The 70,475-nt window shown below is 38.0% G+C and overlaps 1 protein-coding gene across 3 annotated transcripts; it reads right to left on the bottom strand.

The window, feature by feature from the left end:
* Window positions 1-31,173: 31,173 nt before the first annotated feature.
* On the bottom strand, window positions 31,174-34,456 carry LOC130950978 (WRKY transcription factor 23-like). Of its 3 annotated transcripts, none has more exons than XM_057879582.1 (5): window positions 33,831-34,456; window positions 33,358-33,501; window positions 32,081-32,464; window positions 31,931-31,994; window positions 31,174-31,467 (listed from the first exon to the last, which is right to left on the bottom strand). In XM_057879582.1, the coding sequence occupies exons 1-4, from the start codon at window positions 34,268-34,270 to the stop codon at window positions 31,991-31,993; spliced, it is 972 nt and encodes a 323-aa protein (XP_057735565.1). In that variant the 5' UTR covers window positions 34,271-34,456; the 3' UTR covers window positions 31,174-31,467; window positions 31,931-31,990. The 3 variants fall into 3 exon arrangements, with proteins under 3 accessions (XP_057735565.1, XP_057735567.1, XP_057735566.1); XM_057879584.1 differs by having other exon boundaries at window positions 32,084-32,464; XM_057879583.1 differs by lacking the exon at window positions 31,174-31,467 and having other exon boundaries at window positions 31,696-31,994.
* Between the last annotated feature and the right edge of the window lie 36,019 nt (window positions 34,457-70,475).

The raw sequence follows: 70,475 nt of genomic DNA, 5'->3' as shown, positions 1-70,475 counted from the left end.
TTTGAATCCTGCTTTGTGAGTAGATATTTAAGAGCAGCATGATCAGTGTACACAATCACTTTTGATCCTACTAAATAGGATCTGAATTTGGTCAATGGCGTAAACCACTGCAAGTAGCTCTTTTTCTGTGGTTGTGTAATTCTTCTGTGCATCATTTAGAACACGGCTGGCATAGTAAATGACGTGCAGAAGCTGTCATGCCTTTGTCCCAACACTGCACCAATGGCATGGTCACTGGCATCACACATCAATTCAAATGGTAATGTCCAGTCTGGTGCAGAGATGATTGGTGCTGTAACCAATTTAGCTTTCAGGGTCTCATGCCTACAAACACTCTTTATCAAAGATAAATGGCGTGTCAGCTAGCAGGTTGCTCAGAGGTTTGGCGATTTTTGAAAAATCCTTTATAAACCTCCTATAGAATCCTGCATGCCCCAGAAAGCTTGATTGCCTTAACATTAGCAGGTGGTGGTAATTTTTCAATTACTTCTACCTTAGCTTGGTCCACCTCTATCCCTTGTTCGAAATTTTGTGCCCAAGGACAATTCCTTCAGTCACCATAAAGTGACATTTTTCCCAGTTTAAAACCAGGTAGTCTCTTGGCATCTTTTCAGAACAAGTGCTAAATGGTTAAGGCAGGAGCTGAATGAGTTCTCCAAATACTGAAAAGTCATCCATGAAGACTTCCAGAAATTTTTCCACCATATCAGAGAAAATGGAGAGCATGCACCTCTGAAAGGTTGCAGGTGCATTGCACAGGCCAAATGGCATCCTTCTGTATGCAAATACTCCAGATGGGCATGTGAATGCCGTTTTCTCTTGATCCTGGGGATCTACTGCAATTTGATATAACCTGATATCCATCCAGAAAGCAGTAGTATTCATGACCTGCTAGTCTTTCTAGCATCTGGTCTATGAATGGTAAAGGAAAATGATCCTTTCTGGTGGCTGTATTGAGCCTTCTGTAATCAATGCACATACGCCACCCTGTAACTGTTCTTGTAGGAACCAGTTCATTTTTTCATTATGAACCACTGTCATGCCTCCTTTCTTTGGGACAACTTGGACAGGGCTCACCCAGGGGCTGTCAGAAATAGGATAAATAATCCCAGCCTCTAGTAATTTAGTGACCTCCTTCTGCACCACTTCCTTCATGGCTGGGTTCAGCCGCCTCTGGTGTTGGACCACAGGCTTGGGTCACCTTCCAATAGGATCTTATGCATGCATCTGGCTGGGCTAATGCCCTTAAGATCACTGATGGACCCCCAAGAGCTGTCTTGTGTGTCCTTAGCACTTGAATTAGTGCTTCCTCTTCCTGTGGCTCTAAGGTAGCGCTTATAATTACAGGAAGGTATCACCTTCTCCAGAAATGCATATTTCAGGGATGGTGGTAATGGTTTGAGTTCGGGTTTTGGAGGTTTCTCCTCTTCTTGAGGGATTTTCAGGGTTCTATTATCTTCTCTGACTCCTCCAAATCAGGCTGAACATCTTTAAAGATGTCCTCTAGCTCTGATTCCAACTCTCAGCCATATTGACCTCTCTTACCAGAGAATCAATAATATCAACACTCATGCAGTCATTTTGGGTGTCTGGATGTTGCATTGCTTTGACAACATTCAACTTGAACTCCTCCTCATTGACTCTCAAGGTCACTTCCCCTTTTTGGACATCAATGAGGGTTCGCCAGTTGCTAGGAAAGGTCTTCTAGAATGATAGTTGCACTCTTGTGCTCCTCCATTTCCAGCACCACAAAGTCAGTAGGAAGGCGAATGGCCCAACCTTGACAATCATGTCTTCAATCACGCCTGATGGGTACTTAATGGAGCCATCAGCAAGTTGAAGACATATCCTGGTTGGTTTAATTTCTTCAGTTAAACCAAGCTTTCTGATAGTAGATGCAGGTATTAAGTTGATACTTGCCCCAAGATCACATAAAGCTTGCTTGGTACAATTACCCTCTAATGTGCATGGTATCATAAGCTCCCAGGATCTTTAAGCTTCTCAGGTAAGCTTTTCAGAATGACTGCACTGCATTCTTCAGTGAGGTAGACTTTTTCAGTTTCCCTAATCCTTCTTATGACTTAAGATTTCTTTCATGAACTTAGCATAAGAAGTATTGCTCAAGTGCTTCTGCAACGGATCTTTATTTCAAGAGTCCTGAGATAGTCTGCAAAGCGGGCAAATTGCTTATCCTGTTCCGCTTGGCGGAGTTTTTGAGGATAAGGCATTTTGGCTTTGTATTCCTCAACCTTAGTTGCTGCAGGTTATTACCTACAGAAGTGGGTTGGAAAGCCTTTTTAGGAAGGACAGCACTTGTATGTGACTGATTCCCACTGGCATTTGAATGCCAGTGGTGGGAGCTGGAGTGGCGTCAAACGCCACTTCCTTGTTTGTTACTGGTGTTTGAACGCCAGAACCATGCTCCCTTTGGGCGTTCAACGCCAGATCCATGCTTGTTCTGGCGTTGAACGCCAGGAATGAGCATGGTCTGGGCGTTCAGCGCCAGCTTTGTTCCTCTCTGGGCTCTGCTTGTCCTCGAGGGATTTTGAGTATCCTCTTGTTCATTTCTTGGTTTCCTGCTGCTTTGAAGTGAGGTATTTAATGTTTTCCCCACTTCTTAATTGAACTGCTTGGCATTCTTCTGTTATTTGTTTTGACAGTTGCTTTTCTGTCTGCTTTAATTGCACTTCCATGTTCCTGTTAGCCATTCTTGTTTCCTGTAATATTTCCTTGAATTCGGCTAACTGCTGAGTTAGAAAATCTAATTGCTGATTGAATTCATTAGCCTGATCCACTGGACTGAGTTCTGCAGTTACTGTTTTAGCTTCTTCTTTCATAGAGGATTCACTGCTTAGGTACAGATGCTGATTTCTGGCAACTGTATCAATAAGCTCTTGAGCTTCTTCAATTATTTTCTCATATGTATAGATCCACCAGCTGAGTGGTCTAGAGAAATCTGAGCTTTTTCTGTAAGCCCGTAGTAGAAGATGTCTAATTGCACCCATTCTGAAAACATTTCAGAGGGGCATTTTCTTAGCATCTCTCTGTATCTCTCCAAGCATCATAAAGGGATTCATTATCCTTGTTTGAAGCCTTGGATGTTTAGCCTTAGCTGTGTCATCCGTTTGGGAGGGAAATAGTGATTCAGGAATTTTTCTGACAGCTGTTTCCATGTTTTTATGCTGTTCTTAGGCTGGTTATTTAACCACCTCTTAGCTTGATCTTTTACAGCAAATGGAAACAGTAATAGTCTGTAGACATCCTGATCTACTTCCTTATCATGTACTGTATCAGCAATTTGCAGAAATTGTGCCAGAAACTCTGTAGGTTCTTCATGTGGAAGACCAGAATACTGGCAGTTTTGCTGCACCATGATAATGAGCTGAGGATTCAGCTCAAAGCTACTAACTCCAATGGAGGTATACAATACTACTCCCATATGAAGCAGTAGTGGGGTTAGCATATGACCCCAGAGTCCTCTTGGACTGTTCATTACTTGCTTCCATATTGAAATACAAGTTGAGAATTTATATGTTGATAATTATTTATTTATAGTAATGGAATAAAAAAATGGAATATAAAAAAAATATTTTGAAAATATTTTGTGAAAATTTTTTCGAAAAATTTGAAATTGAAATTGAAGTTTATATTAAAAATTTCGAAAAAAGTAGTTTTTAAAAAAAAGTTGGAAAATAAAATTTTTTTTGAATTTTGAATTTTATGATGAAAGAGAAAACACACAAAAGACACAAGACTTAAAATTTTTAGATCTAATGCTCCTTATTTTCGAAAATTTTTGGAGGGAAAACACCAAGGAACACCAAACTTAAAATTTTAAGATCAAAACACATAAAAACTCAAGAACACTTTGAAGATTCACAAGAACACCAAGAACAAAAGAAGAACACCAAACTTAAAACTTTTAGAAAACCAAATAAATTTTCGAAAATCATAAAAGATTAACATAAAACACCAAACTTAGAGTTTGGCACAGGATTAAATCAAGAAAAATTATTTTTGAAAAAGATTTTCAAAAGTATTGGTGCTCCCTTATCAAGAATATGACCCTTCTATTCTAGCCAAATGGGTAGCAAATATAACAATTGTTTTGAAAAAGCACAAGAAACACAAGAAAAGACTCAGAACAAGAAAAATAGACAAGAACAACTTGAAGATTAAGGAAAAATAAAGGACACTCACACGAAAAATTCAAAGAAAAATATAAAAGATGCAATTAACACCAAACTTAGAACAAGACACTAAACTCACGAAAATTTAACAATTAATTAGGAAAAATAATTTTTGAAAAGAAATTTTTGAAAAGAAACTATCCTATCAAAATTTAATGACTCTGTAACAACAAAAATAATTATTCCTAATCTAAGAAATAAAATAAGCCTTCAATTGTCCAACTCAATAATCCCGGCAACGGCGCCAAAAACTTGGTGGACGAAATTGTGATCCTTAATTAATGACTCTTTGGCATGTGCCAAAAAGAACTAACTCAACTAACTGATTACTTTCTTTCACAATTCCGTTCAACTAACCAGCAAGTGCACTGGGTCGTCCAAGTAATACCTTACGTGAGTAAGGGTCGATCCCACGGAGATTATTGGCTTGAAGCAATCAATACTTATTTATTTGTCTTAGTCAGGATGCCAATAAGGTTAATTGGATTTTACTTGTAAAAAGCCAAACTACAAACTAAAAATTGTAAGTTAAAATAATAGGGAATAATAGAGTTACTTGTTTATAAAGGATTGTGGAATATGTTGGAGTTTTGGAGATGCTTTGTCCTTTGACTTCAACTCTTCCTTGAAATCCTCTTCTCACACACAGGTTCCTTACCTCCCATCCTCTCAGTGAAACGTTCCTATGCTCTGTCACAGCACGGCTAATCATCTGTCGGTTCTCAATCAGGTTGGAATAGAATCCCTTGATTCTTTTGCGTCTGTCACTAACGCCCAGCCCTCAGGAGTTTGAAGCACGTCACAGTCATTCAATCCCGGAATCCTACTCGGAATACCACAGACAAGGTTTAGACTTTCCGGATTCTCATGAATGCCGCCATCCATCTAGCTTATACCACGAAGATTCTGATTAGGGAAGCTAAGAGACATTCATTCAATCTGATGTAGAACGGAGGTGGTTGTCAGGCACACGTTCATGGGTTGAGGAAGGTGATGAGTGTCACGGATCATCACCTTCTTCACAATTAAGCTCGAATAAACATCTTAGATAAGAACACGCGTGTTTGAATGGAAAACAAAGGAATTGTATTAAATCATCGAGACGCTGCAGAGCTCCTCACCCCCAACAATGGAGTTCAGAGACTCATGCCGTCACAAAGTATGTAATTCAGATCTGAAAATGTCATGAGGTATAAGGAATGTCTGTAAAAGTTGTTTAAATAGTAAACTAGTAGCCTAGGTTTACAGAAAAATGAATAAACTAAGATAATTGGTGCAGAAATCCACTTCTGGGGCCCACTTGGTGTGTGCTGGGGCTGAGAATAAAGCTATCCACGAGTAGAGGCCCTTTCTTGGCGTTAAACTCCAGGTTATGACGTGTTTTTGGGCGTTCAACTCCGGATCATGACGTTTTTCTGGCGTTTAACTCCAGACAGCAGCGTGTACTTGGCGTTCAACGCCAAGTTACGTCGTCAATCTTCGCGCAAAGTATGGACTATTATATATTGCTGGAAAGCCCTGGATGTCTACTTTCCAACGCCGTTGAGAGCGCATCAATTGGACTCCTGTAGCTCCAGAAAATCCATTTCGAGTGCAGGGAGGTCAGGATCCAACAACATCAGCAGTCCTTTTTCAGCCTAAGTCAGATTTTTGCTCAGCTCCCTCAATTTCAGCCAGAAAATACCTGAAATCACAGAAAAATACACACACTCATAGTAAAGTCCAGAAATATGATTTTTGCTTAAAAACTAATAAAAGTCTATTAAAAACTAATTAAAACATACTAAAATCTACATGAAATTACCCCCAAAAAGCGTATAAAATATCCGCTCATCACTGATCATCTGTCCCGAATAGAACCAGTAGCTGGGGCGTCCCTCCCTTCTACTGAGATCTCTGAGACTTTCCCAGATGAGCAACTCTTTGCCATTCAGGAAGCTCCATAGTTTGCAGATATTGCAAATTATAAAGCTGTGAGGTTCATACCCAAGGAGTACAGCAGTGTGCAAAGAAAGAAATTAATTTCAGATGCCAAGTACTACCTCTGGGATGAACCATATCTCTTTAAGAGATGTGCTGACGGAGTAATCCGCAGATGTGTACCCAGAGAAGAAGCACAAAGGATCCTATGGCATTGCCATGGATCACAGTATGGAGGACATTTTGGAAGTGAGCGAACAGCCACTAAAGTCCTCCAGTGTGGCTTCTACTGGCCTACTCTCTATAAAGATTCCCGAGAGTTTGTGCGTAACTGTGACAGTTGCCAAAGAGCTGGTAACCTGCCTCACGGATATGCCATGCCTCAACAAGGATATAAAGATAGAATTGTTTGATGTATGGGGAATTGACTTCATGGGGCCATTCCCACCATCATACTCAAACACTTACATTCTGGTGGCAGTAGACTATGTATCTAAGTGGGTAGAGGCAATTGCTACACCCACCAATGATACTAAGACCGTGCTGAAATTCCTCCAGAAACACATCTTCAGCAGATTTGGTGTTCCCAGAGTACTAATCAGTGATGGGGGCTCTCATTTCTGCAACAAACAGCTATACTCTGCTATGGTTAGATATGGAATCAGCCATAAAGTGGCAACTTCGTATCATCCACAGACAAATGGGCAAGCTGAAGTCTCTAACAGAGAGCTAAAAAGAATCCTAGAACGGACTGTGATAGCCCGAAGAAAGGATTGGGCAAAGAGCTTGGATGATGCTTTGTGGGCATACAGAACAGCATTCAAGACTCCTATAGGAACCTCTCCATACCAACTGGTGTATGGGAAGGCCTGTCATTTGCCTGTGGAACTGGAACATAAAGCCTACTGGGCAACCAGATTCCTAAACATGGATGCTCAGTTAGCTGGTGAAAAAAGATTGCTCCAGTTAAATGAGCTAGAGGAGTTCAGACTCAATGCCTTTGAAAATGCAAAAATTTATAAGGAAAAGGCAAAGAAGTGGCATGACAAGAAATTGTCAACCAGAGTCTTTGAGCCAGGACAAAAAGTTCTGCTCTTCAACTCTAGGCTCAAATTGTTCCCAGGAAAACTCAAATCCCGGTGGAGGGGTCCGTATGTGATCACAGGAGTGTCACCATATGGATATGTTGAGCTTCAAGATATTGATTCTGACAAAAAGTTCATTGTTAACGGACAGAGAATCAAGCATTATTTTGAAGGCAATTTTGAGCAGGAATGCTCAAAACTGAGACTTGAGTGATTCTCAGTGAAGGTCTAGCTAAAGACAGTAAAGAAGCGCTTGCTGGGAGGCAACCCAGTCATTAGGAGGTTATGTGATTTGTTCTTACAGAGGCAAGTATCAAAAATGAAGGAATTCACAGAGTTATAGAAGGATTCAGCTCAAAAAGCAGAGAAAATGAGCTTACTGGCGAAAAAACGCCAGTAATGGGCATTTTGGGCGTTAAACGCCAGAATGGGTACCATTCTGGGCGTTTAACGCCAGGAATGGTGCCATTTGGGCGTTAAACGCCAGAATGGGCACCATTCTGGGCGTTTAACGCCAGGTGTGCAGCATCCTGGGCGTTTTGGAAAAACGCCTAGTGATAAAGGATTTCTGCCGTTTAACGCCAGCCAGGGCACCTGGCTGGGCGTTAAACGCCCAAAAGGGGCATCAATTGGGCGTTAAACGCCAGAATGGGTGCCATTCTGGGCGTTTAACGCCAGAAAGGTGGGGGGACCACAATTTTGTTTTCAAATCAGATTTTTTCAAACTTTCCTTTTCTTACCCATATTTTTCTACAAAAATACAATTCAATCTCTCATCATTCACTTTTAAATTTTCAAAAATCTAAGATCACTCTTCAAATCTCTCAAATCACTCACAAATTTTGTTCAAAAAATTTTCATCCTTTTCTCAATTTCTTTCCATATCTTCTCAAATCTCCTTTCTTATTTCTCTTTTTTCGAAAACTCCCCTCCCCACCTTATAAATACACGTTTGGCTCCCTCATTCCACCACACCATTCGAATTTCCTCTTCCTCCCCCTCTCTTATCTCTTTTCTTTTGCTTGAGGACAAGCAAACCTCTAAGTTTGGTGTGCTTTTCCGTGATCACTAAGCCAAGATTCATCAAGATCATGGCTCCTAAGGGAAAACAAACCAATTTAAGAGGAAAGAAAGAGACTAATCCAAAGAATCTTTGGAACCAAGAGAAGTTCTTAACCAAAGAACATGAAGACCATTATCACAAAATAATGGGTCTGAGGTCAGTGATCCCGGAAGTTAAATTTGATCTGAAAGAAGATGAATATCCGGGGATCCAAGAGCAAATTCGAAACAGAGGATGGGAAGTTCTAACCAATCCTGAGACAAAGGTTGGAAGGAACATGGTTCAGGAATTCTACTCAAATCTGTGGCTGACAGATAAGCAGAGAATGACTGGAACCGCTTACCATACCTATAGAACCATGGTCAGAGGGAAAGTTATGTACTTCCATCTTGACAAAATAAGAAGAAATCCTCAAGTTGCCTCAACTGCAAGATGATCCTGACTCCTTTAATAGGAGAATGGTGAGAGCAGACAAAGGGTTGGATCAAGTTCTAGAGGACATATGCCTCCCTGGAACTAAGTGGATAACCAATTCTAAGGGTGTCCCAAACCAACTCAAGAGGGGAGACCTCAAACCAATTGCAAGAGGTTGGCTAGACTTTATTGGGCGTTCCATATTGCCCACTAGCAACCGTTCTGAGGTCACCATCAAGAGAGCAGTGATGATTCATTGCATTATGCTTGGAAAAGAAGTGGAGGTTCATCATGTGATTGCTTGTGAGATCTACACAATTGCAAATAAAAATTCCACTGAAGCCAAACTGGCTTACCCAAGCTTAATCTCCTTGCTCTGTAAAGAGGCTGGGGTGAAGATGGGAGTAGATGAATTCATACCCATTGAACATCCAATCACCAAGAAGTCAATGGAAGGACAAGTGCAAGACAACTCTATCAAAAGAAGGGCACAGGAGTTCTTCCCTGAATTTCCTGAAATTGGCTACTGGGCCAGCCTAGAAGCATCTATCACCAAGTTGCAAGAGACTATGGAGCAACTTAAGGAAGAACAGCAGAATCAGAACTGCATGCTCTGCAAATTGCTGAAGGAACAAGAGAAGCAGGGGCGTGAAATCCAAGAGATGAAACGCCAAAAGCTCTCCTCTCAAGCTGAGGGAGCATCCACTTCTCAAAATCAAGGTTGTTGAGTCCTAACTCTATGAAAACCTCTATCATTAGAAGCCTATTTTTGCGTTTTTCTTTTGTTTTCTATTTTTTTTAGTCTCATCTTATATCTATATTTGAGTCTTGTTCTTAATTCATAATTAATAAAATTTATGCCTTAAAGCTATGAATGTCCTATGAATCCATCACCTCTCTTAAATGAAAAATGCTTTAATCACAAAAGAACAAGAAGTACAGGATTTCGAAATTTATCCTTGAAACTAGCTTAATTGGTTTGATGTGGTGACAATACTTTCTGTTTTCTGAATGTATGCTTGAACAGTGCATATGTCTTTTGAATTTGTTATTCATGAATGTTAAAATTGTTGGCTCTTGAAAGAATGATGAAAAAAAAAAGAGACATGTTATTGAGGATCTGAAAAATCATAAAAATGATTCTTGGAGCAAGAAAAAGCAGTGAATACAAAAAAAAATTTCGAAAAAAAAAAGAAGAGAAAAAGAAAGAAAAAGAAAGAAATAAAAGTTGTGATCCAAGGCAAAAAGAGTGTGCTTAAGAACCCTGGACACCTCTAATTGGGGACTCTAGCAAAGCTGAGTCACAATCTGAAAAGGTTCACCCAATTATGTGTCTGTGGCATGTATGTATCCGGTGGTAATACTGGAAGACAGAGTGCTTTGGGCCACAGCCAAGACTCATAAAGTAGCTGTGTTCAAGAATCATCATACTTAACTAGGAGAATCAATAACACTATCTGGATTCTGAGTTCCTAAAGAAGCCAATCATTCTGAATTTCAGAGGATAGAGTGAGATGCCAAAACTATTCGGAGGCAAAAAGCTACTAGTCCCGCTCATCTAATTTGGAGCTAAGTTTCATTGATAATTTGGGGTCTATAGTATATTCTCTTCTTTTTATTCTATTTTGATTTTCAGTTGCTTGGGGACAAGCAACAATTTAAGTTTGGTGTTGTGATGAGCGGATAATTTGTACGCTTTTTGGCATTGTTTTTAGTATGATTTTAGTATCTTTTAGTTAGTTTTTAGTATATTTTTAGTAGTTTTTAGTTAAAATTCACTTTTCTGGACTTTACTATGAGTTTGTGTGTTTTTCTGTGATTTCAGGTATTTTCTGACTGAAATTGAAGGTTCTGAGCAAAAATCTGATTCAGAGACTGAAAAGGACTGCAGATGCTGTTGGATTCTGACCTCCCTGCACTCAAAGTGAATTTTCCGGAGCTACAGAAGCCCAATTGGCGCGATCTCAACGGCATTGGAAAGTAGACATCCTGGGCTTTCCAGCAATATATGATAGTCCATACTTTGCCCAAGATTTGATGGCCCAAACCGGCGTAGCAATTCGGCCTCAGAAATTCCAGCGTTAAACGCCGGAACTGGCATAAAACTTGGAGTTAAACGCCCAAACTGGCATGAAAGCTGGCGTTTAACTCCAGAAAAGGTCTCTACACGAAAATGCTTCAATGCTCAGCCCAAGCACACACCAAGTGGGCCCGGAAATGGATTTTTCTGTCATTTACTCATTTCTGTAAACCTTAGGTTACTAGTTCACTATTAATAGGATCTTTTGACATTGTAACTGTACCTCATGACATTTTTACACGTTTCTTTGTGTACTTTCCACGGCATGAGTCTCTAAACCCCATGGTTGGGGGTGAGGAGCTCTGCTGTGTCTTGATGGATTAATGCAATTACTACTGTTTCTTATTCAATCATGCTTGCTTCCATTATAAGATATCACTTGTTCTTAACCCGGATGAATGTGATGATCCGTGACACTCATCATATTCTCAACTATGAACGTGTGCCTGACAACCACCTCCGTTCTACCTTAGATTGAGTAGATATCTCTTGGATTCCTTAACCAGAATCTTCGTGGTATAAGCTAGAACTGATGGCGGCATTCAAGAGAATCCGGAAGGTCTAAACCTTGTCTGTAGTATTTTGAGTAGGATTCAATGACTGAATGACTGTGACGTGCTTCAAACTCCTAGCAGGCGGGGCGTTAGTGACAGACGCAAAAGGATCGATGGATTCTATTCCGGCCTGACCGAGAACCGACAGCTGATTAGCCATGCTGTGACAGAGCATAGGAACATTTTCACTGAGAGGATGGGAGGTAGCCACTGACAACGGTGAAACCCTACATACAGCTTGCCATGGAAGGAGTCTTGCGTGTTTGATGAAGAAGACAGTAGGAAAGCAGAGATTCAGAAGATGGAGCATCTCCAAAGCCTCAACCTATTCTCCATTACTGCTGAACAAGTAACCATTTCATGTTCTTTTGCTTTTCACAATCAATCCTGATAATTTCTGATATCCTGACTAAGATTTACAAGATAACCATAGCTTGCTTCAAGCCGACAATCTCCGTGGGATCGACCCTTGCTCACGCAAGGTATTACTTGGACGACCCAGTGCACTTGCTGGTTAGTTGTGCGGGATTGCAAAAGTGTTATTGCAATTTCGTTCACCAATCCGACATAAGATTCAAAGAAGAGGTTGGGAAGTTCTTACCAACCCCATTCAACAAGTCAGAATCTTAATGGTTTAAGAGTTCTATGCCAATGCATGGATCACCAAGAACCATGATCAAAGTGTGAACCCGGACCCAAAGAATTGGCTTACAATGGTTTGGGGGAAATGCTTAGATTTTAGTCCGGAAAATGTAAGGTTGGCATTCAACTTGCCCATGATGCAAGGAGATGAACACCCTTACACTAGAAGGGTCAACTTTGATCAAAGGTTGGACCAAGTCCTTATAGACATTTGTGAAGAGGGCGCTCAATGGAAGAGAGATTCAAGAGGGAAGCCGGTTCAACTGAGAAGGCATGACCTCAAGCCCGTGGCTAGGGGATGGTTGGAGTTTATCCAACGCTCAATCATTCCCACTAGCAATCGGTCTGAAGTTACTATAGACCGGGCCATCATGATTCATAGCATCATGATTGGAGAGGAAGTAGAAGTTCATGAGGTTATAGCCCAAGAACTTTATAAGGTGGCAGACAAGTCCTCTACCTTGGCAAGGTTAGCCTTTCCTCATCTCATTTGTCATCTCTGTTATTCAGTTGGAATTGATATAGAGGGAGACATCCTCATTGATGAGGACAAGCCCATCACTAAGAAAAGGATGGAGCAAACAAGAGATCCCACTCATTATGAAATCCCTGAGATACCTCAAGGGATGCACTTTCCTCCACAAAACTATTGGGAGCAAATCAACACCTCCCTAGGAGAATTGAGTTCCAACATGGGACAACTAAGGGTGGAGCACCAAGAACATTCCATCCTCCTCCATGAAATTAGAGAAGATCAAAGAATCATGAGAGAGGAGCAACAAAGGCAAGGAAGAGACATTGAGGAGCTCAAGCACTCCATAAGATCTTCAAGAGGAAGAACAAGCCGCCATCACTAAGGTGGACCCGTTCTTTAATCTCCTTGTTCTTTGTTTTCCTGTTTTTCGAATTTTCATGCTTATGTTTATCTATGTTTATGTCTCATGATCATTAGTGTCTTAGTGTCTATGCCTTAAAGCTATGAATGTCCTATGAATCCATCACCTTTCTTGAATGAAAAATGTTCTTAATTGAAAAAGAGAAGAATTGCATGAATTTTGAATTTTATAACAGATTAATTATTTTGATGTGGTGGCAATACTTTTGGTTTCTGAATGTATACTTGAACAGTGCATAAGTCTTTTGAATTTGTTGTTCATGAATGTTAGCTCTTGAAAGAATGATGAAAAAGGAGACATGTTACTGAGGATCTGAAAAATCATAAAAATAATTCTTGAAGCAAGAAAAAGCGGTATATGCAAAAAAAAAAAAACGAAAAAAAAAGAGGAGAAAAAAAAGAAAAAAAGAAAAAAATAATGAAGTTGTGATCCAAGGCAAAAAGAGTGTGCTTAAGAACCCTGGACACCTCTAATTGGGGACTCTAGCAAAGCTGAGTCACAATCTGAAAAGGTTCACCCAATTATGTGTCTGTGGCATGTATATATCCGGTGGTAATACTGGAAGACAGAGTGCTTTGGGCCACGGCCAAGACTCATAAAGTAGCTGTGTTCAAAAATCATCATACTTAACTAAGAGAATCAATAACACTATCTGGATTCTAAGTTCCCATAGAAGCCAATCATTCTTAATTTCAAAGGATAGAGTGAGATGTCAAAACTGTCCAGAGGCAAAAAGCTAAAAGCCCCGCTCATCTAATTAATACTGATCTTCATAGATATTTTTGGAATTCATTGCACATTCTCTTATTTTTATCTTATTTGATTTTCAGTTGCTTGGGGACAAGCAACAATTTAAGTTTGGTGTTGTGATGAGCAGATAATTTATACGCTTTTTGGCATTGTTTTTAGTATGTTTTTAGTATGTTTTAGTTAGTTTTTATTATATTTTTATTAGTTTTTAGTTAAAATTCACTTTTCTGGACTTTACTATGACTTTGTGTGTTTTTCTGTGATTTCAGGTATTTTCTGGCTAAAATTGAGGGACCTGAGCAAAAATCTGATTCAGAGGCTGAAAAGGACTGCAGATGCTGTTGGATTCTGACCTCCTTGCACTCGAAGTGAATTTTCTGGAGCTACAGAAGCCCAATTGGTGCGCTCTCAACTGCGCTGGAAAGTAGACATCATGGGATTTCCAGAAATGTATAATAGTCCATACTTTGCCCGAGATTTGATGGCCCAAACAGGCGTTCCAAATCAGCTCAAAACTGCCCGGTGTTAAACGCTGGAACTGGCACAAGAATGGGAGTTAAACGCCCAAACTAGCACCAAAGCTGGCGTTTAACTCCAAGAAAAGTCTCTACACAAATATGCTTCAATGCTCAGCCCAAGCACACACCAAGTGGGCCCGGAAGTGGATTTTAATGTCATTTACTCAGTTCTGTAAACCTTAGGCTACTAGTTCTCTACATATAGGACCTTTTACTATTGTATTCACATCTTGGTAGCTATATTTGAGTAGTCTTATGCTATCTTAGATCATGGAGCTAGCCTCACGGCCATGCCTAGACCTTGTTCTTATGTATTTTCAACAGTGGAGTTTCTACACACCATAGATTAAGGTGTGGAGCTCTGCTGTACCTCGAGTATTAATGCAATTACTATTGTTATTCTATTCAATTCAGCTTATTCTTGTTCTAAGATATTCATTCGCACCCAAGAACATGATGAATGTGATGATTATGTGACGCTCATCATCATTCTCACTTATGAACGCGTGCCTGACAACCACTCCCGTTCTACAAGCAAACAAGGCTTGAATGTTTATCTCTTGGATTCCTTAATCAGAACCTTTGTGGTATAAGCTAGAATTGATGGCGGCATTCAAGAGAATCCGGAAGGTCTAAACCTTGTCTGTGGTATTCTGAGTAGGATTCAACGATTGAATGACTGTGACGAGCTTCAAACTCCTGAAGGCTGGGCGTTAGTGACAGACGCAAAAGAATCAATGGATTCTATTCCAACCTGATTGAGAACCGACAGATGATTAGCCGTGCTGTGACAGAGCGCGTTGAACATTTTCACTAAGAGAACGGGACTGTAGCCACTGACAACGGTGATGCCCAACATACAGCTTGCCATGGAAAGGAGTAAGAAGGATTGGATGAAGACAGTAGGAAAGCAGAGAGACGGAATGGACAAAGCATCTCCATACGCTTATCTGAAATTCTCACCAATGAATTACATAAGTATCTCTATCCTTATTTTATGTTTTATTCATAAATCATCCATAACCATTTGAATCCGCCTGACTGAGATTTACAAGATGACCATAGCTTGCTTCATACCAACAATCTTCGTGGGATCGACCCTTACTCGCGTAAGGTTTATTACTTGGACGACCCAGTGCACTTGCTGGTTAGTTGTGCGAAGTTGTGAAATTATGTTTAGACCATGGTATTGAGCACCAAGTTTTCGGAGCCATTACCGGGGATTGTTTGAGTTGTGAAAAGTAGAGATCACAATTTCGTGCACCAGCGTGCCTGACAACCACTCCCGTTCTACCTTAGATCGAGCGCATATCTTTGGATTCCTTAATCAGAATCTTCGTGGTATAAGCTAGAACCCATTGGCAGCATTCTTGAGAATCCGGAAAGTCTAAATCTTGTCTGTGGTATTCCGAGTAGGATTCAAGGATTGGATGACTGTGACGAGCTTCAAACTCGCGAGTGTTGGGCATAGTGACAGACGCAAAAGAATCAGTGGATTCTATTCCGATATGATCGAGAACCGAAAGATGATTAGCCGTGTTGTGACAAGAGCATTTGGACCATTTTCACTGAGAGGATGGGAAGTAGCCATTGACAACGGTGACGCCCTACATACAGCTTGCCATGGAAAGGAGTATGAAGGATTGGATGAAGGCAGTAGGAAAGCAGAGATTCAGAAGGCACAAAGCATCTCCATACACTTATCTGAAATTTCCATCAATGAATTGTATAAGTATCTCTATCTTTATTTTATGTTCTCTTTATCTATATTTTCGAAAACCATTATAACCATTTGAATCCGCCTAACTGAGGCTTACAAGATGACCATTGCTTGCTTCATACCAATAATCTCCGTGGGATCGACCCTTACTCACGTAAGGTATTACTTGGATGACCTAGTGCACTTGCTGGTTAGTTGTGCAAAGTTGTGACAAAGTGCGATTCACGTTTGAGAGCACCAAGTCTATTGGCGCCATTGTTGATGATCACCATTTACGCGCACCAAGTTTTTGGCGCCGTTGCCAGGGATTGTTTGAGTTTGGACAACTGACGGTTCATCTTGTTGCTCAGATTAGGTAATTTTCTTTTCAAAAAAAGTTTTCAAAAACTTTTCAAAAAAAAAATTAATTAATAAAATCATAAAATAAAAAAAATATTTTGTGTTTCTTGTTTGAGTCTAGTGTCAACTTTTAAAGTTTGGTGTCAATTGCATGTTTTTAAAATTTTTGCATTTTTTTTTCAAAGATTCATGCATGGTGTTCTTCATGATCTTCAAGTTGTTCTTGATAAGTCTTCTTGTTTGATCTTCATATTTTCTTGTTTTGTGTCTTTTCTTGTTTTTCATATGCATTTTTGCATTCATAGTGTCTAAGCATTGAAATTTTCTAAGTTTGGTGTCTTGCATGTTTTTCTTTTCTGGGGACGTTAATTGGGAAATTAGGGAACCGAGCCTCAAGCTGCTACTCGGGGGCGTTGAGGAAGTGGTGGAGAAATATCTGATCGACAAAACCAAGAAGATGGCCCATTTGACAGAAACTGCATTAAAGCAAAGGGTAGTGTTAAGGTACAATGCCAAAGTGCTAAAAAGGAGCTTCGAACTAGATGACTTGGTGCTACGACGAAACAACATTAGGTTACCGATCCCAGGAGAAGGCAAACTAGCGGTTAATTGGGAAGGCCCATACAGAGTAAGAGAAGTACTCGGTAAGGGACTTACAAGTAGGAACGTTTGAACGGGAGCGAGGTACTAAGAACATGGAACACAGCGAACTTAAAAAGATTCTATCCTTAAAACAAGGCCTCACGATTTAATGGGTTTTCCCTATTTCGTTCATTACTATTTATTGCTTTGTGTTCTCGTTTCATTATAAATACCATGAATGTTTGCATTGTGTCATTTAGCCAATATTGCAATTACATTACTTGTTTCACTTTCTTGTTATGTATATATTCCCCTCCCACGACTGACCGGGATTGATCATCCTAGGAACCTTGGCTGGTACGACAAGTATCACACAAGCAAAGGCCCATGGCCTACCGGACAAATGATAAAGCTACAAATATCCTCTAACAAGGCAACTCGTCGGCCAAATAGCAATATAAAAACAACAAGTCATAATAACAATTGTCTTTAAGACACGATAACAATAGTCTAGAAAACAAGGGCATCACATTAGCCCGACAAGATAAAACAAAATATTAAATTACAAAATGGGGCTTTTCATTTCCTCGAGATGTCTACAATCTTTCCATCTTAGACCATCTTGAAAGCCCCGACCAAGGAAGTGTCGATATCGGGAGCCAGGACAGCAATCTAGGCATTAATCCCGTCCTTAGTAGCCTGCACGACTTGACGAGCATCCCTCATGACCTCCTTGTTGTTCTTTTTCTTCTTGAAGGCCATAGCCTCTTGTTGAGCAGCCTCTACCAATTTCTTGGCTTCAGCAAGTTTCTTCTCCAGCTCTTTAACCCTCGCCTCGGCAGCTGCTATTTTCCCTTGAGAAGTGTTCAACGACTTGGAAAGAGTAAGGTCGCGTTCGGCCAACCGAGCTATCTCTGCGGCATCATCAACGACCTATTTCTCTTTCTCTTCAAGACGAGTTTTAAGTGCCCCCTCCGAAGCTTTCAAGATGGCAATATCCTTCTGGGCAGCTCGCAGCTTCCCCTCCAGCGCCTGACAGTTAGTCAGCACAGGCTCCACCTTCCTAGCAATGGCGGAAGCTCGGAGGAGGCTATGGTAAGTCCATCTTGCCTGAGCCACGAGATCCTCCTCTCAAAAGAACTCTTCAGTCCCCGGGAGAAGCTGCGAGTCTATGAAGTGCTCGGCGTCAAAGTTCTTCTCCATAATCGTCAAGGTTTTGCCGAAGGGCCCTTTCCTTTTCTTGGGATTGGTTACAATAATCAAGTCGCGATCATCGACAACCTCCTCCTGAATTGGTTCCTCGGTAGATCGTCTGTCCGCTTGATAATCAGATGGCTCAGTAGTGGAAGGAGTAGCCTCCCCCTGAGCCTCTTGAGTGAGCTGACTTGTCCCCTCCCCGACGACCTCAAGACGAGGACCCTCCGAATCAATCACCGAGGAATCATCATCGCTATCCTCAGCGACAAGGAAATGTTGCATCAAGTCAGCCATAGCAGTTTTTGCAGCAGCCATGGAAACTGCACAAACAAACATAAGTAACGAAGTTGATAAATAGGAAGTTTAAACTCTGATAGCATACAAATCAAATAAAGCAAACAGGGGAGGAAAAAGATGACGATTTACCTACGTGGGCCCGACCGATTTTCCGGTCCCCTATCACTAGATGGGGGTTCAGATTTTAGAGCCAAAGATCGCCAACAGTATGTCGGCTATCCGGCAGTTTTCCTCACCTAACCCATCATAGGTCTCTTTTATTAAATAGTTCGAGCCGGCTCCAAAACTCCAATAGGTCTGAATTCGTATTTCCCCCTCCAGGGCAGGCCAGAAGGGGTGATGACCCTGGGCAGACCTTACTTTAAAAAAGGTGCTCTTGAAGCCATGAAAAGAGTCCTCAAAGAGACCAAAGATCCTACGGCCTTGAACGGCCCAGAAAGACATGTGCCCATTCTTTGTTTTCTCCTCCCGAGTAGGGTTCGTTAACAGGAAAGATAGAAAAACACGTTTACAGAGACCGAGAGCTCCAGATACTCACACACCAATTCGAAACACTGATTGGCGGCCCAGCTGTTTGGATGAAGCTATGATGGGACAACGTCACAACAATTTAGTAATGAAATAATAAAATGAGAGAAGGGAAGTTGGAGACCATAGTTGTCAGAACCGGACCGGACCGGCCGGTTCGACCGAAAAACCGGTAAACCAGACCATATACCGGTCCGGTCCGATATTTAGACCGTATAAGGTTGAGAACCGGTATGGACCGGTCAAACCCGGTGTGAACCGGTCAAATTCGGTGAAAACCGGATCGGTTCGAGTCACTTGGTCAACGTTGAAGGTGAATCTACAATGGACTAGCGATATGCAACTCCACGATGCTCTACACCCTCCAGCGCTGCCAAGTGTCGCTTATGATGATTTTTGGAAAATATGCAACTCCACGATGCTCTACACCCTCCAGCGCTGCCAAGTGTCGCTTATGATGATTTTTGGAAAATTTTCCAAAATGCTTCCAATGGGACTCGAACCCATTCCTCCAGCATAAAGCCAACAAGCTTCTTCCACCAAGCTAGAGTGATTCTCATTAAATAATAGACAAATTATAATACATATAGCATTCTTTCTTTTTTACTTCTATTCAATTTATTTTAATTTCAAAGTCACTCATTTTTAAATCAATTACATTTTATTTAACTATAAATTTTATTAAATATATACAAATTAAAAATATAAACGAAAAATTTAATTAACCACAATTTATTTTTTTAATATATTATTTTATTTTTTATCTTCATGAGGTTGATAGTTGAAAATCGCTAGATGATATTTAGTTAAACTAGTCAAATCATCTAACGGTTCTTAAATATCAACTTCATAAAAAAATAATTGTATGTGACTTTTCACCAATAATAATATAACAATAAAATAAATATAAACTAATTAATAAAGTATTAAAATTTAAAAATGATAATTATTTTTATAAAGAAAAAATAAAAATACTAATAATAAAAAAATAATTAAATTCTATATAATTATTTAATTATACCGAGTTAACCGGTTCGACCAGTGACCCAACGGTTGAACCAGTGACCCAGTGACCCAGTAACCTCACCGGTTTGATCACCGGTTCGATTCTGACAACTATGTTGGAGACCCAACGTGGTGAACATGGGCTTGTACACCCATAACCAGTCGACTACCCAAGGTGATGCCATGTTCTTATGACAAATCCTCTCGCGATCACTAGGGATGTAGGCCTGGTAGTTTGCCTCCTCCCCGACACAGGAACCAGAATTCCGAAGTGCCTGAAGTTCTTCTCTGGTTATCCGAGACGCCGTATCCTTCACGTCCAAGGTAACCCAAGCATAAAATTTGATGACATTCGGTGCCTCTGGTGGTTGAGCCATACCTATAGTGGGGGCTCTACTAAAGTCAACTCGGGAGATCGTAAACTCGGAGGATAAACAGAAATAGAACTACAACTAACTACACTTGTAATCCGTGATACTTAAGCCAATCTAAAGCCTAGATTCAAGAAACGGACACCTAATAGTACCCCCTAGAAACTATCTAACATAACCTACGCTAATTCAAGCAAACATGAGCCAAAGTGGAAGAATAGCATGCGTTGATCGACAAAAATAGCAAAAAAAAAGCAACCATAGAGCCGTAAAGTAGCAAAGGGAGTAAGAAGCATTTACCAGGAAAGTATGCAAGAGGCAGAGAAGAGCCAGATGGAGAAGAGCATGCAAAATCCTACATCAAGAGTAATTTGGAGAAAAGGCATCAACATAGGCAAATATGGTAAGCAAAGGAATGAAAAAACAAGGAGCAAAGGGAGTTTTGGAGAGAGACAAAATGGTAACCGTCAAAGAGGGAGCGCGAAAAGGCAGGGGCATAATGATCCTTTCTCTTGGATTTTCAAATCAATCATAATGAGCATTAAATTCTCAAAGCGAAGTTCGAAGTGACACACCAAGCTACGAGTGGGGGCAATGCACGCGCACGAGGCTGCGGTTTCCATGAACGGATTCCCGACTTAAGGAGAGCTCAACTAGGGAAAAAGCGAGTCACACAAATGCACCAATCACCGTCTAGATCCGTACTTGGCGCGTTGGAGGCACTGTTTCGGCCCAGCCCACTAGCGAGTTGGATCCGGGTATCGTGGTGCCGACCCGACGGGACCGCCACCCGAAAGTCCCCTCTTTCCCCTTTGTTGCAAGGTGCCTGGACAGCTGGAAGGAAGCTTCCAGGAAAGAGGGTCTGCCGATGTGGGGCCCACTCGAGCATAGAGCATATAAGGGGTGGGCCCTACCCCTCTCCAGAGGTACGTCACCTAATCTTACCCTCATAGCCGCCTCTTGTTCGGACACTGACTTGAGCATTGGAGTCCTTGCAGGTGGTCCCATCCCTTCTTCAACTCGGTGACCCTGAGGAGCTCCCATACCAGGACCATCCAGGACCAGTCCCCCGCAACCTCTCTATCCCGGTGAACTCCATATCCGATCTTCTTGGACATTGAGTTAACGAACAATTTCCTTATAAAATTCACCGCAACAAGATTATCCATTTAGCAATATTGGGGATGGCAACGACCAAAGTAGGGGGTATGTCTGTTTTCCGTCCTCGCCCCCAAATTTATTTTTCGTTTTTTGTTTTCAATTTTTGTCGTAAAAGAATATTGCTTCCATTCTCATTTTTAGCGGAGTCTCATTTTTTGTAAGGTCTCACTTTATAGTTATTTTATAGTTTTGATTGATTATTAATTTTCATAAGGGATATAACTATAAGTATCTGTTTTATATGAAAATAATAAAATTTTATACAAAGACACTAAATGACAAACGATGACTTCTTTCAAATTGACGTGGTGGGAGGAGGTGACGGTGAAACAGAGCACAGAACAACAGACAAGGTGAAGAATACGATAGCAGAGAAGAGAATGGACACTACGACGAAATTGTAGGGAGAAGAACAAATGCACCCTCAAAGAGGAGAAATAACGCCGCGAACATTGAGAACAACACAGTGAGAGTTGACAGCACGGTGAGGGGTGATGATGCAGTGAGAAAAAAGAGTGTCGAGGGGGTGGCTACAGCCTGCAGAGAGGTTGGATGGAGTATGGAGTGCGCTAGAAATCTTTGAATTGAAAAAGAATTTTGCAAATGAGGATTATGAATTTAGAATTTTTCTCTCTATAATATATATGACATGTGAAATGACTAAAAAATATATATGAAAAATAAACTATTAAAAATAATTAAATAAATTTATAAATTTTGAAAATTAGCAGAGATGGGACAGGAATTTCCACTCAAGTCTTGCTTAAGAGAAATTTCATTCGTTGTTATTGTCTTTACAAAGATCTTCATGCCTCAAAGAATTTTGCCATCCCTAAGCAACATAATTTTGCTCACTTCTTACATGATTATTGAAAATTTCATTTTCTTATAAAATTAACCTAAAAAAAACTATCCATATAGTAACATTTTTTCGGTTTATTATTCTTGGTAACGGTAGTCTATTGTATTAGTAGGGATAATTTACGTGTTTAAAATAAACAAAAAGATATATTATATGATAGTTTTATTTAATGTAATTATCTAAATCAGTCCCTAAGAATTTTAAAAGTGGATATTTTAGTCCCTAAAAAAATTAATACACAGATCAATTCCCAAAATTTTACTCTAACAGACAAATTAGTCCTCAATTCATTTTCTGCCAGAATAATTACCCAGATCAGTGCCTAAGAATTTTAAAAACAGACATTTTAGTTCCCAAAGAAAATTAATATACAGATCAATCTCTAACGTTTTTTTCCGTCAGACACAGTCCTCCAAAAAAAAAATATTATTATTATTATTATTATTATTATTATTATTATTAATTGCACAATAATACTGTACCATAATTTTTTATATTTTTTAGACAAAAGTAATTATAAATTTATTCATTAGATTCCTATGTATGTATTCTAATATAAAAAGTGTATATATATACACATACATAGTCACTCAATAATAATAATAATAATAATAATAATAATAATAATAATAATAATAATAATATTTAATAAAATTATGAGAGATTATTTTACAAAAAATTTAAGGTTAAAACTATTTGATATTTTTGTATTTAATATAATCAAAAGATTTTCTACTTTAAAAAATATTTATTTGTATTAAAAGAAAATATTTTATTTTGGATTTCAATGCATCATTATTAACTTAGCTTTGTGCATGTGAACGACGACACTAATATATAAATACACTCTTTTTGTAGAAACAAGTAAGGTGAATAATGATGCTTTGAAATCCAAATTAAAACATTTTCTTTTAATACAAACATATTTTTTAAAGTAGGACATCTTTTGATTATATTAAATATAAAAATATCAAATAGTTTTAACCTTAAATTTTTTGTAGAATAATCTCTAATAATTTTATTGAATATATTATTATTATTATTGTTATTATATATATATATATATATATATATATATATATATATATAGTATTATTGTGTAATTAATAATAATAATAATAATAATAATAATTTTATTTTTTTTAGATAGAGGACTGTTATGTCTGACGGAAAAAAATGTTGGGAATTGATCTATATTGTAATTTTTTTGGAGACTAAAATGTCTGTTTTTAAAATCTTTAGGGACTGACTTGGGTAATTACTCTGCTGAAAAATGAATTGGGAACTGATTTATCTATCGGAGTAAAACTTTGGGGATTGATCTGTATATTAATTTTTTTAGGGACTTAAATGTCCGCTTTTAAAATCTTTGGGGACTGATTTGGGTAATTACTCTTTTATTTAAAATTAGCACACATATGTGTCTTTTTTTATTTTATGTAATTCGTTATACTCTAAATCAATATCAATTTTTTTCACATAAATCGATTTAAGGTACAACGATTTAATAAAATTTGAGAAAGGTCATTTCATATAACAATAACTACAAAAAAATGTTAAATACTGTCGGATTTAGCGTCGAATATTACTGACGAATGTAGTAATGAATTTACCGATTGTTACGAGTGAAAATTCATCCTTCAAAAAAATATTGTCGGATTAGAAATTTTATTACTAAATCTGATGGTAAATAGTGGCACAAAATTTTATTTTATTAGCACCAATTTTATCGTAGAATTTTTACGGCAAAATTTTTCGATGGTAACAGATTTTAGTGAAACGTGTCATTTAAGCAACGTCGAATACCTTACCAGTAGATTTTTCTGCCGATAAATTCGATGGTAAAATTGAGGTAAAATTCAAATGCGAAATCATTCTCCTCACTTCTGTGAACTCTCTATCTCTCTTCTCTTCTCTCTCTTGTCTTTTTTCTCTCTCCGCTACTCCATTGAAGCTGCCCTGTTGCCACCACTTGGAGCTGCCGCCGCCGTTATTGGTGTCCGTTCCCGTCGGAGGTTCTCACCTCATCACCTTTACCGCTACCTCCTATCACCAGCATGCTTTCACCATCCTGCCGCCACCATTAGTGATAATTTTTTTATTTTTTCAGATTTTTTTTGTGAGTTTAAGATATTTTTTAGGTATTTTATTAAATTATTGATTAAATTTGTTTAATGAAGTATGTGATTAGAATTTGTTATATTAATTTAGTATAATTAGAAATTAAATAATATTAGGGTAGGTTATGGTAGGGTAAAATTAAGAGTGCTTGAATTGTTGGAAGATTTTATTTAAGTATTAAGAGTGCTTGAGCTCATGGAAGATTTTATTTGAGTTTAGTAAATGAATTTTTTTCAATTGCATTTAATTTATATCGTTTATTTTTGTTATGCCTGTTGTTAATTTGGTAAAATTAGAATTAGGTTTTAATTAATTACAATGTTGAGTTTTATTTATTCATTGCAAATTATTTTATGTTGTAGTTTAACCTTGTAAATTTGATAAATTGTCCTTTCTATTAGAAGAGGGGGTTGATGTAGATGAAGAAAAAGAAGAAGACGAGTTCGATGATCGAAAAATTACCTCGGAAGAGGAGGATGATGAACCGGAAGAAGAAGAAGATGAATCTGGATAATGCTGAACTTAATATAGTTTAACTAGCTTTTTGTATGTTTAAACCTTATTTTAATCAGATCATATAATTACAAAACACGCTAGCCTTAGTTCTATCTTATGTATTTCTTTATTCCTTTTGTATTTTTATTCTGTATATTTGATATTTCACATCATATATAAATCACTTTTTTTTCCAGATAAATTATTACTAAGAGAGCAAAGAAAGGAATCAACAGCAAGATCATCTTATGATCTTTGCGCCTACTTCATCTTACTTAGGCTTCGGGAAGTTAATAAAGACTTTAATTAGGTCTGGCAACGCATTCTATATCTCTTTTTAAGTCGAATGCAGGTATGAAACTAGAATGAACTCCTGTACGGCGGCGTATTAGCCTAAGCAGCCGCTTGATTTAGTGTTACCCCTTAAACAGCATTTACTACGAAGTAGCTTCCCACGTAGGCTAAATTTATTCTTTACTTATTGGGAGTTATTCTTTACTTATTAGGAGTTGAGTATCGATTATTAACTATCGGAGTTCATTATAGATTAAAGAAGAAAATTAACAAAATTGATTTTTTTGTCGGATTTACCGTCGAAATTTTCTAACAGCAACGATTTTCCAGATATTTTTAAAAAAAATAAAAAATAAAAAATAAAAAATGGTGCTTCTATTAGATTTTTTCGACAGTAACGCGGCACAAAGTTTTAATGTTTGGCACCATAGTTATTCCGACAGTAAGTGGCATCAGATTCCGATACCTTAAACATTGTATTATGTCGCTAATTCTGCTGTAAGTTACCGTCATAAAAAAATTTATCGGTAAATATTTACTGACGAGGTTTATACTATTGAATAGAATCTGACGCAAAATTTGATGGTACTCAATTTACTGGTGGGTTATTTTTGTTATTCTATCGGTACTCAACATTTTTTCTTATAGTGAACGATTTATTTATGAAGAGAGAAAAAAAGTAATACGTTGTGACGCACAACGATTTAAGAGTAGGTGGGGGATCACTTTTTGTTCATATGTGATTTATTGTGGATCAAACAAATTAGGAAAGTGAGAGTGACAAAAGATAGTTTGTTTTAGTGAGCAATGATTTAACAAAGAGTGTGCCCTCTATAGATCGTTCCAGCGACAACGATTTAGCCTAAAAAGGTTCGCATAGTTTGCTGTTGGCTCTAGTGATTTATTTCAGAGGAGATTTTTTTTAAGTTTGTTTTCGTGTCAAACGAGTTACATTTTCTCCTCCTCTACCCCACAAACTCGAGAGACTCTAGAGAAAAAAAAAGGGACAAATACCAAAAACTGCTAGTGGTGGACGAATTAGATTGTCTTTACTGACTAGATGATGTTGTCCTTGTTAGAAACATCAATGAAGAGGTTAGTACACAAATTTCTTTTTGATTTGAAAAATTTCATTCATATTAAATTAAAAATGTTAGTGATATTAATGATTTAGAATTTTTGATTATGGTTATTTGATTTGAAATGATAGTGATTGAAATTTGATTTCTATAGATGAGTCTAACTAGCTAAGATATGTGGTAGAGATACCAATATGAAATTTTGCACGTAATAACATGATAAAACATTAACTTTTTAGAATAAGGTTCTATAACTTTTGATAAGAAAAGTTAGTATGATGATTTTGAATTATTTTATTGTATATTTTTATTTGTAATAAATTAAAAAATTGTTATTATATTTTTGTTTCATCTTCAGTAAATTTTTTTGTCCATAAAGTGTTTTGAGTTTAGATTTCTTACATTTAATTAATTATTTATCTATAGCATATATTCTAATTGTAATGTCGTTTCATTGATATATATATAGCTGACCCGATGTATTACCAGCATTAGCTAGAGGTAGTAGAATATGTTTCTACACAATCGGATTATACCGTATCTGGAGGCTGCCAAGTTATACTGCCTTGCTAGCCTCAACAACCATTGGTTTAAGCATGATGGGCCACATATTAGCACCTTTATTGAGATGACATTTAAAAATACACACCTTTTATATATTGTTTGGTAGTGCACCATCACATTACAAGATGTGATTTTTCAACTAGCAAATCTTCCAATTGATGGTGAGGCGGTGAACAAGTGCCTAATAGATTTTTAGCATCATATTCTGGGTAACAAAGTAGCATAGATTTGGTTTGAGGAGCAGCTTTGGTAAGCTTTCTTTTACCAAGTGCATTGACAAGTACACTATCTCATACAAAGTAGTTCTAGGAGAGATTCAGGGTGCTCCTGGCTTCCAGATGCAGATGAGGATACCTTAAGGAGATATGCACGGGCATACATTATGATGTTGTTATCCACTCATCTCTTTTGTTACAAGTCTGAAGTATGTTTTCTCATTCGATGGTTGTCTTACTTAGCTAGGCTAGACGAGGTGGGGAGATACAGTTGGGGATCCATGACTCTTGTATGGTTGTATCGATACATATGTCATGTGGCCAACAGAAACGTCGTGCAGTTGGATGGCTTATTACAACTACTACAGCCATGGGTCTTTTGGCGGTTTTCGACTTCGAGGCCTTATAATTTTGACACATTTGCTTGGTTATTGGCATCGAGGTATACATGTTTGTATTATATGTGTAATGGCGGTTTAGTAGATTCAGTTTTATGTCATGATTGATACTACATATTGACTTGCAGGTGGACGAGATTTCTACCATCTTCCAATAAAAAGGAGTCCAGAGTCATCCAATCGAGGCTCAGGCTAGACATGTTGCAATTCACTAATGTGAATCTTAGTATTTTGTTAAGTTGTGTGTTTTATCCATAGCTTGTAATGTTTTGTTATGTTTTGTTAAGTCTTGAAATGTATAATTGTATCTTTTTTTAAGTTTCTATGGGTGCCATACAGTGCACCTAAGGTTGTGGACGTTAGTGACGACATTAATCTACTTTATTGTGCAAAATGGCACCAGGTTAACAGGCTGATACTACAACTTGGTAAGGAGGGACAACATTGACCTCACAGGGCACTCGATATCAATTTCTAAATGTAAAAAATAGAAGATGCAGAGATCGTTGGTTTTTTACTTATCTTCAGTAATGATATTTGTAGTGGGCTCAGAAGATATAGTCCATACTCCAGTTTGATATCATCCCTGATATAGGAACATCAAAGCAAAACTTGCAATGGTGGCATCAGGAAGTGCAAAGATTTTGACCCTAGAGCAAGTTCTTAGAGACCTAAGGCAATTAGGATTCTGACGGTGGTGGTCACAAAGGGTGCAGAAGAGGCACTTGCTACAGTGCAAGTGCCAGATGTCCTAGTCAAGCATTACGTTAAACGACATCATTATGTTGGGATTTGGGTCGTTGATCATGATTACTGATAGATTAATGACATCTTAGGAGAGTTAGATTGGGGGAGTAATGAGGAAGGTCATGGTGAACAACATATCAGACGAGCACGAGCTACAAGTGGGGGAGGTGGTGGTGTTGGAGACAGAAGCGTAAGTGGAGGCAAAATATAATTCGATCCTTTCACAGATTTGAAATTCTATATGACTCCTTTTAAGTTTGCTCCTTTCAAACGCTTCATTTGACGTTATTAACTCCTTTTCAAATACCCCCAAAAGTACATATTGCCCTCTTAATGGCCCAATGAGGATACGAAATAATTTTAATAAACTTTAGATAGTGTCTTTCTATTAACTATCTTGTCAGCACAAATAGGTAGAAGCGAGATTGATGGAGAAAGGAGAATGTAAGATTGACAAAAGTGAGGTTTATTACGAAGACTAGGCTAATAAGGTATGAAGATAGAAGAGATGAAAATGATAAAGAAAAAAGAGAACGAGACTAATAAAGAATGAGAAAAGGAAAAATAAAAAGACTAGAGGAATAATGACAAGTAAATATTAATGAGTTGAGTAATAATAAACAAATTCTAATTTTCATTTATTTATTTTTATTAATTTTCATATATAAATATTTTTTATTATATACTTATATCTATATTATATATACTGAGACAAGTATAAATGGGTTTATGTTAACTCCGAACCCATTCTACCTTGGAATAGATAATTAACTAGATTTGATCAAATTATAACAATCTGTCAAATATCCATCTACTTGAATTATGTTACCATTTCTAAGATCTAAATAAAATGATTGCTATAGTATTTAAAAGATGATGGCTAACTTGCTAAAAAAATTAAAAATTAATATTTAATTTAAAAATATAAAAAATAAATAATTTTTAAATATTTAAAATTTATTATAAGAAATAAATTAGATAAAAATTAAACTTCAAATTCATAAATATTATAAAATTATCCCTAGAGCCAACATGTATGTGCCGGTATCAGGATATCTTTTTCATCATAGTGACTAGTGGTTACATCATCCCTTATGCGCTTATCGAGTGATTATTTTTCTATTTTTGTTTTTGTTTTTGTTCCTTTTCATTTATTTTATGATTTTTACTACTCTTCAATGAATCAAATCCACGAAATTGTATTTCATGACGTGTGCGAGAAAGAGAGGCATTTACTCAACTAGTTCAAACCGAAATACTGGATTTGATTAATTCTGTTAATAAAATCTTACTCTGTGTGTAAACTACACAAGAATTGTGTGTTTTTTTTTCTGGTCTTATTGTTCTTTTGTTAATAACCGTGTATAGCAGTGGCAAAACGAATCAAACCCACCAAGTGAAACTACCAAAACCGCTAAAAGAGGTAGGCTGGGATGAAATTTTCATCCCGCCAATTTTTGAAAATCCGCCAATCTTGCACCGCCAAACTGGCAGACTTTGGCGAGGTGGGATGGGCTGGCCTGACGAGCTGAAAATTTTTTTTAAGGATATTTTGAACTTTTGTTCACTTATATAAATATCATATTATAGGATTAGGGATTCTTTTTACACCATGTTCACACGGACAACACACGTAGAGGTAGAGCTTGAGCCTCCCTTCTCTTGCCTTCTTCAGTCTTCACGCTGGCAAGTCGGCGACCTTCCCTCTCTCTCTCTCTCTTAGTCACAGGTAGCAATGTAGCGCTACAGAGCCGCAATAGCTTAAACCACTGGCGACACACTTGGGGACCTTCCCTCTCTCCCCCTCATGTCTCTCTTTCTCTCCCTCTCAGATCAAAGCCTCCCAGAGTCCAAAATGCACTGGAATCACCGCGGCAATAATGACTCGCCTCTCTTTCTCTCTGTCGTGGCCTCGCCTCTCTTCTCCCTCACAAGTCACAGCCGCGAAGCCGAAGGCTCTCTCTTAGTCTAGTAAGCACCAACGGCAGCAATCCCCCTCCGTCCAGGACGCCTAGCGGCCAACCTCCTCCTCCGTCCAATTGTCTCTCTCCTCCGCCGTAAATGTGCACCAACAACCTCCGTGTCTCTGCTCAGCCATCAATCACAGCCCAGCCGCGGCAGCACTCCCCCAGTTAGCCAACCCCCTCACTCAAGCAGTTTTTTCAAATTCATCCAGTTGAAAATTTTTTTATCTTTTATTGTTAAAATGTTATCAAACTAGTTCTGTTGTGGAATGTTTGATTCTATTATAGGTGCTAATTTATCCCTAATTTTTTGCTTATCCCTAATTCTTTTGATTCTATTCTAGTTCATTGTTTTTTTATTTTGTTTGTCCTCTGAATTTTTGTTTTGATTTTGAATAATGTACTGTGTTATATTTAATATAGATTATTTAAATAAATAAAAAAAGAGAGAAAAGGCGGGCTGGCCCACCAACCAGCCACTCTGTCCTTTGGCGGGATGGGATAGCAAATTCGGCTCATATCATTTTGGCAGATCGAATTAGGGATGGCAATATCACCCGAACCCGCAGGTATCCACCCCGCCCCTACCCGCCCCGCTATATATATAATATATATAACTTTAATATATAATATGTATAATATATGTAAAATAATTAGTAAATGATTCATAATATTGTATCATATTTAAATTTTTACTTTAATTTATGTTATGTATGTGATGATAGTTATATAAATTTTGAAATTTAATTTAATTTATTGGATTTTAATAATTATAGGGACGGATAGGGGCGGGGCAGTACCCGCAGGGACGGGTTAGGGTTCAACGTTTTACTACCTGCAGGTAGAAGTGGGGCGGTTTCTATGCGAGTTGTTGTACGACAGAGCGGGATTGGATAGAACAAAAACTCACCCCTATCTATTCCGTTACCACCCCTAGATCAGATCGGTCTGTCCCATTTTATGATAGGTTTTGGTGGGATGGAACAGACGGGCCCACTTTACCATGCCTAAAACGTGTAAAACCACATAAAAGAAGATTATGTGAAGTATAGATGGAACCAAATCGAATTTTCCGCCCACCATTTAGCAATAGTATAAGGGTATAAACAAAAATTAGACATAAAATTCAACATTTTCAATCGACCAACGTACACACATTCACATGTGGTTTACGAAAATATTCATATATCATCTACTAGCTTTAACAACAGTGAAAGATACTTAATGCCAACCAACAACAAAATCATTTTGAATATGTAATTAGTTTTACGCGCATTCCATTCAAGGGAATGAAGAAACTAATTAAGCAAGTTAAAGCTTCCACGCACTATTTTGCTCCAGTTTGAAAACCTTAATGCCAACCCACAACGATATGTTTATTTACTGCTGTACCTCTGTGAAATCAATTCAAATTCCCTAAACAAAAAGAAACAAGAATACAAGACAAACTAGGAGTCAGAATAGGAAGATGTTTAAGGAACACAAAGGACAGAAGCATGTTTATACATTTCGCTCTATCTTTATCATTTCCACATACAGCCCAACCCAAAGAAAGATAGTTCACTCCCTTTTTCTTGTTTTGTTTATTAAATTGAGTACAATTCTATTTCCACACAGTAATAAGAGTAGTATAGTAAATAAATGTGGAAGCAATGCAAATTAAATTAGCCAGTAAGAGACGTCACTGAGGAATAGAAGCTCTCCCTTGCATTGAATCGAAACCCATCATGTCACATCATCATGATGAGCGCAAAAAAGAGACTATAATATAAATTAAATTTTAGTGGTTACAAAATTATGTACTATGATCACAATATTACCAATTTAACATATCTATCCGTCATACTAATAATAATCGGCAACGAAAATTATAGATTACCAGAAATTATGATGATCAAGTTCTCAACCTCAATCTCAATTCTCAACTATGTCTCTCCTACTAGCTAGCAAAAAAAAAAAAAAAAAAGTCAGCTAAAATTAAAAATAATAAGAACTAATCACATCTATATATCATAATGCATCTCTCAACTACTTCTCTTTCAACATGTGTGAAGGAACAATATCTTGAAGAAGCCCATTGTCTTGAGAAAAAGAAGAGTTATCAATATTGTTGCTATTGTTGTAAGGGATGCCCAAGGAGAACAATGTATTCACTAGTAGTTGTTGGTGGTGGTGGCGATGCTGATGATAGTGCGACATGTAGTTTCCAGGCATGGGAGAACCCAAGTTGGCAGTGGAGACACCCGGCGGTATCATCGGAGATCCGACGCCGGCAATGGCTGAACGAGGCATAACTGGGCTTGGATGTATGTGTTGGCCTTCATAGGTAGTTACCACAACGCTTGGATCAGTAAATGACCGCTCCACACGCTTCTTTACATTACATGAAGCACTGGTGCAACGATAATAGCTCCTTTACAACAACCAAACACTTAGTGTAACCAACATGTTAAGCACATATAATTCATAATAGAAGATGGTGAAAGTTCGTATACAGTTATAGTCGTATTTATGTGAAGTTGATATTTTTATATTTATTATGTGAATAATTATTTAAAAAATAATGTAATTATACGATAAAATATTTTTATTTATTATTAATATATTAAAATTAAACTCATATTCACATGTGATTATTACTAATATGAAAATATTTTTATACAAACGGTGAAAATTTAAGTATAATTATTTTCATGTGAAGTTGATAATTGAAAATTATTAGATAATAATTTAGTCAAATATATCAAATAATGAGTGTTAAGAAACAAGCAAATTTTGTGATTTCTAACTATCAATTAACCTTTATTAATATTTTTAATAGTGTGATATCATATCTAATGGTATAAAATTACTCGTATTTTTTTTTTAGTTAAATACTAGCCAAATTTTAATAAAATTATTTGCCTTATAGCCTTTCTCATATCTTTATTAACATAATATTATATAATTAGATATCCTTATAAAACTGTTTTAGATCAAAATTAAATTGTATGAATATATCAAAGAGTACAAATTAAGATGGAACAGAATACCTAAAATACTATACAAAAATACAATTCCTATATCCTCTTATCAAACAATGAGACGAATATTTATTATTAAAAATACCTTTTTCACTTGTATTTTTTATATTTAGAAATATAATTGTATAATAAATGAGTCCAAATAGCCGAAATTTACATTATTTAACGTTAATTGATTCTGGCATTCGTTGTGAATAATCGTATACTTAGCATTTGTTGAGAGTTTGCTAATTAATTAAGGAAGAAAAGTATGGGTATATTGAAAAGGCTTTAATATAGGTACCTTGGAAAGGGGCTGTTTTTGACAGCCTTTTGACCGTACTTTCTCCATCTGTAACCGTCTTCCAGATGATCGACCTCGCTTTTCGTCATGAACGCGAATCTCGGTTCTCTCTGTCTCTTCTGCTTTGTCTTCTTTGCCTTCAACCTTTAAAGCCCAATCAAACGGGCCATCAAATCTCATCTTATAATAGAATCTTCCTAGCTAGCTAATATCACATATTCTAAAGCACCAAACAATAAATAAAATACTTGCATTAAAAACACGCACTTCAATTTTATATGGAACCACCCACATACAAGACTTTGTTTGTATATTTTAATTTGTTGCTTGCTCCCATTTCATCAACCATTCCCTTGTAAAAATTAACTACCACAAAATTAATTGCGAAACATTAAAAATAAAAAAAAGCAAAATTAACCACTTTTTAAGTAATCTCCGAGAAACCAATGAAATTAAAGTAAAATGAAACCCACTCTTTCTTAGTCTTTTTCTGCTGCTCTTCTTCTCCTTCATCTTCTTCACTATCATCATCATCATCTTGTTCTACAGTTTTATTGTGTTCATCGTTGACAGCTTCGCTCGACGCGGACGAAATCGAAGACGAATTCGGAGTTGCAGGTTGGTGCTTCTGGTTCAACACTTCAGAACACTCTTTAGCAGTATCGTCACAAGAAGCGTTAACCGTGGTAAAAGGAAGAACTGTAGCTTTTGATAACTGTGGCAAATCAAGCACAGCACCACTATTATTATAGTAGTCCTGCACTCCCAGCAACTCCATAAACGAGCTTTTCTCCACTTCACAGCTGAAATCAAACGCACTCGACAATAACAACGGATTATTATAATAACCGTTTGAGGATCCAAAAGCAACAGCATCCTCAGTCTTCTTCAAATCCATGTTATCCTTCTCCATATATATATATATATATATATATATATATATAGTAGTTGATCTATCACTATCTCAAATCCAACACAAAACCAAACAACACTTCATTATTTCTCAGCACAAAAATATCTCAAAAATTCGCACACTCTGTGGAGCAAGGTAGGGTTGATCTGTTTATAGATGAGAGAGAGAAAGAAAGAGAGAGAGTGGAAATAAAGTAGTGTGGAAGGAACTAAAATTAATGAAGGGGATTGAAGACTTGACCGGCAATTGTAGGTCGTCAACTGGTACGGACAAGGGTTGGGCCGGTGGCATAATATTCAATGCATGAGATGAGAGAGGGAGGGTCGACGCTTTCATACGTAGAGTTTGACCGCTCAATCGGTTAACGGGTTCATAGTGTGAACGGGGTTTCGAGATGTACTGCCAAGGTTTCCAGAATTTGGTTTCCAACGGCGTTTTATCTTTTCTTTTTTTTTTCCTCTGCTCTTTTATTTTGGAAATGACAAAATTGGAAAACTAATAGTGTTCCATCGTGTGCATGTGAACTAGGAACTTTGGTGAAACCTGCAATGTGCCCACTTTCTTTAGTTTTCCTTTTTATGATAAAAATCATAAGGATACTTATTAAAAATATAAATAAAAGTTTTTTTTATAAAAAAATATTAATTTATGTATTTAATATTATTATAAAATTTAATCTTGAGAAACTCTTAATATAGAGAATTTTATATAGCTATTTAATTAAATTTATATATTTAAATATTTGTTAAATAGTGAGTTTAAAAATTAGTTAATTTTACTGAGGTATTAAAAACAATTAGTTGTATGTATAAAATTCTTTTAATTTTTATTAACTTAGAAACTCTAAATTTGGCAATACATATTATTTGAGTTTAATTTTAATACATTGATAATGTAAAATAATTTATAAATGACAATGTTCTGAAAATTGGATTGGACTGATCGGTTTGATTTGATTAACTTAGAATCGGTTTTTTGATCGGTCTAATTAATTTCAAAATTATTTTACAAAAGACCGATAAAAAATGGTCTGAACTAGTAGTTAACTGGTGAACCAATAAAACAAGCCCGATTTTTTCACTCCCTGGTTCACTACCCACCACTAAAAAACAAGACTGTTTTAAACAAAAACAAAAAAACACCCCAGCTAAAGCAGAACACGCCAACACCCTTCCCTCTTTTTTTCTCTCTCAAATTGAAAATCCCCTTCTGAAGAACCCTAACCCTATCAGAGGAAATCACCAAAGCAACGTAGCCACCATCAACCCCCACCACTATCGACATCAGCGGTGACAACTCGAAGGTTTGCTCTTCTCGCCGTGTCGCCAGAAGGTCGGTTCAGAGCTACTGTTGGCGTCTCTATCCTCGTCGTCGTCGCCTATGTCTTCGTTGTCATTGCATCGCCATCCTCGTTGTCGTCGAGCCCAGACCATCGTGTCCATCGTCGTCGAGCCCATGTTCGAGCCATTACTCTGTCTCACCCTTATTGCGAATGTCTCTCCTCATCGTCACCTCTGTTCCACTGCTCGATCCTCGTCTCTGTCTCGCCGTTCCTCCCTCGCCGTCAACTTGGTTCTTCCCTTGCTAGCAGTTGAGTTTCGTTCCTTCCTCTGTTTGTTCACTTTTTTTGTTTTTGGTAATTTTTATGATTTTGAGTTTCTGTTTTTATATGATTGGAACTTGGAATAACCAACCGAATAATTTTTATGATTATGAGTAAACAAAGCTGATATTTTGTTAATTTTACTTATAAAAAACTGATTCTGAGTTGTTGTTCTTTCTGTTTTTTGTGTTCTGAGTGAGTTAGGATTATTGGTGATGTGATTTGAATTTACACTACAAGAAAAATACCCAGCACTGTCGAATTTACCGTCGGAGGTTAGCGACGAGTTTACCGGTGGATTTAACAATAACTTCGTTGGATAAAAAAGTTACCGTCGGATTTAGTTTTCTGACGGTAAATTTGCCGGTAATAATTAGAGGGAAAAAAGAAAAATTAGCACTATCATTACCGTCGGATTTAAGGGCAAAAAAAATCCGACGGTAAAGTAATTAAATGAAATGCACCATTTTGACCACAGACTATGTGTTACCGGCCAATTTTTCCACAGTAAATTCACTGGTAAAATTAACACTAAACTCAAATTTGAAAACCCTTATCTCCCATTCATTACAAGAAATATGCCAAGTACCGTCGGATTTAGCGTCGCGTATTACCGTCGGCTTTATTGACGGATTTATGGACGATTTTGAGATAGAATTTGTTTACTCAAATCGTTATCGGCAGATTTTCGATTCCGACGGTAAATTCACTGGTAATATCTGGAAGAAAATTAAGGGAAATAGGCGCATACTTTAGTGGGTCTTTACCGTCCAATTTATCCGACGATAAGCCATTTTAGTGAAACGATGTGTTTTGGTGACCCACTATAAGTTACTATCGGATTTAATCGACAATAAAGAGCCTTAAAATTGAAGGTGCATACCCTCTCCCCCTTCATTTCGAAAATCCTTTCTTCTCTCTAACATCTTTTCTCCCTTTCTCTCTCTAACCGTTCGCTCTCCTCGCCGCTCCAGCTCGTCGCCGTCAGATCCAGTCTCTCACCGTCGCCTCTCTCTTTTTCACGAAAACCAGCCTATTCGTCCTCTCTCCTGATATCAGCCATAACTCTGTCTCTCTCTATTTTTATTCCTCTACCAACATCACCGCATTGCACCACCACCATCGCCCTCCAGCACCGACATGACTCCCCCTTTGTCTTTGTTCTTATTCCCTTTTTCGCCCCCTCATGTTTCATAGTCCCTCTTTCTCTTTGTGATAATAAATAATAAATAATAAATTTAGTGAAATTTAGGCCAAGTTACTTTGAGGATGATTATAGATAGTTAAATGTTATCCTAATAGGTCATATACAATGAATTGTCCAAAGTGGCTATATATATATATATATATATATATATATATATATATATATAGTAAATTGCCAAACTGAAAAGCTCTTGTTGGTCAATATAAGTGGAAGAGGTTTAGATTAATGTTAATACCAATAAGGTGACTTGAATTTTTATTTATTTATTTCTCTTTTATTCTGTTGACATAAATAGTACTATTAATAGTGGCTTTAGCCTTTAAGTTTACTAGTCCGCATATCATCATCATCATTTAGTTCATTAGGAATTTAGTAACTGTATCAAAGTTTATTAAATAACTCTAATAATAATATGCATAATATATATGTACTCAGTGCTTAATGTTCATAGATGGAATTAAGTTTAGATTTCTGTAATGGTGAACATTACTTAATAGGTGCATATTTGGCAGCATCATGTCACTAATTATTAACTTTAATCGAGTTAAATAAATTATTGTGTTAGACATTATAATATTATATGTACAATATTATATATATATAGTATGAATTCAAGTATGAAAATTAGTTAATATATTCTGCTAGAAATATTGTAAATTTAATTATGTTTTGATTGATGATATTGTGGATTAAGATTGGTTAGATTTGTGAGAACTATAAAGGTGCATATATATGTCAAATTTTAGGGGAGATTATGTCAAAAATTTTTTTGAAATAATCTAAATGTTAAATGATTTGTTTAGTATATATGCTAATTAGTGTTAGTAATATATTCTCTTTGCAGACATGACGATAGGTAACAGAGGTAAATGTAGTGGGTCTCGTAGTTGTGGAAGAGGGAGGGCTTCCACCAAATCTCCAGGGACTATTCAGTCATCGCCCTCTACCCCGACTACTCCGTCGACCGCTGCGACGTCACAGGCGGGTCTAGCAGACCAACAGTTTATCATGGTCCCAAACCCAAACTACGTGCCTTCCTCTGCTACGTGGCCCCCAGCAGGATGCCCCTTCACCACTGTCCGTCATCTGACTGAGGATTTGGCCCGATGGCATACATGTGTGAGTACATACAATTTTTTAATCTTACGTTTGTTAATCTTAAATTTATGTGTTTATATGTGTTTGTTAATGTTATATTTTTTTCTGATAGGTTTGCACTAAACAACAATGCTTGCACACATGAGATCGCTGAAGTCATTAAGTCAATGTACGACCACCCGTGGCTGAGGTACACGCAGATCCCGGCTGAGACCAGAGAGCGATAGTTTCAGAAGTGGGCGATAACCCAATAATGCTGAATTAATTAGCTGTATTTGAACTGTATTTTATCCCAACTAACTAATGTTGTTGAATTACTTTGTGCAGTTTAAATTCATATGGGATGCAGAACATAATCTCATGATCAGAAAGATCTATGACCACTGGGAAGCTACACGGATTTAGTAGATGATGAGCGACGTTCGTTAGGGGCACGACCACCTAACGACTTGGATCCATCCAGCCATCAAGAAAGAACTGGAGGCCCATTTTAGAGATGATGAGGGGTTCAAGCGTCGCCGTCTGATGAACGTCGCTAACAGGACTTTGCCCAGGTCGTCGAAGTATATGGGTAGATCGGCGACCTTCATGAAGACGAAGAGCAGACTGGTAAGTAGCTTGGTAATATTTAATTTTTTAGTAGTTATTTGAATTAGTTGTTTAATTTGTTGATTTATTTTATTGGTTGATATAAATTGTAATCTAAGTTATTGGATCGTGAGGTGACGCTGGCGGAGACCTTCAAGTATACCCATACTTTCATTGTTGGCCGAGATCGCTGCTCTTAAGCGATTGATTAAGCTTTCTATTTGTCACTTCTCTATCGGGTTACTTTTTTATTTTTCTGCTAATGGAAAAATGTGCTTACTTTAAGCCACTTTAGTTATGCAAATTCTAAGTTTGAATAGAAAAAACTAGCTTAGGGAATTTTACTATTGTGGTGGGTCGATTCAACTTGAGGCAGAGCATTTTAATCAAGTGAATCAATGAATACTTTGTTTTCTTTTACTTAGTCGTGGTTTTAGACTCGAATGGTAGTTAATTTTGGGTATTAATAATGTCAAGGTTTGGTGGACGAAATTGTGATCCTCTTTGTATTTGCATGAGATTTAAAAATTGGCTCTATTGGAATTTATGATCACAACTTCATTCAGCTTAACCAGCAAGTGTACTGGGTCATCAAAGTAATACCTTACGTGAGTAAGGGTCGATCCCATAGAGATTGTTGGTATGAAGCAAGCTATGGTCACCTTGTAAATCTCAGTTAGGCAGATTAAATGGTTATGGGTTTCGAAAATTAATAACAAATAGAAAATAAAAAGGGATAGAAATACTTATGTAAATCAATAATGGGAATTTCAGATAGGCGTGTGGAGATGCTAGAATCCTTTCGAATCTCTACTTTCTTACTACTTTCATCCAATCCTTCTTACTCCTTTCCATGGTAAGCTGTATGTAGGGCATCACCATCATCAATGGCTTCTTTTAATCCTCTCGGGAAAATGGTCCTATGCGCTGTCACTGCATGGCTAATCGTCTGGAGGCATCACCCTTGTTGATAGCTACATCCCATCCTCTCAGTGAAAATGGTCCAAATGCTCTGTCACAGCACGACTAATCATCTGTCGGTTCTCAATCAGGCTGGAATAGAATCCCTTGATTCTTTTGCGTCTGTCACTACGCCCAGCCTTCAGGAGTTTGAAGCTCGTCACAGTCATTCAATACCGGAATCCTACTCGGAATACCACAGACAAGGTTAGACTTTCCGGATTCCTGGGATCCTACTCGGAATACCACAGACAAGGTTAGACTTTCCGGATCTCCATGAATGCCGCCATCTATCTAGCTTATACCACGAAGATTCTGTTGGGGAATCTAAGAGATATGCGCCCGGCCTAAGGTAGAACGGAAGTGGTTGTCAGTCACGCGCGTTCATAAGTGAGAATGATGATGAGTGTCACGGATCATCACATTCATCAAAGTGTTGTGCAACGTATATCTTGGAATAAGAATAAAAGAGAATTGAATAGAAAGTAATAGTAATTGTATTGAAACTTGAGGTACAGTAGAGCTCCACACCCTTAATCTATGGTGTGCAGAAACTCCACCGTTGAAAATACAGAAGTGAAAGGTTCAGGCATGGCCGAATGGCCAGCCCCCTGAATGATCAAAAGACCGAATGATCAAAGACTAAATAGTCAAGAGATTAAACTGTCAAAAGATGTCTAATACAATAGTAAAATGTCCTATATATACTAGACTAGCTACTAGGGTTTACATGAGTAAGTAATTGATGCATAAATCCACTTCCGGGGCCCACTTGGTGTATGCTTGGGCTAAGCTTGATCTATCCACGAGCTGAGGCTTTTCTTGGAGTTGAACGCCAAGTTATAACGTGTTTTGGGCGTTCAACTCCGGATCATGACGTGTTTCTGGCGTTTAACTCCAGATAGCAGCATGTACTTGGCGTTCAACGCCAAGTTACATCATCAATTTCCGAATAAAGTATGGACTATTATATATTGATGGAAAGCTCTGGATGTCTACTTTCCAACGACGTTGAGAGCACACCATTTGGAGTTTTGTAGCTCCAGAAAATCCATTTTGAGTGCAGGGAGGTCAGATTCCAACAGCATCAGCAGTCCTTTTGTCAGCCTTTTTCAGAGTTTTGCTCAAGTCCCTCAATTTCAGCCAGAAATTACCTCAAATTACAGAAAAACACACAAACTCATAGTAAAGTCCAGAAATGTAAATTTAACATAAAAACTAATGAAAACATCCCTAAAAGTAGCTTGAACTTACTAAAAACTACCTAAAAACAATGCCAAAAGCGTATAAATTATCCGCTCATCACAACACCAAACTTAAATTGTTGCTTGTCCCCAAGCAACTGAAAATCAATTAGGATAAAAAGAAGAGAATATACTATAAATTCCAGAATATCAATGAATATTAATTATAATTAGATGAGCGGGACTTGTAGCTTTTTGCTTCTGAACAGTTTTGGCATCTCACTTTTTCCTTTGAAGTTCTGAATGATTGGCTTCTTTAGGAACTTAGAATTTTGGATAGTGTTATTGACTTTCCTAGTTAAGCATGTTGATTCTTGAACACAGCTATTTATGAGTCTTGGCCGTGGCCCTAAGCATTTTGTTTTCCAGTATTACCACCAGATACATAAATGCCACAGACACATGACTGGGTGAACCTTTTCAGATTGTGACTCAGCTTTGCTAGAGTCCCCAGTTAGAGGTGTCCAGAGTTCTTAAGCACACTCTTTTTGCTTTGGATCACGACTTTAACCACTCAGTCTCAAGCTTTTCACTTGGACCTTCATGACACAAGCACATGGTTAGGGACAGCTTGATTTAGCTGCTTAGGCCTGGATTTTATTTCCTTGGGCCCTCCTATCCATTGATGCTCAAAGCCTTGGATCCTTTTTACCCTTGCCTTTTGGTTTTAAGGGCTATTGGCTTTTTCTGCTTGCTTTTTCTTTTTCTTTCTAATTTTTTTTCGCCATATTTATATTTTTTTTCGCAAGCTTCTTCTTTTTCACTGCTTTTTCTTGCTTCAAGAATCAATTTCATGATTTTTCAGATCATCAATAACATTTTTCTTTGTTCATCATTCTTTCAAGAGCCAACAGTTTTAACATTCATAACCAACAAGATCAAAAGGCATATGCACTGTTCAAGCATTCATTCAGAAAACAAAAAGTATTGTCACCACATCAATATAATTAAACTAAATTCAAGGATAAATTCGAAATTCATGTACTTCTTGTTCTTTTGAATTAAAGCATATTTCATTTAAGAGAGGTGAAGGATTAATGGATTTTATTCATAGCTTTAAGACATGGTTACTACATACTAATGATCATGAAGTAGAGACACAAAATATAGATAAACATAACATAGAAACCGAAAAACAGAAAGAAATAAGAACAAGGAATGAATCCACCTTTAGTGGCGTCTTCTTCTTGAAGGACCAACAATGTCCTTAAGCTCTTCTATGTCCCTTCCTTGCCTTTGTTGCTCCTCCCTCATTGCTCTTTGATCTTCTCTTATTTCTTGGAGAATGATGGAGTGCTCATGATGTTCCACCCTTAATTGTTCCACATTGTGGCTCAAATCTTCTAAGGAGGTGTTGAATTGTTCCCAATAGTTGTTGGGAGGAAAGTGCATCCCTTGAGGCATCTCAGGGATTTCTTGATGATGAGCTTCCTCATGCATCTCTTGAGAACCGTGGAGGGTCTCTCTTGCTTGCTCCATCCTCTTCTTGGTGATGGGCTTATCCTCTTCAATGGAGATGTCTCCTTCTATGATAACTCCAGCTGAGTAACATAGATGGCAAATAAGGTGAGGAAAAGCTAGCCTTGCCATGGTAGAGGGCTTTTCGACTATTTTGTAGAATTCATTGGAGATGACTTCATGAATTTCTACTTCCTCTCCAATCATGGTGCTATGAATCATGATGGCCCGATCCACAGTAACTTCAGATCGGTTGCTAGTGGGAATGATGGAGCGTTGAATGAACTCCAACCATCCTCTAGCCACAGGCTTGAGGTCTAGTCTTCTTAGTTGGACTGGCTTGCCTTTGGAGTCTCTCTTCCATTGAGATCCTTCCACACATATGTCCATAAATACTTGGTCCAACCTTTGATTAAAGTTGACACTTCTAGTGTAGGGGCGTACATCTTCTTGCATCATGGGCAAGTGGAACGCCAATCTCACATTCTCCGGACTAAAATCTAAGTATTTCCCCCGAACCATTGTGAGATAATTCTTTGGATTCGGGTTCATACTTTGATCATGGTTCCTAGTGATCCATGCATTGGCATAGAACTCTTAAACCATTAAGATTCCGACTTGTTGCATGGGGTTGGTTAGGACTTCCCATCCTCTTCTTCGGATTTCATGTCGGATCTCCGGATACTCATTTTTCTTGAGCTTGAAAGGGACCTCAGGGATCACCTTCTTCTTTGCCACAACATCATAGAAGTGGTCTTGATGGCTCTTGGAGATGAATCTTTCCATCTTCCATGACTCGGAGGTGGAAGCTTTTGTCTTCCCTTTTCCTTTTCTAGAGGATTCTCCGGCCTTAGGTGCCATTGATGGTAATGGAAAAACAAAAAGCTTATGCTTTTACCACACCAAACTTAAAATATTGCTCACCCTCGAGCAAGAGAAGAAAGAAGAGAAGAAGAAGAAGAAGAAGAAAATGGAGGAGAGTGAGGGGAGATGGATTCGACCAAGGTATAGTAGAGGGGGTAGTGTTGTGTGAAAATGAAGTAGAATGGAAGGGTATATATAGGGAGAGGGGAGAGGGTAGGTTCGGCCATTTAGGGTGGGATTGGGTGGGAAAATGTTTTTGAATTTTGAAGGTAGGTGGGGTTTATGGGGAAGAGTGGATGGATGTGAGTGGTGAATAAGTGATTCGGAAGAGAGATGGGGGTGATTGGTGAAGGGTTTTTGGGAAGTGTGACATGGGAAAGAGTAAAATAGGATTAGGAGGTAAGGTGGGAATATAGTAGGTGGGGATCCTGTGGGGTCCACAGATCCTGAGGTGTCAAGAAATTCCATCCCTGCACCAAATAGGCATGTAAAATGCCTTTGCACATCATTCTGGCGTTTAAACGCCGAGTGGTGCACGTTCTGGGCGTTCAACGCCCATGTAAAGCATGTTTCTGGCGTTGAACGCCAGTTTCATGCTTGTTACTAGCGTTCAGCGCCAGCTTTTCTTCTAGGCACGTTCCTGGTGTTCCGCGCCAGAATGTTGCTTGTTTCTGGCGTTCAGCGCCAATTTCATGCTCTGTTCTGGCGTTGAACGCCAGCCAGATGCTCCTTACTGGCGTTGAACGCCAGCCTGTGCTTCCTCCAGGGTGTGATTTTTCTTCTGCTGTTTTTGATTCTGTTTTTAATTTTTATATTTTTTTCGTGACTCCACATGATCATGTACCTAATAAAACACAAAATAACAATAAAATAAAATAAAATAAAAATTAGATAAATAAAATTGGGTTGCCTCCCAACAAGCGCTTCTTTAATGTCAATAGCTTGACAGTGAGCTCTCATGGAGCCACAAGGTGATCAGGTCAATGTTGTATAGTCCCAACACCAAACTTAGAGTTTGGATATGGGGTCTTAACACCAAACTTAGAGTTTGGTTGTGGCCTCCCAACACCAAACTTAGAGTTTGACTGTGGGGGCTCTTCTTGACTCTGAACTGAGAGAAGCTCTTCATGCTTACTCTCTTTTGTCACAGAGGGATGGCCATGTGCCTTAAACACAAGGTATTCCCCATTCAATTGAAGGACTAATTCACCTCTGTTGACATCTATCACAGCTCCTGCTGTGGCTAGGAAAGGTCTTCCAAGGATGATGCATTCATCCTCTTCCTTCCTAGTGTCTAAGATTATGAAATCAGCAGGGATGTAAAGGCCTTCAACCTTTACTAACATGTCCTCCACTATTCCATAAGCTTGTCTCAATGACTTGTCTGCCAATTGTAATGAGAACAAGGCAGGTTGTACCTCAATGATCCCCAGCTTCTCCATTACAGAGAGTGGCATAAGATTTATCCCTGACCCCAGATCACACAGAGCTTTTGCAAAGGTCATGGTGCCTATGGTACAAGGTATCAAAAACTTGCCAGGATCTTGTTTCTTTTGAGATAGAATTTGCTGAATCCAGGTATCAAGTTCACTAATGAGCAAGGGAGGTTCTCTTTCCCAAGTCTCATTACCAAACAACTTGGCATTCAGCTTCATGATAGCTCCTAAATATTGAGCAACTTGCTCTCCAGTCACATCTTCATCCTCTTCAGAGGAAGAATAGTCTTCAGAGCTCATGAATGGCAGAAGAAGATTTAATGGAATCTCTATGGTCTCTATATGAGCCTCAGATTCCTTTGGATCCTTAATAGGAAACTCCTTCTTGCTTGAGGGACGTCCCAGGAGGTCTTCCTCACTAGGATTTTCGTCCTCCTCCTCCCTTGTGCATTCGGCCACATTGATTATATCAATGGCCTTGCACTCTCCTTTTGGATTCTCTTCTGTATTGCTTGGGAGAATAGTGGGAGGAGTTTCAATGACTTTCTTACTCAGCTGGCCCACTTGTGCCTCCAGATTTCTAATGGAGGATCTTGTTTCACTCTTGAAATTGAAAGTGGCCTTTGACAGATCAGAGACTAGATTGGCTAAATTAGAAGTGTTTTGTTCAGAATTCTCTGTCTGTTGCTGAGAAGATGATGGGAAAGGCTTGCTATTGCTCAGCCTATTGCGTCTACCATTGTTAAAGCCTTGTTGAGGCTTTTGTTGATCCTTCCATGAGAAATTTGGATGATTTCTCCATGATGAGTTATAGGTGTTTCCATAAGGTTTACCCATGTAATTAACCTCTGCCATGACAGGGTTCTCAGGATCATAAGCTTCTTCAGAAGCTACCTCTTTAGTACTGTTGGATGCATGTTGCCATCCATTCAGATTTTGAGAGATCATGTTGACCTGTTGAGTCAACACTTTGTTCTGAGCCAATATGGCATTCAGAGCATCAATTTCAAGAACTCCTTTCTTCTGAGGTATCCCATTATTCACGAAATTCCTCTCAGAAGTGTACATGAATTGGTTGTTTGCAACCATATCAATGAGTTCTTGAGCCTCTTCAGGCGTTTTCTTTAGGTGAATGGATCCACCTGCAGAATGGTCCAATGACATTTTCGAAAATTCAGATAGACCATAATAGAATATATCTAATATGGTCCATTCTAAAAACATGTCAGATGGACATCTTTTGGTCAGCTGCTTGTATCTTTCCCAAGCTTCATAGAGGGATTCACCATCTTTTTGTTTGAAGGTTTGAACATCCACTCTCAGCTTGTTCAGCTTTTGAGGAGGAAAGAATTTATCCAAGAAGGCTGTGACTAGCTTATCCCAGGAGTCCAGGCTATCCTTAGGTTGTGAATCCAACCATATTCTAGCTCTGTCTCTTACAGCAAAAGGGAAAAGCATGAGTCTGTAGACTTCAGGATCAACTCCATTCGTCTTTACAGTCTCACAGATTTGCAAGAACTCAGTTAAAAACTGATAAGGATCTTCAGATGGAAGTCCATAAAACTTGCAGTTTTGTTGCATTAATGCAACTAGCTGAGGTTTCAGCTCAAAATTATTGGCTCCAATGGTAGGAATGGAGATGCTTCTTCCATCAAATTTGGACGTTGGCTTTGTGAAGTCACCAAGCATTCTCCTTGCATTATTATTATTTTCGGCTGCCATCTCCTTCTCTTGTTTGAAAATTTCTGAAAGGTTGTTTCTGGATTGTTGTAATTTAGTTTCTCTTAGTTTTCTTTTCAGAGTCCTTTCAGGTTCAGGATCAATTTCAACAAGAGTGCCTTTTTCCCTGTTCCTGCTCATATGAAAGAGAAGAAAACAAGAAAAGAAGAGGAATCCTCTATGTCACAGTATAGAGATTTCTTTATGTTAGTAGAAAAAGAAAGGGGAGAAGAATGTAGAAGAGGGGATTCGGATATTTAGATGGAGAGAGGTGAAGAGAAGTGTTAGTAATTAAATAATTAAATAGAACAAGAAAAGAGAGGGAGAATTTCGAAAATAATTTTAAAAAGGGGTTAGTAATTTTCGAAAATTAAAAGATAAGATAGAATTAAAATTAAAACAATTAATTAATTAAAAAGAATTTTTTGAAAAAGAGAGAGGTATTTTCGAAAATTAGAGAGGGAAAAGTAGTTAGGTGGTTTTGAAAAAGATAAGAAACAAACAAAAAGTTAGTTAGTTGATTGAAAAAGATTTGAAATCAAATTTGAAAAGATAAGAAGATAAGAAGTTTAGATAAGATATTTTGAAATCAAATTTTGAAAAAGATAAAATTTTTGAAAAAGATAAGATAAAAGATAAAAAGATTAAATTTAAAAATTTGAAATTATTTACTTCACTAACAAGAAACTACAAGATAAGATTCTAGAACTTAAAGATTGAACCTTTCTTAACAAGAAAGTAACAAACTTCAAATTTTTGAATCAATCACATTAATTATTAGTGAATTTTCGAAAATATGATATAAAGATAAGAAAAATATTTTGAAAATATTTTGAAAAAGATTTTTGAAATTTTCGAAAAATAGAAAAAAAATGAAAAAGATATGATTTTTGAAAAAGATTTTGAAAAGATAAGATTTTTAAAATTGAAATTTTGACTTGACTTGTAAGAAACAACTAATTTTGAAAATTTTTGACCAAGTCAACCCAAAATTTTGAAAATTTGGAGAGAAAAAAGGAAAAGATATATTTTTGATTTTTGAATTTTTAATTATGAGAGAGAAAAACACAAAAATGACCCAAAACATAAAAATTTTGGATCAAAACACATTATGCATGCAAGAACACCATGAATGTCAAGATGAACACCAAGAACACTTTGAAGAACATGATGAACATCAAGAACATAATTTTGAAAAATTTTTTATGCAAAGAAAACATGCAAGACACCAAACTTAGAAATCTTGAATGCATGGATTCTAACAAACGAAAAATGCATATGAAAAACAACATAAGACACAAAAAAAGAAAACATCAAGATCAAACAAGAAGACTTGTCAAGAACAACTTGAAGATCATGAAGAACACTATGAATGCATGGAATTTTCAAAAAATGCAAGAAGAATTTTTAAAGCATGCAATTGACACCAAACTTAAAAATTGACTCAAGACTCAAACAAGAAACACAAAATATTTTTGACTTTTATGATTTTCTATATTTTTTTTTGGATTTTTATTTTTTTTCGAAAACAAAGTTAGAAAAAATGAAAAAGAAAAGAAAAATTTTGAAAAATATTTTTGAAAAGAAAATTACCTAATCTGAGCAACAAGATGAACCGTCAGTTGTCCAAACTCAAACAATCCCCGGCAACGGCGCCAAAAACTTGGTGGACGAAATTGTGATCCTCTTTGTATTTGCATGAGATTTAAAAATTGGCTCTATTGGAATTTATGATCACAACTTCATTCAGCTTAACCAGCAAGTGTACTGGGTCATCCAAGTAATACCTTACGTGAGTAAGGGTCGATCCCACAGAGATTGTTGGTATGAAGCAAGCTATGGTCACCTTGTAAATCTCAGTTAGGCAGATTAAATGGTTATGGGTTTCGAAAATTAATAACAAATAGAAAATAAAAAGGGATAGAAATACTTATGTAAATCAATAATGGGAATTTCAGATAGGCGTGTGGAGATGCTAGAATCCTTTCGAATCTCTACTTTCTTACTACTTTCATCCAATCCTTCTTACTCCTTTCCATGGCAAGCTGTATGTAGGGCATCACCATCATCAATGGCTACTTTTAATCCTCTCGGGAAAATGGTCCTATGCGCTGTCACTGCATGGCTAATCGTCTGGAGGCATCACCCTTGTTGATAGCTACATCCCATCCTCTCAGTGAAAATGGTCCAAATGCTCTGTCACAGCACGGCTAATCATCTGTCGGTTCTCAATCAGGCTGGAATAGAATTCCTTGATTCTTTTGCGTCTGTCACTACGCCCAGCCTTCAGGAGTTTGAAGCTCGTCACAGTCATTCAATACCGGAATCCTACTCGGAATACCACAGACAAGGTTAGACTTTCCGGATTCCCGGGATCCTACTCGGAATACCACAGACAAGGTTAGACTTTCTGGATCCCCATGAATGCCGCCATCTATCTAGCTTATACCACGAAGATTCTGTTGGGGAATCTAAGAGATATGCGCCCGGCCTAAGGTAGAACGGAAGTGGTTGTCAGTCACGCGCGTTCATAAGTGAGAATGATGATGAGTGTCACGGATCATCACATTCATCAAAGTGTTGTGCAACGTATATCTTGGAATAAGAATAAAAGAGAATTGAATAGAAAGTAATAGTAATTGTATTGAAACTTGAGGTACAGCAGAGCTCCACACCCTTAATCTATGGTGTGCAGAAACTCCACCGTTGAAAATACATAAGTGAAAGGTTCAGGCATGGCCGAATGGCTAGCCCCCTGAATGATCAAAAGACCGAATGATCAAAGACTAAACAGTCAAGAGATTAAACTGTCAAAAGATGTCTAATACAATAGTAAAATGTCCTATATATACTAGACTAGGTACTAGGGTTTACATGAGTAAGTAATTGATGCATAAATCCACTTCCGGGGCCCACTTGGTGTATGCTTGGGCTGAGCTTGATCTATCCACGAGCTGAGGCTTTCTTAGAGTTGAACGCCAAGTTATAACGTGTTTTGGGCGTTCAACTCCGGATCATGACGTGTTTCTGGCGTTTAACTCCAGATAGCAGCATGTACTTGGCGTTCAACGAAAATTGGATGCTTAAAGAATCTGGAGTATCTTGACCTTTCATTTAATAAATTGAAGAAATTGAAGATTAGATGGTGCTTTTGCTATTTTTTATTTGGTTAGTCATTTGATATGCTGAAACTATTTTTGTATTTGTGTATGTTTTTAATTGTTCCTCTCCTTATAATAGAATTCTGTGTGGACTTGAAAATTTTCTGTATTTGTGATAGCTATATTTTTAGTTTTATATTAAGGTCTATATATTTGATCTTGTTTGGATTTGTTACATCAGATTTGTGGTTTAGTAATCTGCCAATAGTAGATTCCATATTTGGCTGACTGTTTTTTCAATTGTATGATATGCAACATTTTCTTCTATGCTTGAATTTGTGTTAATATGCATTTAATTTGGTGAAATTTGACAGTGTTTGACATGGAAGAACACCACATTGAAGGTGCCTCTGTGCATCCAAGGTATTGATTTAGTAGATTGTAACTATAAACTTAGTTATTTGTGTTTTTAAAATTTTATTTTCTATGCCTTTTGTTAATTATATAAATTAAATAAATTTGTTTTTGTTTTTTAATATTTCAAGTACAACAAGCTGCTCGGAATTTTTCACATCCCTTCATGGATATGCTGTAAACTGGAAAGAAATTATGGAGGTGGGTGTAACAATGATTGTAGTAGTCCTTCTATTGAAATGGATGTCTATGAAAGTAGTCTATAGAAAAATGATCGAATAATTTCTATTGGTGAGGCCTGAAATTCCTTTCTATTATGCTTTTTTTCTTAATTTGTGCATGCTCTCCCATTTTAGTTTATGAATGTTTAAATTATTCTTGTATGTTGAGCTGAATTACCCTCTTCTGTTAAATCTTTTACAGGTGCTCATAATACCTCATCAAGCACATTAACTAATACCTCATTTAGCAGTAAATGTTTCTCAGCCTTAAAAGTCAAGTAAAAGGTGGAGACAATTTAATATAAATATTTAAAATTATATATTGAATTTTGAATTAAATTAAAAAAATTAAAATTGAAGTTTACCGTCAGATTTACCGTTGGTTGAATCTGCCGATAACTATTAATTTACTTATTGATAAATAATATATTACCGTTGGATTTACCAGGAAAAAAAATTTGACGATAACAAGCTCCAGAAATTTTGTCAATTAAAAGTTTATATTCACCGCTAATTCCGTCAGTAATTAGCAGTGGATGAAAAAATCGGCCGGTAATTGTTTACTGACGAAGTTTATACCGTCGGATTTATTTAGTCGCTAAATCTGAAGGTGTTTAGTGACTTTATTGTAGTGTTAGTTTGAATGATGAGTTTGGATTTTTTGCTTAGTTTTTCTGTTTTTTTATTCTCTGACTTTGGATGATGAGTTTTTAGTTTTTGGATTCTCAATTTTTGTTGTTGAATACTTAATTAGAAGTTTTTGTTGAATTTTTTTTGTGATTTTAAATTCTTTGTTGCTAATGGTTTGAGTTTTTATGTAAATTTGTGTTTTTCATAGATGCTGATTACTCGATTATTAGAGGTCATTGTTGAAGTATTTTTATTTTCTAAATTTTTGTTGCTGATGTGGTAAGATTGTTGTTGATTATTTTATTAGAATTTAGAAGTTAATTAGAAAATTTATTTTGATTAGAATTTAGAAGTTAATTAGAAAATTTATATTTTGTGAATTTTTAATGATAAAATATAAATAAATTATTATGTGAAATTGTAAAATTTTGAAATTTATTAATTTAAAAATTATTGAATTCAAATATTTAAAATTGTATATTAATTTTTTAATAATTTCATTGTATATTTAATTAAATTGGTTTAACTACTGTTTGATTTCGGTTAAACCATTAAACTATTAAAGCGGTTACTTGATCGGTTCAATAACCAGTTCGATTCTCGCAATCTTGCAGTCATATAATTATATCCGTTTTTTTATGTAATTATTCATAATGTTAGTAAAAAAAAGTAGCTATTTTTTCTAATTTAATGATACTTAATTAAATGAATGTGTAAAACTTATATGAAACTTTTGCTGTTCATATCAATTCTCTAACAATCAAGCTAGGTAACCAATCACTATTAGTTGGACTGTAAAAAAGCCAATTAAGAAAAACAAAAAACCATCCGAATTCATTATCCACATTTACTTGGACACTCTCTTTGCAATAAAAAATACGTTAAAATTGAACAAATAGAAATATCTTAAATTTAATAAAAAAAATCCAAAGCTAAACAAAATAAAAAATCTAAAATTATTGAAAAAAATATCCAAAATTAAACAAAAAGAAATATCTAAAATCTAACAAAAAAAATCTAAAATCATTTTAAAAACATTCAAAACCTAACAAAATGAGATATCCAAAATTAGTTGGAAATGAACATCCAAAACATAACAAAAGGAAATATTCAAAACATAAGGAAAAACATTCGAAAACTAAGAAAAAAAACATATAAACTATTTAAAAGAATCATTCAAAACCTAAAATGTATAAACATCCAAAACATAAGAAAACGTAACATTCAAAACCTATAAAAAAGATACATCCAAAATCTAGAAAAAGAAACATTGAAAATATTTAAAAAAATCCAATGCAAAACAAAATAAAAAAATTCCAAATTTATTGAAAAATAACATCTAAAATTTAACAAAAACGAGATATCCAAAAGCATTTTAAAAACATCAAAACCTAACAAAACGAGACATCCAACATTATTTAACAACGAACATCCGAAACATAATAAAAGAAAATATTTTGAACATAAGAAAATCAAACATTTGAAAACTAAGAAAAAGAAACATCTAAAACTATTAAAAAGAATCCTTCAAAACATAAAACGAAGAAACATCTAAAACATAAGAAAACACAACATCCAAAACTTATAAAAAAGACGCATCCGAAATGTAGAAAAAAAACATCCAAAATGGTTAAAAATAATCATCCAAACCCACTATAAGAAAAATGCTGAGTACTATCGGATTTACCATTAGAAACAATCAAACGGTATAAACATCGCCAGTAAATATTTACCGTCGGACTCCTTGGCTGATCACTTGCTCGGAAAACTAATTGGATACCAGTGAATTTTTCCGACGATAATACTGGCGCCAAAAACATGTTATTCTGCGCCATGTTACTGTCGGATTATTTCATTAGTAATCCCGAATGTGATATCATTTTTTAAATTTCGAAATAAATTTTCAATTTTTTTGTGACTGTCAATTTTAATTTTAAATTTAAATTTTTTTACACAATTAGTAGTCAATTCATAAATAATGAAGAATTTTTATTTAAAATAAATAAATAATATAATGTCCAAATTAAATAAAAGTCAACTACATTAAATAAATATATAAAACAGTAGCACAAAAACCTAATATCTGTAGATCCAGGTAGTCGTCATCGTCGTTAGTCCCATGGCCCTGAGTCGGCAGCACAGAAGGCAGTGACAATGTCTGTGTGCCACTAGTGTTAACACTGCCACCAGTAGCGGTGCTATCACCAGTAGGGTCGATGCCAGCAGTGCGCATCTGGGCCTGGTACACCTCTATCTAAGTTTCCATACGCTTCATCCGCTCCAGGGACTCTCTAAACTCCATCCTGAGCTCATCCGTAAACGTCACGCGGGTGATGATCTTCTGATACCCTCACCCAATAATCGTTAAGCTCCTGAGCCTGCTGGTGAAGGCTGCGCTGGAGCTCAAACACCTGGAGCCTCAAATCCACGCCTTCCTCAGACTGGATGGCTCGACTGGTGGCAAAGCCTGACGACGGCCTCAACGTCGAGGTGTAGAGGCTGGTGGCAAAAAACGATCCCATCCCGTATACGCGGGTGTTGTACGGGGCTGAGGCGGTCTCACGCCAAACTGCATCGGTGTCGATGACTGAGGACGCAGATCTATCAGCGACGTCTTGCCCATTTTGCTGAGACTGCAGAGACTGCTGAGGCGCAGACTCTAGCCTCTCTGTCTTGTGCAATTAACACAAGTTACTATGATTAGTAAGATAGATATACAGTTAATCTCTAATAATTTCATAGTAGAAGATAATCAGATGTATGTGAAGGTTATAGTAGGCTTAGAGAAGGGGGAGGTTGAATCTATGCCTCTCTTTTAAGTTATTGGAATAACCCTTTAAAGCAAACTTTCAATTCTGATTCTGTTCGAACTCAGCAGCGAAAATCTATGAGACAATTTATTTTTGTCTCATGAATATCAGAAACAAAACAGAGTAGAGAAAAGAGAAGCTAACACCATCATGTATCCTGGTTCAGTTGTCTTGTGCAATGAAACCTACATCCAGTCTCCACCATAACAATGGTAGAATTTCCACTATAGTGAAAGTATTATATACACCAATTCCACAGGATTGACACAATCCTTTTACACTCAAGTTCTAACCTAACTTGACTTTGGCTATGCTAATACTCAACTCTTCACTCTTAATGCTAACCCAACTAAGAAAGGGATGCCTCACAGGTACAAGATTAAAGACACAGACTTACCTAAAGAAATCTAAAATAACTCTAGGCTTTTCTCTCAAGTGTATAACTCAGCCTCTTTCCACTCATTGTCTTTTACTTGAGCTCTTTCAATATGTCTTTTCACTCAAGAAATTACAAAAAGATAAACATTGAAAAGTAAAATACAACCTATAAAACATGAAGGAGATAGACTCTTCAACAGCCTCTTTGCTATGTGATAAACCAGATTTGCATGTCTCTGATTCAGTTCTTCATTTTTGGCGGAATGCTTCTTTGAAAGAAAGCACTGTCCAAGTAGATAACTTCTTCAGAGAGCTTCTTCACAGAACAAAACCTCAATACACTGGGCTATCTCTCCTTGATTCTGAATGAAGAAAAATCTTTTATCTCTTTGCATGTTGATGGGTTGCTCTCCCTAGGTCAACTTCTTGAGCTATGTGCTTCACCAACCCACTAACTCACTTTTTCCCATTAATCCTCAGAATAGAAACTTTGGTTCTGAAATTCTCTTATTGACCGAAAACTATAGGAAAATAGAAAACAGATATCCTCAATGGTAAACCCAGATCTTGGCTATTGAGAAGCAACTTGGTCCCCAAGACTCACTTGTGACTATAGATGCAGAGCAGAGAACAACACAAATCATCTTTCCTTTGTATCCTATTTCGAACTTGCAGAGTGTTGTGAAGAAGAGAGAAAAGCAGTATGCATGCAATAGGTAATGATTTACCTTTAACCTTTGCCTAAGCTTGATTTGGTTTGAATTTGCTGACTTGACCTCAACCTTTCTTGCCTAACCTTCTCTTTCTTTCTTCTTCTGTGAACAACTTAAGGACTAAGCTTTTTCTCTTTCTTTTTCTGAGTTCTGATTGAGATAAGATAGGTGTACGTTCCTTTTGGTGAAGGCACATGGGAAGATTTTGAATGAGAGAACTAATCGGGCTTGGATCGGGTTTGATTTAAGTTCATCCCGTTGGTTCCTTGCCTAGTTTCCTTTTGGGCTTGTTTAATGATTTGTAGCCCACCAGATTTGTTTCTTATTTTCCTTCCTCTTGGGCTACTGCAATGATGAGTTTTGGATTATAACAATAGATAATCATCCTCATATAATCATAAAAAATCAACAATAATTATATACTTTGCCCAATAAAATAATATTTTTCATCATTAATTAATTCTGTTAATTTCTTAACTCAACAGTATGTTTACTCACATTATGGTCCAGAGACCACTGATCAACAAATCTCATTTTGTTCTCCTTCAGCGTGTGGGTGTACTTGAATGTCTCCGCCAATGTGGCCTCGCAGTCGAAAGACTTTGACAACACAAGTTGCATTGAAATACAAAATCATTAGAATGCCTAGAAATGATATGCAAAATAGATAACTTAACGAAGTTATTAACAATATTAAAGGAACTACATACCAGCCTGGCCTTCGTCTTCATGAAGGTCGTCGAGCCGCCGGTGTATGTGGTCGACCTGGCCGATGTTTGTTAGCTCAGTTGTTGAAACGCGGATGCCGGAACCCTGCATCGGTCTCCTAATGAGCTAACAGACCCTTCTTTACCTCTGGTCAGAGCCAGTCTGTCTGCTGGTCCCGCCCATGACGAACATCATCCATCATATGTTAGAGCCACTAACCCTTCCTATGGTCAAATATCTTTCCAATGGCCAGGTCATGCTCAACATCGCAAATGAAGTGCATCTGCAATAAAGAAGCTTTAAATTTAGTTAAACAAGCTAGAGGACATAAACTAGCTAAAAAGGTTTAAAACAGAAAGATTGAAAGTAATTACCGTCCATTTCTCAAACCAGTGCTTCCTAGTCTTAGCGTTGATCTTTATGTAGCTGGGCCAACACTGGTCGTACATAAGCTTGATGACATTCGTCATCTCCTGAGTACACGCGCTTGGGTTTGGTAAAAACCTAACAACAACCCACAAACAAGAATCCTAATCATTAATTCTAGAAAATAGTAATCAGGAATCATAATCATTAAAATTAGAAAACAATAACCAACAATCTAAATCAACCTAAATCCACTAAACAGGAATCATATTTCATGAACTTTTGGCAATAAAAGGAATCATAATCATGAAAACTAGAAACCAATAACCAGCAATCCATATCAACCTAAATCCACTAAACAGGAATAATATTTCAGGAACTTTTGGCAATAACAGGAATCATAATCATGAAAACTAGAAACCAATAACCAGCAATCCACATCAACCTAAATCCACTAAACACGAATCAGGTTTCAGGAACTTTTAGTAATAACAGGAATCATAATCATGAAAACTAGAAAATAATAACCAGCAATCCACATCAACTTAAATCCACTAAATAGAAATCAGGTTTTAGGAACTTTTAGTAATAACAGTGTTCATACCCTGGGTTGAGCTACACGACTTGGGTTGACTGAAGACAAGAGCGACCAACCTCTTAAGGTTGGATCGCCACTGACCTCTCCTTAAAGAGCTTGACCATGTCGTCATAGAGGCCCAAGTAGGCCCAAACGAAGGGTTCCTTACTCCATTGCCACAGATAATTGCACTCAATTCATCGATACGGGTTTTAGGAACTTGGTAGCCGACCTGAAAATAAAGCACCAATTCACATCCGTTGAACAACCACAAGCCAACGGACAGGCAGAAGCTGCCAATAAAGTCATACTGGTTTGGTTAAAAAGAAGGCTATAGGACGCGAAGGGATCTTGGACTGAAGAACTCCTACAAGTCCTATGGGCATACCGAACAACTCCACACTCCACCACAGGAGAATCAACCTTCCAACTTGCTTATGGAATAGTGGCAATGATCCCAGTGGAGATAGAAGAAGGATCCCCCAGAATGATCCTCTACAATGAAGAGGCCAACTCCCAAATTCAAAGAGAGGAGCTCGACCTACTTCCAGAAGTCCAGGAAAGAGCTCGGATTAGAGAGGAAGCGTTAAAGCATCGAATGGCCTTAAGGTATAATCAGAAGGTAGTCCAGCGAATCTTCGCCACCAATGATCTCATCTTAATCCGAAACGATATTGGAGCAGGTCGAGCAGGAGAAGGGAAGCTAGCAGCTAACTGGAAAGGACCTTACCAAATCGTAGAAGTACTGGGAAAAGATTACTACAAGGTATCCGACCTCGAGGGGTGAGAGCTACCAAGGTCATGGCATGCCTGTAACCTAAGAAGGTACTATAGTTAGAAAATAATAAAAGATCTTAGGTCAAGGTGCGCTCTTTTTCATGAAAAGGTTATGAAGCGCCAGGCCAAGATCTACAAAATTGCCCGACCTAGAAGGGTAAGCACTCATACGTATACACTTTTGTTTATATTTCTATCTTTTATTATCATTTGAATAAACTTTTCAAATTTCCTAAAAAGTTTCCTACCAAGACGCATTAATCTAAGTTCATAAAACGCAAAAATTCATCGCCTGATTACGAAAGGGTCGGCAAGGTGAAAATCAAATTCATCGCCCGATTACGAAAAGGGCGGCAAGGTGAAAACCAAATTCATCGCCTGATTATAAAGAGGTCGGCAAGGTGAAAGCGATAGAAGCAAGTTAATGCAAGAAGTTATAAAAAGTAATCCATAGAAAGCGACCTAACGAGGTCTGACTAAAAATGGATTACTAAAAATAACTTAACAAGGCTCGACAGAGAAGTCAGACCAACGAAAGGATCACTAAAAAGGGATGAAGACATCTCACTAAGGCCAAAGAAAGGATAAAAAGTCGAGACAAAAGTGCCTAGCTATAAAAGTACAAGTCTCGCAAAAAAGACACTACTTAAAAAACAAAAGCACAAACAAGAGCTAAAAAGTCGTCCAAACAAACTATAAAGAAAAGGTTCCCTTTGGAACACTACCTAAAAAGTTGTTGGAATATGACTAAAAAGCTCAGGTAATGAGCTCGCACGGGTTGACGTCAAAGGAGCACAAGTACGACCTCAAGAAAAGAGAAAGCCAAAAAGGTAGAGAAACAACTTAAGGCTAAAAAAAGTGCTTAAAAGGGATGCAACTCCACTCAAAAGAAAGCACGACCTCAGAACAGGGCTATAGAAAAGTCATCCGAAACTAAAGAGATTCTACCTAAGGAACACTAAAAAGTTGTTGGATGAATCACTAAAAAGCCCAGCCACCAAGCCACAAAGATTGCCCGACTTGATACAAGGTCGACCAACGCCAAGTCAAAGCAGGGCATGACCCCCCAAAAAGCAAGGGTAGAAAACTCACTCAAAGGAGGTCAGACTGGAAAATAATACATAAACAAAAATTTAGAGGGTTACAAAAAAGTAAAACCCCAAACGTTAGTGGTGCACGAAATTGCAATAACACTTTTGCAATCCCGCACAACTAACCAGCAAGTGCACTGGGTCGTCCAAGTAATACCTTGCGTGAGCAAGGGTCGATCCCACGGAGATTGTCGGCTTGAAGCAAGCTATGGTTATCTTGTAAATCTTAGTCAGGATATCAGAAATTATCAGGATTGATTGTGAAAAGCAAGAGAACATGAAATAGGTACTTGTTCAGCAGTAATGGAGAATAGGTTGAGGCTTTGGAGATGCTCCATCTTCTGAATCTCTGCTTTCCTACTGTCTTCTTCATCAAACACGCAAGACTCCTTCCATGGCAAGCTGTATGTAGGGTTTCACCATTGTCAGTGGCTACCTCCCATCCTCTCAGTGAAAATGTTCCTATGCTCTGTCACAGCATGGCTAATCAGCTGTCGGTTCTCGGTCAGGCCGGAATAGAATCCATCGATCCTTTTGCGTCTGTCACTAACGCCCCGCCTGCTAGGAGTTTGAAGCACGTCACAGTCATTCAGTCATTGAATCCTACTCAGAATACCACAGACAAGGTTTAGACCTTCCGGATTCTCTTGAATGCCGCCATCAGTTCTAGCTTATACCACGAAGATTCTGGTTAAGGAATCCAAGAGATATCTACTCAATCTAAGGTAGAACGGAGGTGGTTGTCAGGCACACGTTCATGGTTGAGAATATGATGAGTGTCACGGATCATCACATTCATCCGGGTTAAGAACAAGTGATATCTTAGAATGGAAGCAAGCATGATTGAACAAGAAACAGTAGTAATTGCATTAATCCATCAAGACACAGCAGAGCTCCTCACCCCCAACCATGGGGTTTAGAGACTCATGCCGTGGAAAGTACACAAAGAAACGTGTAAAAATGTCATGAGGTACCGATACAATGCCAAAAGATCCTATTTAATAGTGAACTAGTAACCTAAGGTTTACAGAAATGAGTAAATGACGTAAAAATCCACTTCTGGGCCCACTTGGTGTGTGCTTGGGCTGAGCAATGAAGCATTTTCGTGTAGAGACCTTTTCTGGAGTTAAACGCCAGCTTTTATGCCAGTTTGGGCGTTTAACTCCAAGTTTTATGCCAGTTCCGGCGTTAAACGCTGGAATTTCTGAGGCTGAATTGCCATGCCGGTTTGGGCCATCAAATCTTGGGCAAAGTATGGACTATCATATATTGCTGGAAAGCCCAGGATGTCTACTTTCCAATGCCGTTGAGAGCGCGCCAATTGGGCTTCTGTAGCTCCCAAAAATCCACTTCGAGTGCAGGGAGGTCAGAATCCAACAGCATCTGCAGTCCTTTTCAGTCTCTGAATCAGATTTTTGCTCAGAACCTTCAATTTCAGTCAGAAAATACCTGAAATCACAGAAAAACACACAAACTCATAGTAAAGTCCAGAAAAGTGAATTTTAACTAAAAACTAATAAAAATACACTAAAAACTAACTAAAAGATACTAAAAACATACCAAAAACAATGCCAAAAAGCGTACAAATTATCCGCTCATCACAACACCAAACTTAAATTGTTGCTTGTCCCCAAGCAACTGAAAATCAAAATAGAATAAAAAGAAGAGAATATACTATAGACTCCAAAATATCAAAGAAACATAGTTCCAATTAGATGAGCGGGACTAGTAGCTTTTTGCCTCCGAACAGTTTTGGCATCTCACTCTATCCTCTGAAATTCAGAATGATTGGCTTCTTTAGGAACTCAGAATCCAGATAGTGTTATTGATTCTCCTAGTTAAGTATGATGATTCTTGAACACAGCTACTTTATGAGTCTTGGCTGTGGCCCAAAGCACTCTGTCTTCCAGTATTACCACCGGATACATACATGCCACAGACACATAATTGGGTGAACCTTTTTAGATTGTGGCTCAGCTTTGCTAGAGTCCCCAATTAGAGGTGTCCAGGGTTCTTAAGCACACTCTTTTTGCCTTGGATCACAACTTTTTATTTCTTTCTTTTTCTTTTCTTCTCTTTTTTTTTCGAATTTTTTTTTCTTTTGTATTCACTGCTTTTTCTTGCTTCAAGAATCATTTTTATGATTTTTCAGATCCTCAATAACATGTCTCTTTTTTTCATCATTCTTTCAAGAGCCAACAATTTTAACATTCATGAATAACAAATTCAAAAGACATATGCACTGTTCAAGCATTCATTCAGAAAATAAAAAGTATTGTCACCACATCAAACTAATTCAACTAGTTTCAGAGATAAATTCAAAATCCTGTACTTCTTGTTCTTTTGTGATTAAAGCATTTTTCATTTAAGAGAGGTGATGGATTCATAGGACATTTATAGCTTTAAGGCATAGACACTAAGACACTAATGATCACAAGACACAAACATGGATAAACATAAGCAAGAAATTCGAAAAACAAGAAAATAAAGAACAAGGAAATTAAAGAACGGGTCCACCTTAGTGATGGCGGCTTGTTCTTCCTCTTGAAGATCTTATGGAGTGCTTGAGCTCCTCAATGTCTCTTCCTTGCTTTTGTTGTTCCTCTCTCATGATTCTATGATCTTCTTTAATTTCATGGAGGAGGATGGAATGTTCTTGGTGCTTCACCCTTAGTTGTCCCATGTTGGAACTCAATTCTCCTAGGGAGGTGTTGATTTGCTCCCAATAGTTTTATGGAGGAAAGTGCATCCCTTGAGATGAATCTCTCCATCTCCCTATCTGAGGTGGAAGCTTTTGCCTTCCCTTTCCTCTTTCTAGAGGTTTCTCCGGCCTTAGGTGCCAAAAATGGTTATGGAGAAACAAAAAGCAACGCTTTTACCACACCAAACTTAGAAGGTTTGCTCGTCCTCGAGCAAAAGAAGAAAGAAGAGAGAGTGGTGGGGTAGGTGGGGATCCTGTGGGGTCCACAGATCCTGAGGTGTCAAGGAAAAGTCATCCCTGCACCAAATGGCATGCAAAAATGCGTTTTTGGCCAATTCTGGCGTTAAACGCCGGGCTGGTGCCCTTTTCTGGCGTTTAACGCCAGTCTGGTGCCCCTTTCTGGCGTTAAACGCCCAGAATGGTGCCAGACTGGGCGTTAAACGCCCATCTGCTAGCCTTACTGGCGTTTAAACGCCAGCAGGTTCTTCCTCCAAGGTGTGCTGTTTTTCTTTCTGTTTTCCATTCTGTTTCTGCTTTTTCAATTGAATTTGTGACTTCCCGTGATCATCAACCTATAGAAAACATAAAATAACAAAGAAAAATAATAAATATAACATTGGGTTGCCTCCCAACAAGCGCTTCATTAATGTCAGTAGCTTGACAGTGGGCTCTCATAGAGCCTCACAGATGTTCAGAGCAATGTTGGAACCTATCCAACACCAAACTTAGAGTTTGGTTGTGACCTTCCAACACCAAACTTAGAGTTTAACTGTGGAGGCTCTGTTTGACTCTGTTTTGATAGAAGCTCTTCATGCTTCCTCTCCATGGTTACAGAAAGAGAACCTTGAGTCTTATAATTTGCACTGTCTGCAATCCATGGAGCTTCCTGAATAGCAAATAATTGCTCATCCGGAAAGGCTTCAGAGATCTCAGTAGGAGGGAGAGATGCTCCTGCTACTGGTTCTATCCGGGACAGGTGATCAGCTACTTGATTCTCTGTCCCTTTTCTGTCTCTTATTTCTATATCAAACTCCTGCAGAAGCAACACCCATCTTATGAGCCTGGGTTTTGAATCTTGCTTTGTGAGTAGATATTTAAGAGCAGCATGGTTAGTGTACACAATCACTTTTGATCCTACTAAATAAGATCTGAACTTGTCAAGGGCATAAACCACTGCAAGTAACTCCTTTTCTGTGGTTGTGTAGTTCTTCTGTGCATCATTTAGAATGCGGCTACCGTAATAAATGACATGCAGAAGCTTACCATGCCTTTGTCCCAAAACTGCACCAATGGCATGGTCACTGGCATCACACATTAGTTCAAATGGTAATGTCCAGTTTGGTGCAGAGATGACTGGTGCTGTGACCAGCTTAGCTTTCAGAGTCTCAAACGCCTGCAGACACTCATTATCAAAGATAAATGGAGTGTCAGCAGCTAGCAGATTACTCAGAGGTTTGGAAATTTTTGAAAAATCCTTTATAAACCTTCTGTAGAATCCTGCATGCCCCAGAAAGCTTCTGATTGCCTTAACATTGGCAGGTGGTGGTAATTTTTCAATTACCTCTACCTTTGCCTTATCCACCTCTATTCCCCTGCTTGAAATTTTGTGCCCAAGGACAATTCCCTCAGTCACCATAAAGTGACATTTCTCCCAGTTTAAAACCAGGTTAGTCTCTTGGCACCTTTTCAGGACAAGTGCTAGGTGATTAAGACAGGAGCTGAATGAGTCTCCATATACTGAGAAGTCATCCATGAAGACTTCCAGAAATTTCTCTACCATATCTGAGAAGATAGAGAGCATGCACCTCTGAAAGGTTGCAGGTGCATTGCACAGACCAAAAGGCATCCTTCTGTAGGCAAACACGCCAGAAGGGCAAGTAAATGCTGTTTTCTCTTGGTCCTGAGGATCTACTGCAATTTGGTTGTAGCCTGAGTAGCCGTCCAAAAAGCAGTAGTATTCATGACCTGCTAGTCTCTCTAGCATCTGGTCTATGAATGGTAAAGGAAAATGATCCTTTCTGGTGACTGTATTGAGCCTTCTGTAGTCAATACACATGCGCCACCCTGTAACTGTTCTTGTAGGAACTAGTTCATTCTTTTCATTATGAACCACTGTCATGCCTCCCTTCTTAGGGACAACGTGGACAGGGCTCACCCAGGGGCTATCAGAAATAGGATAAATAATCCCAGCCTCTAGTAACTTAGTGACCTCTTTCTGCACCACCTCCTTCATGGCTGGATTTAGCCGCCTTTGTGGTTGAACCACTGGCTTAGCATCATCCTCCAATAGGATCTTGTGCATGCATCTTGCTGGGCTAATGCCCTTAAGATCACTTATGGACCACCCAAGAGCTGTCTTGTGTGTCCTTAGCACTTGAATTAGTGCTTCCTCTTCCTGTGGATTTAAAGCAGAGCTTATGATCATTGGAAAAGTGCCACCTTCTCCTAGAAATGCATATTTCAGGGATGGTGGTAATGGTTTGAGCTCTGGTTTAGGAGGCTTGTCTTCTTCCTGAGAAATTTTTGGAATTTCTTTTATTTCCTTTAGTTCCTCAAGATCAGGCTGAACATCTTTAAAGATGTCCTCTAGCTCTGATTCAAGACTTTCAGTCATATTGACCTCCTCCACCAAAGAGTCAATAATATCAGTGCTCATGCAGTCATTTGATGTGTCTGGATGTTGCATAGCTTTAACAACATTCAACTTGAACTCATCCTCATTGACTCTCAGGGTTAATTCCCCCTTTTGTACATCAATGAGAGTTCGTCCAGTTGCTAGGAAAGGTCTTCCTAGAATGAGAGTTGCACTCTTGTGCTCCTCCATTTCCAGCACTACAAAGTCAGTTGGAAAGGCAAATGGCCCAACCTTGACAATCATGTCCTCTATTATGCCTGATGGATATTTAATGGAGCCATCAGCAAGTTGGAGGCATATCCTGGTTGGTTTGACTTCTCCAGTCAACCCAAGCTTTCTGATAGTGGATGCAGGTATTAGATTGATGCTTGCTCCAAGATCACACAGGGCTGTCTTGGTGCCAGCGCCCTCTAATGTGCATGGTATCATAAAGCTTCCAGGATCTTGAAGCTTTTCTGGTAAGCTTTTTAGAATGACTGCACTGCATTCTTCAGTGAGAAATACTTTTTCAGTTTCTCTCCAATCCTTCTTATGACTTAAGATCTCTTTCATGAACTTAGCATAAGAAGGTATTTGCTCAAGTGCCTCTGCAAACGGAATCTTTATTTCAAGAGTCCTTAGATAGTCTGCAAAGCGGGCAAATTGCTTATCCTGTTCCGCTTTGTGGAGTTTCTGAGGATAAGGCATCTTGGCTTGATATTCTTCAACCTTAGATGCTGCAGGTTTATTCCTTACAGAAGTGGTTGAAGAAGCCTTGTTAGAGGGATAATTATCAGCACTCTCAGGTGTCTGATCCTTCCTTGGCGTATGAACGCCAGGATTGGGTGGAAAATGGGCGTTAAACGCCAACTTTTCCCCCTTTTCTGGCGTTTGAACGCCAGAACTGGGCAGGGAATGGGCGTTTAACGCCAGCTTTTCCCCCTTTTCTGGCGTTTGAACGCCAGAACTGGGCAAGGAATGGGCGTTTAACGCCAGCTTTCCTTCCCTTTCTGGCGTTTGAACGCCAATAACATTCCTCTCTGGGCTCTTACTGTCCTCAGAGGGATTTTGAGCAGTGATTTGGTTATCCTCTGTCAATTGTTCCTTGTTTGGCTTTTTGCTCTTTTGAGCAGTGTTATTCAGTGTCTTCCCACTCCTTAGTTGAACTGCTTGACATTCCTCTGTTATCTGTTTAGATATTTGCTGTTTTGCTTGATTCAACTGCAGTTCTATTCTTTTGTTAGCAACCTTAGTATCATGGAGCATTTCTTTAAATTCTGCTAACTATTCTGTCATCAGGAGCAATTGTTGATTAAGCTCATTCATCTGTTCTTGAGGATTAGGATCAGTGACTAATGCCATGGCTTCCTCCTTTGGAGAGAACTCATTGCTAGAGTATAAGTATTGGTTTCTAGCAACAGTGTCTATAAGCTCTTGAGCTTCTTCAATTGTCTTCCTCATGTGTATAGATCCACCAGCTGAGTGGTCTAAAGACATCTGAGCTTTTTCTGTAAGCCCATAGTAGAAGATGTCTAACTGTACCCACTCTGAAAACATTTCAGAGGGGCATTTTCTAAGCATACCTCTATACCTCTCCCAGGCATTATAAAGGGATTCATTATCCTCTTGTTTAAAGCCTTGGATGTCCAGCCTTAGCTGTGTCATCCTCTTTGGAGGGTAAAAATGATTCAGGAATTTGTCTGATAACTGTTTCCATGTTTTTATGCTTGCTGTAGGTTGGTTATTCAACCACCTTTTAGCTTGATCTTTTACAGCAAATGGAAATAGTAATAGTCTGTAGACATCCTGATCTACCTCTTTATCATGTACTGTGTCAGCAATTTGTAAGAACTGTGCCAGAAACTCAGTAGGTTCTTCCTGTGGAAGACCGGAATACTGGCAATTTTGCTGCACTATGATAATGAGTTGAGGATTTAGCTCAAAGCTGCTTGCTTTGATGGGAGGTGTACAGATGCTACTCCCATATGCAGCTGTAATGGGGTTAGCATATGACCCCAGAGTCCTTTTGGACTGATCAATCCCTCTTAGGTCCATAATGGACAAAAGGAAAATGATAATGATTGCAAATAGATAAATTTTGTTTTTTTTTTTTTGAATTAAACGAAAAAAAATAAAATAAAACAAAAGGAAATTAAAATAGAAAATTCGAAAATAAAAAAGAAAACAAGATCAAAGCAAATTGAGAACTAAATCAATTAGTTAATTAAAAAGATTTTGAAAACAGCAATTATAAAGATATGATTGAAAATTTTTTTATGAAAAAGATTTGATTTTTGAAAAGAGGAAAGAGAAAAAAACAACAAAAAGACACCAAACTTAAAATTTTTAGAAAATCAAACATTAATTTTCGAAAATTTTAAAGGAAAAACACAAAGAGGACACCAAACTTAGAATTTTTATGAATCAAAAAGGGACTAGGAACATGCAAAAACGAAAATCAAGAGAAAAACAAAAGCATGCAAAAGACACCAAACTTAAAATATGAAACTAGACTCAACTAAAAGACTCTAAACCAACAAAAATAAAACAGTCCTAATCTAAGCAACAAGATAAACCGTCAGTTGTCCAAACTCGAACAATCCCCGGCAACGGCGCCAAAAACTTGGTGCACGAAATTGCAATAACACTTTTTGCAATCCCGCACAACTAACCAGCAAGTGCACTGGGTCGTCCAAGTAATACCTTGCGTGAGCAAGGGTCGATCCCACGGAGATTGTCGGCTTGAAGCAAGCTATGGTTATCTTGTAAATCTTAGTCAGGATATCAGAAATTATCAGGATTGATTGTGAAAAGCAAGAGAACATGAAATAGGTACTTGTTCAGCAGTAATGGAGAATAGGTTGAGGCTTTGGAGATGCTCCATCTTCTGAATCTCTGCTTTCCTACTGTCTTCTTCATCAAACACGCAAGACTCCTTCCATGGCAAGCTGTATGTAGGGTTTCACCGTTGTCAGTGGCTACCTCCCATCCTCTCAGTGAAAATGTTCCTATGCTCTGTCACAGCATGGCTAATCAGCTGTCGGTTCTCGGTCAGGCCGGAATAGAATCCATCGATCCTTTTGCGTCTGTCACTAACGCCCCGCCTGCTAGGAGTTTGAAGCACGTCACAGTCATTCAGTCATTGAATCCTACTCAGAATACCACAGACAAGGTTTAGACCTTCCGGATTCTCTTGAATGCCGCCATCAGTTCTAGCTTATACCACGAAGATTCTGGTTAAGGAATCCAAGAGATATCTACTCAATCTAAGGTAGAACGGAGGTGGTTGTCAGGCACACGTTCATGGTTGAGAATATGATGAGTGTCACGGATCATCACATTCATCCGGGTTAAGAACAAGTGATATCTTAGAATGGAAGCAAGCATGATTGAACAAGAAACAGTAGTAATTGCATTAATCCATCAAGACACAGCAGAGCTCCTCACCCCCAACCATGGGGTTTAGAGACTCATGCCGTGGAAAGTACACAAAGAAACGTGTAAAAATGTCATGAGGTACCGATACAATGTCAAAAGATCCTATTTAATAGTGAACTAGTAACCTAAGGTTTACAGAAATGAGTAAATGACGTAAAAATCCACTTCTGGGCCCACTTGGTGTGTGCTTGGGCTGAGCAATGAAGCATTTTCGTGTAGAGACCTTTTCTGGAGTTAAACGCCAGCTTTTATGCCAGTTTGGGCGTTTAACTCCAAGTTTTATGCCAGTTCCGGCGTTAAACGCTGGAATTTCTGAGGCTGAATTGCCACGCCGGTTTGGGCCATCAAATCTTGGGCAAAGTATGGACTATCATATATTGCTGGAAAGCCCAGGATGTCTACTTTCCAATTCCGTTGAGAGCGCGCCAATTGGGCTTCTGTAGCTCCCAAAATTCCACTTCGAGTGCAGGGAGGTCAGAATCCAACAGCATCTGCAGTCCTTTTCAGTCTCTGAATCAGATTTTTGCTCAGAACCTTCAATTTCAGTCAGAAAATACCTGAAATCACAGAAAAATACACAAACTCATAGTAAAGTCCAGAAAAGTGAATTTTAACTAAAAACTAATAAAAATACACTAAAAACTAACTAAAAGATACTAAAAACATACCAAAAACAATGCCAAAAAGCGTACAAATTATCCGCTCATCATTTAGCAAAATGCAGTTATCATAATAAAACATTAAAGACTCAAAAGGCAACCTAAAAGGCAGCCTTAGAGTTTAAAGTGTTTTGTTTTTGAAACATAAAGTTGCTAAGAAAAGCAACCAAGTGTCAAAGAAGTCAACCACAGAAATATTTACAAAAAACAAGTTCAAAGTCCACAAGACGGACTGTACGAATACACAAGCATAATAAAGAAGTCATCAAGAATCCAAAGTCGCCTCGGCAGCCACATCCTTGGGAGAGGAAGGTCTGGTTGCAAGAGGGGTGGCATTGACAACCCCATCTAGGCCATTCAGTATATCCACATCAGGATCGAACCCAGGGGAAGCCACCTCGGCTGAAGGAGTTGAAGAGGCTAAAGCTGCAGAAGCTTTGGCTGGCGGTACAGGAGGAGGACCCTCATCTTCATCATCAGAGGCAGGCACAATCTTACCGTCCTCTACCACATTATCCAGACTAAATAGAGTCAGGTTGAGCTCAGGGACAAGAACTCGAACTTGGGCCTTCAAGTTCTCATATGCATCAGTCACATTGTCCACCATGTGACCCTGGAGCTCGGCATAATCAGCCTGGGCAGACTGAAGCCTTTCCCTGGTCTCCAGCAGCTCACCATATGTACGGGTGTAGCTCTCCTTGTATTTTTTTGCCGTTTCCTCAGCCAGGTTTGTAGTTGCCTCAGCAGCAGTAGCTCGAGATTTTTCCTTCTCCATATCCAACTCCAACTTAGCAACTTTAGCATCCAGCTCATCCTTCAAACCCTTAACCCTATCAAACTCAGCCTTGGCTTCCTCCATAAAAGCCCTAGTGGCATGGACAGGGGACTCCTTGATAACCCGGGAAAGGGCCGCCCCAACATTGGCAACTCGGATACTACTACTCACAACAAAATCAAGATGATAAAGAATTGACACAACATCCAAAGGAATCCTACCGTGGGGAGCAATAAGTTCGGTAGCGAAACCCACACCATCAAAATTCTTGTCATTCAGATCATAAGAACTAACAATCTTTTGACATTTTCGGAGAGAATGATGAGAGGATAATTTATACGCTTTTTGGCATTGTTTTTAGGTAGTTTTTAGTATGTTCAAGCTACTTTTAGGGATGTTTTCATTAGTTTTTATGTTAAATTCACATTTTTGGACTTTACTATGAGTTTGTGTGTTTTTCTGTAATTTCAGGTAATTTCTGGCTGAAATTGAGGGACTTGAGCAAAACTCTGAAAAAGGCTGACAAAAGGATTGCTGATGCTATTGGAATCTGACCTCCCTGCACTCGAAATAAATTTTCTGGAGCTACAGAACTCCAAATGGCGCTCTATCAACGGCGTTGGAAAGTAGACATCCAGAGCTTTCTAGCAATATGTAATAGTCCATACTTTATTCAGAAATTGACAACGTAACTTGGCGTTGAACGCCAAGTACATGCTGCTGTCTGGAGTTAAACGCCAGAAGCACGTCATGATCCGGAGTTGAACGCCCAAAACACGTTATAACTTGGAGTTCAACTCTGAGAAAAGCCTCAGCTCGTGGATAGATCAAGCTCAGCCCAAGCATACACCAAGTGGTCCCCGGAAGTGGATTTATGCATCAATTACTTACTCATGTAAACCCTAGTAGCTAGTCTAGTATATATAGGACATTTAACTATTGTATTAGACGTCTTTTGACCACGTTTCATCTTTGGTCTCAGTTTTGTTTTATTCTTCATCTTAGAAGGCCATTGAGCACGTTTTAGGGGCTGGCCATTCGACCATGCCTGAACCTTGCACTTATGTATTTTCAATGGTGGAGTTTCTGCACACCATAGATTAAGGGTGTGAAGCTCTGCTGTACCTCAAGTTTCAATACAATTACTATTACTTTCTATTCAATTCTCTTTTATTCTTATTCCAAGATATACGTTGCACAACACTTTGATGAATGTGATGATCCGTGACACTCATCATCATTCTCACCTATGAACGCGCGTGATTGACAACCACTTCCGTTCTACTCTAGGCCGGGCGCATATCTCTTAGATTCCCCAACAGAATCTTCGTGGTATAAGCTAGATAGATGGCGGCATTCATGGGGATCCGGTATTGAATGACTGTGACGAGCTTCAAACTCCTGAAGGCTGGGCGTGATGACAAACGCAAAAGAATCAAGGGATTCTACTCCAACCTGATTGAGAACCGACAGATGATTAGCCGTGCTGTGACAGAGCATTTGGACCATTTTCACTGAGAGGATGGGATGTAGCTATCAACAAGGGTGATGCCTCCAGACGATTAGCCGTGCAGTGACAGCGCATAAGACTATTTTCTCGGGAGGATTAAAAGTAGCCATTGATGATGGTGATGCCCTACATACAGCTTGCTATGGAAAGGAGTAAGAAGGATTGGATGAAAGTAGTAAGAAAGTAGAGATTCGAAAGGATTCTAGCATCTCCACACGCCTATCTGAAATTCCCACTATTGATTTACATAAGTATTTCTATCCCTTTTTATTTTCTATTTATTATTAATTTTCGAAACCCATAACCATTTAATCTGCCTAACTGACATTTACAAGGTGACCATAGCTTGCTTCATACCAACAATCTCTGTGGGATCGACCCTTACTCACGTAAGGTATTACTTGGATGACCCAGTACACTTGCTGGTTAAGTTGAACGGAGTTGTGTCCACACATAGGTGCCATAATAATGATTCCATACAACAACAAAGAATACTACATTGATGTGATCACAATTTCGTCCACCAGAGGACTAACAGCAGTAGG

The sequence above is a fragment of the Arachis stenosperma genome, chromosome 9 (assembly GCF_014773155.1).
Source record: "Arachis stenosperma cultivar V10309 chromosome 9, arast.V10309.gnm1.PFL2, whole genome shotgun sequence".
NCBI lineage: Eukaryota > Viridiplantae > Streptophyta > Magnoliopsida > Fabales > Fabaceae > Arachis > Arachis stenosperma.
Note: the sequence above shows the minus strand (reverse complement) of the source record. Positions and strands in the feature narration are given on the sequence as shown.

Coding starts and splice junctions, on each gene's coding strand:
- LOC130950978 (XM_057879582.1), bottom strand. CDS start 34,270: ATGGAGAAGGATAACATGGATTTGAAGAAGACTGAGGATGCTGTTGCT. Junction 33,502..33,830: donor CAGAAAAAGACTAAGAAAGA/GTGGGTTTCATT, acceptor TGGGCTTTAAAG/GTTGAAGGCAAAGAAGACAA. Junction 32,465..33,357: donor AAAAACAGCCCCTTTCCAAG/GTACCTATATTA, acceptor GTTGTTGTAAAG/GAGCTATTATCGTTGCACCA.